General features: G+C 32.2%; 1 protein-coding gene and 3 long non-coding RNA genes across 6 annotated transcripts in view; 3 read left to right on the top strand and 1 right to left on the bottom strand.

Moving 5' to 3' along the window:
• The window catches only part of LOC143064958 (uncharacterized), an 11,152-nt gene extending 5,702 nt beyond the window's left edge, over positions 1–5,450 (top strand). The window contains exons 2-3 of the long non-coding RNA XR_012975359.1: positions 2,455–2,605; positions 4,912–5,450. This is a non-coding gene — a long non-coding RNA (uncharacterized LOC143064958). The remainder of the gene's footprint in view (positions 1–2,454; positions 2,606–4,911) is intronic.
• A 31,185-nt stretch (positions 5,451–36,635) lies between these two features.
• Positions 36,636–38,687, top strand: LOC143064957 (uncharacterized). The gene is made up of 3 exons (XR_012975358.1): positions 36,636–36,770; positions 37,029–37,205; positions 38,452–38,687. It is a non-coding gene; the product is annotated as an uncharacterized LOC143064957 (long non-coding RNA).
• Positions 38,688–46,301: 7,614 nt separating this feature from the next.
• LOC143062462 (uncharacterized) lies at positions 46,302–49,573 on the top strand. 2 transcript variants are annotated; one of them, XR_012974761.1, is made up of 4 exons: positions 46,302–46,501; positions 47,233–47,267; positions 48,465–48,565; positions 49,056–49,573. It is a non-coding gene; the product is annotated as an uncharacterized LOC143062462 (long non-coding RNA). The 2 variants fall into 2 exon arrangements; XR_012974760.1 differs by having other exon boundaries at positions 47,129–47,267.
• An 8,420-nt stretch (positions 49,574–57,993) lies between these two features.
• On the bottom strand, positions 57,994–70,834 carry LOC143064963 (uncharacterized). Of its 2 annotated transcripts, XM_076238195.1 has the most exons (8): positions 70,814–70,834; positions 68,713–68,843; positions 67,869–67,919; positions 66,913–66,957; positions 62,584–62,631; positions 61,881–61,904; positions 59,283–59,336; positions 57,994–58,140 (listed from the first exon to the last, which is right to left on the bottom strand). In XM_076238195.1, the coding sequence occupies exons 2-8, from the start codon at positions 68,834–68,836 to the stop codon at positions 58,064–58,066; spliced, it is 423 nt and encodes a 140-aa protein (XP_076094310.1). In that variant the 5' UTR covers positions 68,837–68,843; positions 70,814–70,834; the 3' UTR covers positions 57,994–58,063. The 2 variants fall into 2 exon arrangements, with proteins under 2 accessions (XP_076094310.1, XP_076094311.1); XM_076238196.1 differs by lacking the exon at positions 62,584–62,631.
• Positions 70,835–72,089: the final 1,255 nt, after the last annotated feature.

Raw genomic sequence — 72,089 nt, 5'->3', positions numbered from 1 at the left:
ATACAGAAAAACAGAAAGCAAAAAAAATACAGACTTTGGGAAAAAGGCAGAGGACTAAAATAAATTGTCCTGTCACCAAGTACATATGACTTTTGGCGTACTAAATTATAATCCTGGTACTTTTGATAACTATTGGTACCTTTCCTTAAATTCTCCAATCATAGCATCTTTTACAAAAATTCATCCCACAATACTTGACATACTTTCAACCACGCTCTTAATGCCCGCGATTGTGTGGGTGTCACTGATATATTATATAGAGACTAATTCAAAGTTTACTATCCACAGCGGTCACTAATATATTATTTAGAGAGTCTCATTCAATATATCAGTGACTGCCGTGGATAGTAAACTTGGAATTGATAGTAAATAGAAAATACACCTTTTTATGGAATATTTATGTTTATAGTATACAGAAAACAAACATAAAAAATTACGGACTTTGGAAAAGGGTAGAGGGCTAAATAAAAAAAAAATCTCTCATCAAGTACCTATGACTTTTGATACCTTTCCTGAATTTCTTTAGTCATAAAATCTTGACAAAATTTCATCCTACAACAGATTACATAACCACGCTCTATATGTGGGTGTTTTTTAGTAATTTTTATAGATGAACATGTAGTTGAAAGATAATTCTAGCTTATCACCATACTGCATATGAAGCTCCCGTATGACTTCAGCCTCATACGAATAAAAGAGCAAGTCAGCAAGAAGAGGAGCACAATTGGTTCCCAGAGGAATGCCAATTAAAACGTACATCTTCCCAAAACAAGATACGTGTATCTACATTTTTTTATTTCTTTCAATATGTCTTAATTTAAAAAAAAAAAGGGGGGGAATACTTTTCTAAAGGGTAAAAAAGTCAAATGTTCTTAATACTTTTGCAAGAGAAAAGAGACTAAGATTGTATGCACTCTAAGAGATCATTTGAATGTGTTAAGTATACACATCTGGTTCATACTGCCCCACAAGTACGTAGTCCCATAAGAACTCTAAAGCTCGGTCTTTAAAGCTGATTACATAGAATTATTTTAGCCAAAAGTTTTTTCGTGAATCATTTTGAAACACCCAGCAATATGACCTTGTTACCAATTTGGAAAGAATATATATGTCTTATTTTTTTATTTTTTAGCCTATAGCCTGGCAATATTTATGAGCGATAAGCCTTTCACTTCTCAGAAGAAAATAGAGATTCTGGGTATCGCTCATTTGATATATTTACATACTATTGACTTATCTTCCATGATTTTAAAATGAAGGTGCCAAATATAAAAAAAAACATTGACAGAACACTAACCAATTAAATTTAGATTTGAATGTAAAAGTTTAATCATATGTGTCCATACCTTATCAACATTGATCAGTTTGTCTGTGTGTATTTATTATATAAAATTGTTGAAAGCGAACATAAACCAAAAAATTGATATAAAATATTCAATGCCGGAACAGATTTTATTTAAAAATGATCCATAATACTAGTAACCATAGCGATTGGTGGTCATGTCATTTATCCATTTAAAACAAAAAGACTGTCATGTATGATGAATGTAACAGTTAAAATGGCATTTACCTACTCAGGAATATGATAGTTGGTATCCAAAAGTTCGTTTTATGTCTATGTTTGTTGGCGTGTGTAACTGTTACAGTTCAGTGTTTCTGTTGTTCCATTGTTTTCTTCTTTAGAGTTGACGGGTTTCCCTGGGTGTTATTGGGTTTTATTTTGAAACCCAAATATATACTTTTGCCTGATCGCTTTTTGACTTTTGAACAACGGTATACTACTGTTGCTTGGTTTAAATGCAAATTGAAGGGGATAAAAAAATAAAAGTGGTTTACTAAAGGTTCGCAATCGGAAATAAGTTGTTTGTCCTTCCAGTGACCCTTTATTTACAACCCGATCTCAGTGAGTGAAAATCGTTTGTAGTGGGTCCCAATTGTTTATCATGTAAAGTTGACTTACAGTCAGATACATATCGTTTATAGATGGACTTCAAAATGACAAACCTGACTTGTTTGGGTAATTTTGCTTGTGATTAAGAGAAGATGTAGAAAATATTGATGTTTAACAGATTACTACTTACGACAACTTGGACGATCGCGAAATAGTGGAATTAGTGAGCCTTTCCGATTAGGAGAGCAAATGATATCCCTAACGAAACAGGTGCATTAACGTACAAAGTATGATACATCAACATAATCATAACAATTGATTTATTTTAGCACAGTGAAGTCAATATCAAAAATGCATGTGTTATCTCTCTTTGTACACCTGATAAGGATAGTATTGTGATCGCTGAAATTTTGCATGAAATCTAGTAGCTTGCTGTATTAGTATCGTTTTGTTTTTTTGAGGAGGCTATTATATTTTGATGGTTTTTATTCTTTTAGACAATTATAAAGTGACAAAACTTATATTCATACGAAACTATATTATGGGGATTTATATCTTTACAGGCGCGATTAGATGAAGAATGGACGAATGATTGTAGAGATGTTCTTTTAAGCGATGAATCAGGAAATGGACAAGTCACTCTACGCTACTTAAAATGCATGTATTGGGCTTATGGATTTACTAAACAGGAGGCAGAAACATTTGCTAAAATGGGTAAAGAAATATTATTTTGTTAAAAAAGTATCGATTCATTAGTTATATTTTGTAACAATAGCTAAGTATCATATATCAAATGTTTATTCACATTTAATTGTTATCTCGGTAATTCAAGTGTCTGTTTACCAGTAATTTTGAACTTGTGGACCGCTGTATCATCAACATATTCGTATGTGAAATATTATGACTTGGCTTCTTTGACAATCGTGTTTTTAACAAGTGTCTGAAGGAACTCCGATTCATATGAAAATAGAAGTCGACAAGTAGAGTCGCACAGTTCGTTCAAATTGAAATGCTGACTATTTGTTGAGCAAGTCTTCCTCCATTTCAACAAATGTGTGGTCAAACAGAAACTCCAGCATACTGATCATTTGTTCCTTATAATAGATTTGTTAGATAAGATTAAACGATTACTTTTCACAAAAACATGTGAAAAACCAAATACTTTATGGTCCTTACATTATCTGTTGGATTATTACGTCAGTATATATAATATATATGGCTCAGATGGATAGTTGTCTCATTGGCTTTCATACTACATATCCTTGTTTTTATATTGAAGTCGAATATATGTCCCTTTCACATTATCCATTATGATTGATAATTCCATTTACGATGTATCACTTTCTGTCTTAATATTATGCGTTTGAATAACTACATCATATATACACATGGAAAAAAGTATTGCAACACCTTGATTTTTTAAAACTTGAAAAATCAGCCTTTTATTTTGGATGAAATATGATAAAATATTTGTAAAATGATATTGAAACATAGTTTATGATTACATTGGCATTTTAACGAACAAAAAAAGTTTGAAAAAAAAATGATTTATCTAACCACAATTTTAAAAACAAAATGAAGTGTTTTTTGTACAAAAAACTGCATTTTACAACTTTAACTGTAGTCGAACTTTACAATGTCAGACATTTCAAAGTTTATCTTAAAATGATGGTTCACATCATGGTTGATCGTTATACGCCAAAGAATTAGTACTTTGCGCAGCCTCCATTCAAACGGTTAACCGCCACTTAACGTCTTCTCATTCCTACCATAAATCGACTAATGTGTTGCTAAGGTAGCAGCAACCATTTCTGATGAAGGGCATTGTTTATTTCAGCATGTGTTTGTACCGGGGTGTCCTTTCGCGCACATTACGCCCAATAGTGTCCCATATGTGCTCGATATGGTTCAAATCCGGGCTACGATCGGGCCAAGGAAGATAAACCGAATTCAACTGGAACAATGGATCTTCCTACACGATGCTAATTTCCAACTTAGGCGAGCTCTGCATTACATTGGATACGGACAACTGTGTGTCTGTTCGTAAGCAAAGGTCTCGGAAAAGGTCTTATTACATAATAACCAGTAGCGATGAGTCGATCTCGAACAATTTGTGTTAAAAGGCTCCTGTATGCTCACCACTCTCTTTTTAGGATTGTATTGTATGCAATGGGTTTCTTTCTGACCAAGTTTCATTATGCTTGATTTTCGCTAGCAGATGGCATAGGCGGTCTTTTTGATCTCGGATAGTCTTTAACATCGTTTATTGCCCGATTTTTATTCTAAAAACGACTAATAGTGGAATGGTGATGACCAACAATACGTGCGGTTGTCACAGCGACATTCCTGCTTCTCTCATGCTGATAATCTGCCATCTTGCTGCGGTTAAGAGTTGTGGAGAACTCATTACAAGGTGTTAATCAAATAACTTTATAAACTTGGTTATTTAAAGTGTTGAAAACAATGAGGATCAAAACACCTGTTTTGCTGTTTACGGGTACAGTAGCTGCATGTGCAGATAAGAACTCATCGAGTCGATAATTATTGATCAAACTCAGGTGATATTTAAATAATGTTTAACTTGTTCTATTTTAACAAATTATATCACTAAAAAATAAAGAGTGTTTTTTTAATTTCAATTTCAATTTGGTGTTGCAATACTTTTTTCCATGTGTATAGTTAATTGAGACACAGATAACAAAACAGATGGGAGCAGCTATAAACTATAATCGTTTGTATTGCAAAGTATTTTCAAATCATATGAAAACATCAGTATCTTTCCGAGAAGGTCAAATGTACATCAATGTGTACATGTATCAACATCATCGTAGGGTTAAGTATCCGTATATAAAAGGTTAAAATGTTTAAAAACGAATTTAAGTTCGGTGAAGGAAATAAATGTTATCCAAAGGAAACAAGTAATGTAGCAATCTTAAAAAAAATAGAAATGATTAGAAAATCTGTTTTTATTCTTTGTTTATCGATTCTCCAATGACAAGTTTTTTCTTGTTTATTTACAGAGTTTGGGAAAAGATAATGGAACGATTAAAGCCATTTAAAGGAAACATAGATTTTCTGGTTAAACTGTTTTGGTACAACGTCTATATACCTACACTTGAAACGAGAATGACAATTGAACTGTTGTCGTCATTCTGTTATCATTATTCTTCTGTGGCATACTATACTTCGACTGTGACTTACAAATTGCTCAGAAACGTCACTAATGTCAATGATAAAAAGACACACTGATTGATTAAAAACGTGTCAACATTGTTTTAGATGAATCCAAACTTGCTTCTAACAACAAAACTGATTAAAACTTAATTCCTTTTGCTTTATCCAAACCCACACGAATTTGTGTTTTTGTCATTTTTTATTTTGCATGCCAATTGTTATTTAAAAGTATATCTCGTTTATTATAAATTCACATTAATTATAGCATATTCAATGCATTATTGCATTAACAACTCTTCGTCTGATTCATCTTTTGTTTTTATACACCTTTACGCATAAAACAGTTGTGCTTATACAGTAATAAATATATTCCAAAAATATTTAAGGAGTGACCACTTAATATCTGAATTATTGATTTAATGTGAAAGAAAATATACTGCATTTTTCATGATAATGTTTTCAAAAAATAAAAGCGTCAACTAAGGAGAACAAGAATCATAAATTAATTTGCCTTTAAATTTAACAGGATGTCTTAATTATAAGCTAGGTATCTTTACATTTTTGGCAACCAATAAGTCTTAGTCAATGCCACCGCTGGAGAATGTTTCGTACTCCCAATATGTACCACGAACCTAGTAGTCTTAGTGAATGCCACCGCTGGAGAATGTTTCGTACTCCCAATATGTATCACGAACCTAGTAGTCTTAGTCAATGCCACCGCTGGAGAATGTTTCGTACTCCCAATATGTATATCTAACCTAGAAGTCTTAGTCAATGCCACCACTGGAGAATGTTTCGTACTCCCAATATGTATCACGAACCTAGTAGTCTTAGTCAATGCCACCGCTGGAGAATGTTTCGTACTCCCAATATGTATATCGAACCTAGTAGTAGTCTGCTCTTTTGTGTTAATTATGAACATTATCGATCCGTTCATTTTTTCAAACGTACAGTTTATTGAATTATTCTAATAACACTTAAACTTTTCTACCACAGGCAAATATAACTTTAGTGGTAAGTGGTACTTTATTTCTGAAGTTTTGGCTCTCAATGCTCTGATAAATTGTGTTTGTGCAACAAGTAGGTCGATTCCACATTTGGTAGACGTTTTATCACCGGGGTTATCACCTGACTTGTGTGTTGACATGAACTATATGTTATTGATTCATTTTCTAAGAATTTACGGTTTATAACTTGTTGAATTATACAATTTCTTTACTCCAAGTATAGATACTCATAGCCGTATTTAGACATTCTGGTTTTCAATGCTTTTCATCTTAGTATTTGGTTTGGTCTTACAACTGTTTGCACAATTCAAGGCATCAACAAACAGGAAGAAGGTGTCCAAAATATCTGACACGTTACAACTCATCACGGTCATTTAGCTGATCAAGTGTGAAGTCTTTCTTTTCGGTAGTACTTGAGGATTGTGTTTCGAAATATTTTAAGTTCATTTAATATTTGAAAATATTGAAATGTTGTCAAACAAGAAGTTGTGGTGGTTGACAAATCCGAAAAGTGCCGAAACGTTGCACCTCACGACTATCAAGCTGCTGACCAAAATATAAAGTCTTTCTGTTCATAAGTATCTGATAAAAGAGTTCAAGAAATATTTGTTAGGCCAACAGAATGACCAACGAAAATACGGACAATCTGAATGTTATATAGCCAACACTTGAAGAGAGGGTACAATATTTTGTTTGGCTATTTATCGTATCTTATGCCTTTTTATCTTTAATCTTTAATCTTAAATCTGTTTGAAGGCACGAAATTAAAGATATCATTTAGTTCTTAAAATAACAAACTTAAAAGAGGGACGAAAGATACCAAAGGGACAGTCAAACTCATAAATCTAAAACAAACTGACAACGCCATGGCTAAAAATGAAAAAGACAAACAAACAACAGCACACATGACACAACATAGAAAAATAAAGAATAAACAACACGAACCCCACCAAAAAACTAGGGGTGATATCAGGTGCTCCGGAAGGGTAGGCAGATCCTGCTCCATATGTGGCACCCGTCGTGTTGCTTATGTGATAACAAATCCGGTAAATAGTCTAATTCGGTAGGTCACATTCATGAAAGGGAAGGGGATTGTAGTTACGACGAATGGAACATATCCGATATTATTTGTGAAACGGCTATTCCATAACGGTCAAGCAACTCGTGATGGCGTCCGTAAAATTTACGAAGGGATGATTTCAACATCACCATTTGGAACTCTTGGTTTAATAGCTTCCTTGTGAGCAGCTTAAGGTGTATATATAAATGATTAGTTTTTGTTAAGAAATTTCAGTTGTTTAAAAAAGCATAAAATACTAGCGAATGGTGACTACGACCTTTGCATATTGAATTATTTCAAGTAAAAGTGAAATAAATAAAACATATCTTGTTAATTAACAGTACGGTTGAAGTACTATATTTAATTAAGCTAGTTTGACTTCGATCACAAGATCAAACAGTTTCACGTCATAGATAATTAATTAGTTTGACACTGGAAATAAGATTGGCTTACAGCTGGTATATCATTGACATTTCCCACCAATACATCACATGGTTGATCCATTGATTTATGTTTACATGACTCCCAGGAACAAACTTTCCATATATTTTCAGGACAAAAACAAGTAAAGGTAAACAACAAATCTAAAAAGTATTTTACTGCTCAGGTAAAAATAAAGGTGTTGTGGATAGTGCCATCAATGCACATTTTCCTACGTCCATGCCACTCACAGACACGATGGGCTGTGTATTCTTCTGGAGATATTGCCCCTGTTCTAACCGAACGTGTTTGATTATCTTTAAATCCAGAACAACCAAACATACACCCATTTTTACCAAGGTTTTCAAAGCTAGATAAGAGGGTTATTCATGGAGCCACGGCTCCGTGTTGAAGACCATACTTTGACCTACTATAGTTTACTTTAAAAAAAAATGTGACTTAAATGGAGATTTGTTTCATTGGCACTCGTACCACATCTTTTATATCTATAAGGACTATGACGATATTTCCATACCCCAGTCAACACTTGGGTTTTGACAACACAAATGTCCTTTTTATAATAAATTTGTGAAAAGAAAGTACCTGTTTCTATTAAAATCAAGAAATAAGGAAATATTGTATGATTGTCAATGAAACAACGAACTAACAAAGACAGAACGTTAAGGACGATGATGGGAACAACTACAGTTAACCTTACTTCCTGAACAAAATCTAGCATGGAAAGATTTCAATAAATCTCATTCGTATATGAATTAACAGCAAATACTTGGATAGCCATATATTAGAACTATAGTTGCTTGCACATTACATTTCTACAATTTATTGATTATGAAAACGTTAAAGTGCATCAGCTTATAATATCTATGACATTTCAAACACGCCTACACAATGTCGAATGTACACATTTAATATTTTACATTATAGGGATTTATGAGGAGTGATATAGTTTATTAAAAGTAAGTATCTGTGTCTGTTGGTCTCGCAATCTTATGATGGGTGTTTTTAACTAAACATATGTAATAATATAACTTTCTCTAAAAGATAATGTGAGCTGAAGTGTTACAATTACCAGCGATTGTCAGAAGTAAGACAATTATATTGTCGTTGAATTTTGTTCTTGTAGCATTTTGTACTATCCTCCCTGAGAGCTGTTGAGTGCATATATATATTGTTGTCCTTAACCATTCGACATGCAGACGAGTATGATCTAATTAGGAGCATTTTACTTTTAAAATTGTCGATGATTGCTATATTATTATAGTGTGATTTTAGTGCTATATTATAGTCTGGTATTAATGACTGCTTATTAAAATATATAAACTTTTGTAAAGTAGATATATTAATAACTTGTACACTGTATTATACTGAATCATTATACATACATGTAAGGGTTAATAGTTCATCTTTAGTATATGTTACTTTCTAGTAACAGTGCTTGACATTTTGAGAAAGGATATTTCTAAGGATGTGTGTTGATCTCTCTAGTTTTTGATTTAATATGTTTGTATTGTTACCTGGCTGTCTAATTGGAATTACTCCGTATTATTCATGTTGATTACAGGTACAATGCAGTTTCTCTTCCTTATATGTTACATGTTGTTCTGGAGTAACATTTTACAGGCACATAATGAGCAGGTGAGTCAAGTTTAACTTGCACATGAAAATCAGCAAAGATACGTCGATAAGTTATGTAAGGTAACAGGGTAGTATTACTTTCCATCCAAACATTCCCCTGTAATGGCTTGTACAGCAGTTTTAAAGCAACTGTAAATTGGGTTCATTAGGCTCCCACTAGTCAGACAATTTGCCATGCGTCGGATGCAATTATCTTTCAATTGCATAATTACATACAGAAATGCTATACATTATATAATATATATCAGAAGGAGAATAAAGATAACAAAAAGATATTCAAGGTCATAATTTATAAACGTATTTCATTTTTTTTAACGTAATAGTGTAGTTAGTCATCATACAGATCGACAAAACCGATGAACAATTAATTCAACTATGTTTCATATAGCAAACTTAGAAACAAATGTATCGTATTAAAATATGGAGAATAACACGCTTTGTGTTGTTTGTCATGGCGTGTTTGTTCGAATGATTTAACTTCAAAAGGAACGCTCAAAATTTATATTGGAAGCCAAGAATCTATCAATACAAGAATACGCAAGAAACTGTATGACAAAAACGGACTTAAATAGAATATTAGCCGAATCCATCTTATATAATTTTTTCCCGAGAGAGCTAGAACAGATAACAACCTTGTCCTTTGGTTGAAGGTAGATAGTTATTTTACTGGCAACCCCATAAAATGGCCTTACAATTTATATATTTATCAAGGCGTTTCTAAATTGAAATCTTAATTTGTATTGTTAACTTAGGTGAACGTGTTTTTCAACTACATTTGTTCTAGCCTCTTTTAAGAACTGATCTCAACTATTCTAGGATTGTTTTACACTACACCAGTTTTAATATTGAACCGGATACTTTGACTACAAAATACGCCATGTAAGTGATGTACTTTCACTAGATAATTTAAAGTTTGTTGAATGGTAGAATGCATCTATTCCATTTATTTAGATGTTCAGGATATCACAATTACATTTACTGTAGGCTGCTTTAAATCTTGGTTCGTAGTGTTCGTTTTGTGTTAGTACGTCTTTGGTTTTGTTTTCGGAATTTTGAGTGTTGTTGTTTGATGTCTGCTATAAATTTCAAAATTTGGACCCATTCATTGGATACACGAATTTTGACGGGATGATTTCTCGTCTTCAGGTTATGTACATGAAGTTTCGGTAACTGCGAGTATTCTGTGATACAGTATAATTAAGGAATAACAGTACTGTAGTTGAAGAGTTGCCACCGTCAATTGTAGATTTGACGGTCGCAAATGCAGTTTTACTGGCGACGCGTAGCGGAGACAGTAAAACGGAGATTTTCGACCGTCAAATCAAAATTGACGGTGGCAACTCTTCAACTACAGTACTGTTATTCCGATTCTAATGCATTTCAAAAAGAAATAATACGATAAAACTTGGAAAAATGTCTAAATTTGACAAATAAAAAAATATCCGCGAAACTTCATGAATGATTTTGGCGCAAAGACGTCATGGGTAAACGTGACGTCAGACAAATGAAAACTTACAAACTGGAGGTTATTACGTTACCAGTACGCTTCAGATTCGGATAAAATAACTTTAAAACGGCGAATTCGAGGTAGGTGTTGTTTTATTTTGGATTATATAGTAGTAATCGAAATTTGTTGATTCAATAATTTCAAAATGGTTGTCCCTCCTTAGTTACGCCTGGTCAACTGTGGATTTGACGGCAACTTTTAGCCAATGAAAAAAATTGTTACATACAAATTGCATTAGAATTTCATTTATTTGTGGATTTTGTTATAAATTATATCCGTCTTTAAAAAGGACACAATCTTCTGTAATTGAATACTATATTATTATATGTCGACCTCTTATAGATGTCTTTCGGTTATCTGTGCCGTGTGTCTCTATCCAGATAGCTTTTTTTTCTTACATCTCGTTTTATTCATACAATTAAAAAGATTTAAACAAGAAGTTACATAAAATAGAAATTCATTTTAACACTTTCGGGCAAATTAATAAATTGATAATGATATTGTGTTATATTTCGACAGGATGTAACAGATCTAGAAGAATGTAGAAATGTTCTCCTCAGACCCGAATTTGATGACGACATAGAAACAAAGGAAGAATTGATGTGTATGTACTGGGCCTATGGATATAGCAGAGACGAGGCAGCTAGTTTGGCTAATGAGTCATTCCAAGGAAAATATAATCAATCTGTTGTCCAATGACAAAAACGGTTATTACATTTTGCAAAGGCATAATAAAAATCTAGAGATTTTTGGCTCACAAATACTTAGGTCTATAGCTAAAGAGAACTTGGCCAGTCTAAGACTGACATTTTTTTTTAAATTCTATATCAACCTTGTTATTCCATAATTACTGAAAGATAATTGTGCTATGACAGAATTATTTATTTACAGCTTTTAAACTGAGTTTAACTGTGTGTATTGCTGTGTGTTTGTTTTCTACAGTTAACTAGATGTATGAGGGGAGGGTTGCGATCTCACAAAACATGTTTAACTCCGCCGCATTTTTGCACCTGTCCCAAGTCAGGAGCCTCTGGCCTTTGTTCGTCTTTTATGATTTTTGGTGGAAGAAGACTTCAAGTCTTCTGAAGGCCTATGGGGCCGACTTTAAAATCATTGCACCACCTCCGTATGCCGCATCCGTTTCTGTGTATTACAATTTCATAACAACTTCCGATTCTTGATACCGATTTTTACATGATTAAGCATATGAATCACTTAATTTGTAAATTAGGATTGAAAAACAATCACTATCGTAAATATGTACCCTTTTATTTATGTAAATTATTAGATTCCATCTCATCTACATGAACGTTATTTGTTTACTTGTAACCGGATGTTTTTAATGTAGATATTCGAAGTATGCATGCGTGAATTTGGTATCGGGACAGCTCGCCCTGTTTACATGTTCGCCCTTGGTCTGTTCGTCCTGAGATCTTTCGCCCGTATAGTATGTTCGCCTTGTGTTTATTCTCTTTACTCTTATCAAGGACGTTTTAAAATACGTCCTTGCATTTATTAGAAAATATTAATATTAATGGTATCGTTAAAAAACCTCTAAAACACGATTAAGTGAACATCACCTGTTCCTTATGTTGTTCCCAAGGTAAGGCAATCGTGGTCAGCCAATCAAATTCTGTGTTTTTCATGATCAAATTAATAAGCCAATCAAAAACGTTTTCTCTGAAGATTATTCTTACATGCTAGATTTTGAACTTGTGTTGTTTTCATATAGTTGTAAAATCGTGAACATGGCATGTGCATTTTCATCTGCAAGGAGGTTCTTTCACAGCTTAAGGATAAAAGCATGGCTGATTGACAAAATTCAATGATGCAGTACTACCATACAGATAATAAATAATATTGACATAATACTAGTTGTAACATATGTAATTTTTGTATTCAAATAAATCATTTACAATGTAAAGCACAATGTACTATTCTTTTTATCACAAAGACCAAACAACAGGTTGGGACCCCCCCCCCCCCCCCCCCCCCCCATTATGTGTGGTGTCCCCTAAATGAGGGACTGTCCCTAAAACAAGGGGTCATTTTACTGTTGAAAAAAAAGAAAAAAGGAAATTTTTATGATTTTTAATTAACAAGTGGGAAAACTCATTATATTTGGAACAACTTTTCTAAATGAGGGGTCACATTAATAAATTAATAAAGAAGATATAAGTTTAGAAACATCACAAAATTTTTTTGACATGTTTTGACCATTTAATACTTGATAGATGCATAGTTCTTGGGGAAAAGTTTCATCAAATAATATGAATATAAAGGTGCTCATTTTTTACAGTGGGTTGTAATGTTCTTCCAATGAGGGGTACCCTCATTTGGAGTGTTGTTCCCAACCTGTTAAAGTTCCATCTTTGTGCATAATTCAAAATTGGAAATTTCAACAAGCATCTAATATTCTTACACAAGAAAAAAACCCGGGTCTGCTAGCTACATGTTCATCTTTTCTACTGATTTAATATCTAAAATCATGCAAACAGACTTAAGAAAAAGGCATGTAAGCTCATCATACAAATATTACACTTTTTCTAGACAATCCAGATCGTGCAAAATACTTCTCTAAAAATTGTAACCTTTAAAATTGTTGTCGCGCACTAAAAACCCCCATTGGAACTTTCAAAAGTTGGCAGGTATGTAACAAGTCTTACTATTTTATGCCCCATTTATGGGCATTATGTTTTCTGGTCTGTCAGTCTGTCCTGCTTCAGGTTAAAGTTTATGGTCGAGGTAGTTTTTGATGAAGTTGAAATCCAATCAACTTGGAACTTAGTACACATGTGTTCCTTATGATATGATCTTTCTAATTTTACTGCCGAATACAAGATTTTACCTAATTTTCACAGTCCACTGAACATAAAAAATGATTGTACGGATGGAAAATCCATGTACTTATGACACATTCTTGTTTGAAGAAAAAAAATTATGTCATAACGATAATGGAACAAAGCAGGCTTGGTTAGTGGGGCTGCTTTTATGGTAATCCAAGTTACCTTTTATTCACCTTCTTCCACCTCAGAGCTATCAGCTCTTTGATTAATTTTAGTTAATTTATAATATATTGCAGAGTTTTAATTCGGACAATACGTCTATAAAAGATACCGGAAGTGAACCATGTGCTAATACGGCTTTTCTCGTATTTGACCGGTCCGAAAAGCAATATTAACAGGGCAATGTCATCAGTATTGCACATACTGATTCATCCGTATTAGGGCTGATTTGTTCATATCATTTTTAAATAACACACGAAAATCACTGAATTACAGACTTGGGACAGGCGTATGTTCACCTAGAATCTCGTACTACATGTACTCTTAAAAAAACTGTATTATCTCATATGATTTATGGAAGGAAAGAGTGATTGGCAATGTACAACTTGACCTTAAAGTTGCAATTACTAGTAACCAATTCATGTTACATAGACAACGACAAGTACAATGATACAATATCAGACTTAGTTTTAGTATAGGAGCATTAAAGGTACATATTAGGTCGTTGTTTTTCTCTTGTGAATTGTTTTGTGTTATTCCGGGAGCTGTAATACCATACCACATGTATATGGTATAAGTGTTGCTCGTTGTTGAGGACTGTGTAAAGATCTGCAGTTGTTTCAGTCCTTTTGTTTTGCTTTGCTAGATGGTTGTCACTCTCCTTGACTATCTAATAGAATATCCCTATTTTAACAGATAAAGATGTATTTTACGGTATGAACGGTTACATTGTACTTATTTGTTTTAAATGTAACTTGACCTCGGATGATTTTGGGTGTTCTGTAAAGATCATTGTTTATTTCTGTACATCTAGGTCGTGACCTTGTTATCTGAAAATACATATAAATAAATGCCCACTGTTGTTGATACTCATACTTCTAGATTTTGACAATATAATAATTCCTCAGTACTGCAACTCATCTCGTTATTTATTTTTTTGTCATTATATATATATATATATATATCAATGAACATACATTTTTTGTACCTATATATAGAAAGGGCGGAGTTAGCTTTTCTTTATAATTGGCTTTTATACAGTGCTTTTTATATTTTCAGAGACTTTTAATGGTTGTAATGACTCCAAATATAGGCAGTCTTCTTACCTTCCATAATTTGCATATATGAATTCGATATAAAGCAGAAAATGCAAATATTTATACATGTACTTACACATGTAATACTGGTAAAGGAATTCCCCCAAAAATATTGGGCAGTACAACAGATAACAAAAACCTTCCAAACCATGATTTTTTCACACACAAAATAGACACACATTTACACGTTTCAAAGTTGGTGCTTGAAAAGTTGTAAGGAGTAAAAAATATTGCAAATAAACTCATCATAGATACCAAACATATCAGGATTGAAATATTGTATTTGCGCCAGTCACGCGTTTTTATCAGTGACGCTCGATTCAAACATGTTAAAAAAAGGGTCAAATAAAGAACGAAGTTGGAGAGCAATTTTATAACACCAAAAGTTTTGCCAAACACAGCTAAGGGAAAATTGAGAATGGAAATGGGGATGTGTAAAAAAGAGAGACAACAACCCGACGATAGAGCAGACAACAGCCGATGGCCACCAATGGGTCTTAAATGCAGCGTTTAATCTATTCCCGAGTGCAATTGCATGTATTTGTGCATGTAATCAATGCTTAATTTCGCATCTCCCAAGATTTTGGAATCTGCCTGCCTCCCCAATTTACACATATCAATTTGCCCTTAGGCAGAAAACGCAAATCCCTTATATTTTAAATCTTGAATTCTAAACATGAATATAGCAATTTAATATCTTAGATAAAAGACATCATAACAAAACACAATGTATAGGTCTTTGGTATAAAGTACCAAATTAAATTAATGATAAAAAAATAGCTGGCTATAAGTTATCAGCACATATGAAACAATTTAATTTTATCAAGCGCAACTTTCTTCAGCGATTTTTTTTTTTATTTTATATTTAATGACCAATGGATATATTCATGCCATAATCTCAAATTGTTTGGTAGGATTTTCCGACGTAAAAGGTTACACTTCATTACATTTATTTTGTCATAGGTGTATATAGGTGTTAGACAGAAATTGAGTACTTCTATATATATGAGGATGATGGAGTAGTCTCTCTTTGTTTAAATCTAGTATAGCTGGATGTCTTCAATACAACTTACAAATTTCTATTTTAAATTTTATTATCAATTTTAACGTTTTTATACAATCCATACAATCAGTATTTTAATAAACCATTATTAGTTGATTGTTTAATTTTTTTTTTAAATATATAATGAGTACTTACATGGTGAATAATTATAGATCTGTCTACAACAGGCACCTTCGTTGATAATAGTTGGAAACTAAATTTAAATCATGTTTCATTTCTTTACAAGTTTCTAATTAAAGTGATGTACATGTTCAATTTAATTCTGTATTTAGTGGCAATGCGATTAGATCTTCAACACTTTCGGTTCAAATTTTACAGCTAGCAGTTGATCTTAGGTTGTCGTATGGTGTCACTACAGGAGGAACATTTTGGTTTACTGCTTCATTTCCAGGAGAGCACAGTCTTCCTGGACCTTATCTATCTGTTGATAACGACAATTATCGTCATTACCTTTACCTTTTTAGTGGGGTACTCCTACCAGGGTGTTAAAATAATGATTTCTTCGGATATGAACGTATATAACGAATTAATTGGCGGACTAAGTCCGAATCGGCCGATTTTAATGGAAAATTAGGACAAAAACTGTAACGTGAAAGCAACGGGTTTTTCTTCAATATCTAAAAAGTTTTATTGAATATAGGTACTAACTATCTTTGATAGAATCCTACATTTTTAAAAAGTATTCAATCCAAAGACGGATAAACTACAAACAGTTGAATAAATCAAAGGCGCTAGAGGTCAACGTGGGTCACTTGCATAACCAGGTGAGCAGTCAGTCATCGAGGCAGAAATTTGATGCATTTCTTAAAATAAATCACAGTTATCGTCATAAAAGGATAAACTCGTCCATGGATTGCATATTTAATCACATACATCATGGATCAATTAAAAAAACAAATCATGCGCTTGGAACAACAACAAAACTATGGAAAACGCGCCGCAGAAGAAATCTAGCGTAATGGGAAGCAACACCCAGGTATACGGGTAAGGTACAACTGGGGCTATGATTTGTTTAATTGCGTGCTATCAGCCACTCGTTAACTTTTACAAAACATCTTATCCTCTAAAACTGCTTGGCCAAATTATAGCCAAACTTGGCCACTATCATTATTGGGGAATCTAGTTTTAGAAATGCCTGTGGACCCCGACTGCAAACTAAAACAACCGACCTGGCTAACAATAGAACATAGCGGTGAAATACAAGTTGCTGAGCACAACCTTCTGGGATTTTCTCGCTGCGTTGAAGACCCATTGGTTGCCTTCGGCTGTTGTCTGCTCTTTGGTCGGGTTGTTGTCTCTGACATATTCCCCATTTCCGTTCTCGATTTTATTTGTCCATTATTGTTAAAACTGTTATAAATAGAGAAAATGATAATCTAAATGTTCAGAATGTTTAGCTCTACCAATTGTGCAATTGTGTATATATGTCAAAACTTGCAGTCGACTTCTTATACGATTTATTGCCATTAGTTGACACATTTCACAACTTTTTTTGAATTTTTGACTATTATATTGAAAACTATCATAGATAAAAGAGAAACTTAAAAATGCAAAATTGATCAGTAAGACAATTACTACAAATATCTTTAAAGTCTCATCGTCGAAATCGTCATCCGACTCATTGTTATGGCGCGGATTCAGGGTCATAATTGTCGCTTTTAGCATATTCTAAATCCATTTATTATAGTTGTAGTCCATTGATGATGATTTAAACCATATTTGTTTTTGCGTTTTGCCTGATATATTTTATTTTTCTTTATCATAAACAGATAAAAACTTAAACAAGTAAAACATGAAAATGATCAGCACGAAAATAAAAAAATTGGACAACACGAAAGAAATCATACGACGACTCCGTATTGCAGTCATTGCCCTTTATTGACGATTTCTACTAATCTTTTGCGTTTTGCCTTATATGATCAAAAAAAAAGGTATACAAATAAAACTTTAGATAGCGAAAATAATCAGCAATGCAAGATCTGAAAACAAGTCAAATTTTGCCTATATAGTTAGTAGACTGTCACTCTAGATCTATATAGTTAGTAGACTGTCACTCTAGATCTATATAGTTAGTAGACTGTGACTCTAGATCTTTATAGTTAGTAGACTGTCACTCTAGATCTATATAGTTATTAGACTGTTACTCTAGATCTGTATAGTTAGTAGACTGTTACTCTAGATCTATATAGATAGTAGACTGTTACTCTAGATCTATATAGTTAGTAGACCGTCACTCTAGACCTAGATCTATATAGTTAGTAGACTGTCACTCTAGATCTATATAGTTAGTAGACTGTCACTCTAGATCTATATAGTTAGTAGACTGTCACTCTAGATCTATATAGTTAGTAGACTGTGACTCTAGATCTTTATAGTTAGTAGACTGTCACTCTAGATCTATATAGTTATTAGACTGTTACTCTAGATCTGTATAGTTAGTAGACTGTTACTCTAGATCTATATAGATAGTAGACTGTTACTCTAGATCTATATAGTTAGTAGACCGTCACTCTAGACCTAGATCTATATAGTTAGTAGACTGTCACTCTAGATCTATATAGTTAGTAGACTGTCACTCTAGATCTATATAGTTAGTAGACTGTCACTCTAGATCTATATACTAGTAGTTAGAAGACTGTCACTCTAGATCTATATAGTTAGTAGACTGTCACTCTAGATCTATATAGTTAGTAGACTGTTACTCTAGATCTATATAGTCAGTAGACTGTCACTCTAGATCTATATAGTTAGTAGACTGTCACTCTAGATCTATATAGTTAGTAGACTGTTACTCTAGATCTATTTAGTTAGTAGACTGTCACTCTAGATCTATATAGTTAGTAGACTGTTACTCTAGATCTATATAGTCAGTAGACTGTCACTCTAGATCTATATAGTTAGTAGACTGTCACTCTAGATCTATATAGTTAGTAGACTGTTACTCTAGATCTATTTAGTTAGTAGACTGTCACTCTAAATCTATATAGTTAGTAGACTGTCACTCTAAATCTATATAAGAGTGATTGCCATTTAACTAGTTTTTTTAACATTTTTTGTGTTTTAAGCAAAATCTAAAGAAAATACTGTGGATTCATTAATATTCGTTGGATACCAATTTTCGTGGATTTCGTGGGGACAGAGGAACCACGAATTTAAATGATCAACGAAATACAGATTTTCTAAAGGAATGTATGCATAATTTGCCAAATCAACAAATTTACATATCCACGAATATGCAAGTTTTCATCAATCCACGAAAATTGGTACCCACGAAAATAAATGAATCCACAGTAAGAGAAACTACAGATTTTGCCATGAATTCTATTCTTTTCTTCAGTACTCATTTGTTTAATATGGAAGAAGACCTAGTTAAGCAACTCAGACTTTTTATGGCCCCTAGTTTAAGTCTGTATGGTGATCTAAAGTATGAATAAATCCGCGTCATTTGTTCTCTTGTGGATAATTGTCTCATTATCAATCAAACCACATTTCCTTATTCTTATATTAGTACCGTTTAATCGAAATTATGTTAATGTAATGTTATTCTTGAATAATGTCTATCTTTAAAATGACCCCTTTATTTCACCTGCAAACTATAGATGGCATTGGTCTGTGTCTAGAGTTATTGGAAATTAACCTAATAAATGTCATATATTCCACATCTCCACTATATATCAATATACCATCATGACATTATCTGTTTTGTCGTGTTCCTGGATTTGACAGTTACTGCTGGATGCAACTTTGGAGTTAAGTAATGGATGATTGATGAATACCAGGAAATGGTTACCCTGTCGACGCACTTCGTCTAACTCAGTTCCATTTCCTTTTATTTTCACTCCTGGATTTGGTTATTTAGCCTCTCTGCATTTATTGTTTAGATATGTTCTGATTATAGAAAAGTTTATATTCTATGTCGAGTCTAAAAATTGAAAGCATTAAAAACATTTCAAAAATCATGCTACATGCAAGAAACTGCTCCAATTATAACTCAGGTATTTGGCATAATGATTACTCGATAGCTAGAAAAAAAAGACTAATAATTCAAAAGAAACAGAAAATTGTTATTTTCATTAAATTTTCATGTGTCCATAGGCCACTATACTGTCATACGGTGTAAGTAAATAAACTTGAACAAAACAAACTAATTTATTTCTATTACTACGCATCTATGAAAGACAAACTGGTTATTGCGTGTTGGATTGAAGACATCGTGCGATGAGTTTTTATTGGAAAAGCCATGCATTATTACCATTTCACACCTGTATGACCATTTATGACTTATGGTATTTTTAAGGTCATGTATGAAGTCGGTTAGCGTCATCAATCATAATTATTTAATGAGATCACAAGATTGTCATTTATATGTCAAGGGGCCCTTCCTGTTGGTCTCATACAGACAAGGTATTGTGGCTTTTTTTTTAAGTCTAGCGCAATAAAAATATATAAAAAAGATCTAGCGCTGGACCTTAAACCTACATCTCTAGCGCGCAACTTTTGATCTCCGGTGCTGGACTTGACATCTTCAGTGTACGACTTTAAATATAGGGCTGGACATTAACAGTTATAGCGCTAGACTTTTACATTTAAAGTGCTGGACTTTTGAATCTCCAGTAGTGAACTTAAGATCTCCAGTGCTGGACTTTACATATTCAGCGCATGACACTGAATATACAGCGCATAGACTTTTACACTTACAGCGCTAGACTTTTACATTTACAGCGCTAGGCTTTTGCACCTCTAGCGGTGGACTTCGGAACTCCATTGCTGGATTTTACATTCCAGCGCTAGAATTTTTAATCTGAAGCGTTTGAGTGTATATCTACTGTGCTCAACGTTAGATCTCTAGCGCTATGGACTTTATATCTGAAGCGTTAGACTTTACATTTGCAGGACTTGAATTTACAACAACCACGATGAACTTCATATCAACAGTGCTGGACTTGAGATGTACAGTGCCACAACGACATCTTTTAGAAAATTTAGTTGTGGGTACCCAACTCTCCGACCAAATCAGAAATCGATTGACCTTAAGAGCCGTAGTTAAAAACGCATATTATACAATTTTTTATTTTTTTTTAAATTCGACGTGATCATTCACTATCAAGAGCACGACTTTGTAAAATGCTAAACTTCTTTGTTTATGTAGACTTTTTAAACAAATCTACTTTTGGGTGTAGTACAATATAAATGTTTCCTTCGTCGTTCTTTTGCATTCTTGGTAGGATTTTTCCTGGATGTACAAGGGCCTATATTGGAACAAAATAAATCTATGATCAAGTATTCAAATAAAGTTTATTTAAATAAACTTTTATAAAAAGGATTTTGATTACACACTGATCAATTTTTCAATATCCTTCAGTGTAATAAGAATAATTTTCTACATTAGAGTACATCATCAATATTAAATAATCACTTGAAAGAACTATGAATCCAAACAAGAGGTAATGCCAGAAATATATCAACTTCCTATCATACTTCTTCAACCAGTGCAAATCAATTAAATTTACCAACAAAGGAAGCAGACAAGGACAACTTCTACAATGGGTCGTCGTTCGTTTTTGATTATAAAGTAAAAATGATGCAATTACTTGAAAAAAAAAGAAATTAAAAATTCAATACACTTATTGGGGTGGGGGTATAAAAAAAGTCGTCGTTTCTATAAATCCCGGTCTATTACACAGACTTGTACCGTAAATTACTAGAATTGTGGCAGTGACTATACGGGATCGAACCAGTTGTTTTGACGAATATTTTATTTCAGTCCATTAGCAGTTAGACAGATTAATGACAGCTGACGTTATTCGAACAATCCTTTCTGAACCCGCTAGGTCTATCATCTAGACTAATTTAATTATCAATATCTAGTTAAAACTATTTTATTGGGCTTAAACTAATGTCTCCCCTTCATTTCTGTTGAAGAAAGAGACACTTGCAAAATAAATGCATTCAAAAAATTAATAGGTATTGTCAAGGTATTTTTTTAGTAATTAGAAATATCATACATTATATATATTATATGTTATATATAATGTGAGTCCTATCAGACGGCCAATTTAGTATGAATTGTGATCCAATCTAATCGAATTCTTTGACAGTCTACTAACTATATAGATCTAGAGTGACAGTCTTCTAACTACTAGTATATAGATCTAGAGTGACAGTCTACTAACTATATAGATCTAGAGTGACAGTCTACTAACTATATAGATCTAGAGTAACAGTCTACTAACTATATAGATCTAGAGTGACAGTCTACTAACTATATAGATCTAGAGTAACGGTCTACTAACTATATAGATCTAGAGTGACAGTCTACTAACTATATAGATCTAGAGTGACAGTCTACTAACTATATAGATCTAGGTCTAGAGTGACGGTCTACTAACTATATAGATCTAGAGTAACAGTCTACTAACTATATAGATCTAGAGTAACAGTCTACTAACTATATAGATCTAGAGTGACAGTCTACTAACTATATAGATCTAGAGTCACAGTCTACTAACTATATAGATCTAGAGTGACAGTCTATTAACTATATAGATCTAGAGTGACAGTCTACTAACTATATAGGCAAAATTTGACTTGTTTTCAGATCTTTCTTTTTTCTGATATTGAATTATCGAGGCAACTAACTTTTTTACAGAAAATAAATTGAGCTACGTACACCATGTAGAACGTGAAATAAACATATATATAATCTGTATTATCGTGACTTAAAAAAATGAAATATAGTTTTATTAATATGATCTCCACAGTTCTATATAACAATTTAAACAGCCATTTGATATACGGAATGACAAAAAAAAAGTGCGGAGAAGCAGCATATACCAGTATATAATATTTACCCAACAACCTCCATTTCGTGAACTAATTTCTACCTGGTGTTCATAAGACGTAAAATTCATAAGAGGCAAAATTAAATAGAAAGACCAAAGAGTTGATTCAAATAACCTAGGTCGACTGGATCAGCGTTTTATGAACAATTATTATAAATACATTTGATTAAGTATATACATTAATCCGTGATAGAGTTGACACTGGTTCAGACGAACTTTTAAAATAAATTAATTGTCCTAGTTATCAATTTCTACAGAAAAAAGGGCCTTTCAAATAAATGGTTTTGGAGTGAACGTATAGAAATCAAAAACTTGACTCTGAAGGCCAGCGGTAATCTTCTATCGTACACGAATAATCGTGATGAGGTGCTGCACTCCTGTGCCAGATGTCTTGAATCTATTGTCATAACTTTCAAAATAGTTTATGTCATTTCTATTTGCTACACTTCCTCTTAACACTTATCTTAATATATCACATTGAGAGAAGTTTAGTTTATTGTGTAAAGTATAAAGTAGCAAAAACGCCTAACTAGAACATCTATGATAAAAACTGTTGATGCAGACAAATATAACCCGGTTCATGATGAATAGTTGTATACAGTAAAGTGAAGTTAAAGACCCTTTTACGTGCAATTTATATGATATTCAAAGATCTAGAACTGACATTAATATGCCATAAAACTACATGGTCAGTAGGACTGCATTATAACGACCTAGTTAGGTCAGTTGGACACAGTCATAATAATCTGGTCGATGACATATACTCTCAAACTAGTCTAACCTATTTCCAAGTACGTACGTGTCACATCGACATAAAGCTATTAAATGTTTCCTAGAGAGCAAAAAGAGCAATAGTGTTAGTGATTCCAACCAATTATGCACGCTTTAAGTAAGGGATGTATGATTTTTACTTGTAGTTTATTTTACATATTTCGGAGTTTATAGTATGACGTCCATTATCACTGAACTAGTTTACATTTTTGTTTATGGGCTAAAAAAAAAAGTAAAATCACAAAAATACTGAACCCAGAGGAAAATCAACTCGGAAAGTCCATAATCACATGGCAAAATCAAATAACAAAACGCATCAAAAACGAATGGACAAGAACTGTCATATTCCTGACTTGGTACAGGCATTTTCAACATTAACTGAAGCACGCCTCTGGGTGCGGGATTTTCTTGCTGCATTGGAGACTCATTGGTGGCCTTCGGCTGTTATCTGCTCTTTCGTCGGGTTGTTGTCTATTTGACACATTTACAATTTCCATTCTCAATTTTATGTAAAACATCAGTCATATTTGTATCGATATTTTTCTGATATTATTTAAAATGGGTTGAGTTCAATATCGTAGCTGCTATTAATATATATGTCGCAGGTCTATAGCATCACGTTCGATAGTCAAAATCTACGTAGCACAACGTAGCAACTACCATATTGAACACGGCCCATCTTTTCGTCGAGAGCAACTTACAAATACCTATGACGAGATTCTGATCGGGAAGTACGATATTAAAATAGTATAAACATTGCTTCGTCATTCTGTTTACCATAGAATCTGCTACACCACATATTCGAAATGTAAAAAGAAAAATCACAAAAATACTGAACTCCTACCAAAATTCAAAACGGAAAGTTCTTAATCAAAATTTTTTTAATGGCAAAAACAAGAGATAAAACATATCAAACTGTCATATTCCTGACTTGGTACAGACATTTTCTTATGTAGAAAATGGTGGATTAAACCTGGTTTTATAGCGCTAAACCTCTTATATGACAGTGGCATACAATTCCATTATATTGAAAACGATGCATTAACAAAACAGACTTAATAGGTAAAACTGTTAAAATAGGGGGAAAGCAGTCATCACCGTGTCACAATTTCAATCGGAACAAAAACAAATAAATATTTAACAAAGAAGCACAAAAAGCACAGTCACATCAAATTTAACAACTACGTCCATTGCTCACTTATTTTTGTATTTCATCGCTGAATGTTATAAATCAACCCATAAATGATTGAAACATTTTATGTCCTGTGACCGAATTGCCAGACCAACATCAATTATGGTGTAGAATCGTGTGTTTGACGTCAGAAACCACCACTTTGTTTCTGACGCCATGTAACAACTTGATGTTTAAAATCAATCTAATAAGCAAATTGAAGTTTGCAACTGAAATTTATCGTACTTATTTAAAAAAAATAACTGCTTCTTTGCTTTTACATTTCTTATTAAAATTTATCAATTATTCTGATTTCTTCTGAATCAGTTCACATGAAACGCATACGAACCATCAACCAACCTGTTTTACTGTTACCTGACTGAAACGTACATTCAACTACTAGTAGCCTGTTTTACTGTAACTTGACTGAAAGTGTTGTCCACATTTTGGAGTTCACGTGTGATTCACTTGTGATTCTAAATTCTGTCAAATTGAAATTTATTTTATCATATCAAACCGCTCAACTGGTGATGAAAACGGCAGTCAAGTCAAAATCCCTCTTTCAAATAAAATACATGAAAAATACACCAGCTATACTCATATACGTTATTTGGTTGGTGCAATAGTATTGTTAATATAAAGTCTAATAGTTAGTCATTATAATGGTCCTTAATAAGTCCTGTATTGGAAAATAATGATAATGGTTTTGTCTCTGAATGGGGACTAATATGACGACGGCCCCGCTATGACTGCATATATAGTGGCTTCACTTTTTACCCGAAGTGATTAATTTTTACGTGTATGAGTGTAATAATAGTTTCTATTACTAAAATGCTATTGTTATAAATATGTTTAAAATAGACTAAGTCATCTACCTGTTCACACTCTTTATGTTGATACAGATCACATAGTTTCAACTTTTACCCTGACCTTTCAATGAACTAGCTACATAAGCCAAACAATAATCCAGATTGTTTTCTTGGTTAATAGATATTAAATGTAACATCTTGAATTTATCAAAGAAAAGTGGGATAATTAGATTAATTCAGTGAGTTATAGGTTACTATGTTAAGCCTATTTATCAAGGCGGGCTTGATTTAAGACCAGATTTTGGTCTAATGACTTAGTACATGTGTAGTAAATGTGACCCACATTGATATGCAAACTTTATGGGATGGTATGTTGTAGTGCTTATTAGTCATTTGATTTGAGTACATGGTTACTGTAACAGCCTATTTAGAAAATAAAAATATGTTAGACAATATTATAAAGAAATTCATGATTTTACATTAAATGAGTAACGTATATACGTACTTTCCCATTTAAAAATTGCGTTTTTTTTTCTATATATTCTATATTTTTTATGTTTCTTATCCGGTCGTATTATTAGGAGACTGACACATCCACAGACCAGTTGTATGTGTCAGGAAACAATGTATTTTTGTTTCTGATTAGGTTTTTGGTTTTCTCAAATGGTTCCAAAATATATAGTGACAATGACAGTCATGTTTATTTCATTCGTCATACTAGGTTAGATAATTGAAATATTGATCATGCATGTTTGTTTTCAACAGGAGTAATGGTTACGATTTCCAAAAATCGTTTCCTAACATTCTTGGTTCGAATGGACATTATGTTCAGATCAATTTGAAGCTTATTTAGTTTTAGAATAAGAACTAAAAATCCAAGTATCATTGATTTCGGAGAAGCGTCCATTTTTTTCGCGTTTTTTTTTTTTAGATATCTTTCAATTGATTCAATGCCAATTTCCAGGATCTTTCCTTAATGGTTCTATCTTTAATTTTCACCGCAATCAATTATAAATTTACTGGAACTTGGAGTTTTCATGGACTTACCGGTTATCAAGTTATACAAAATATGAATAACACAATTATACTAATATTATAAATAATTTAAAACTCCCTAACGTTGAACTGACCTGCGCCAAATTTGTCCATAAATTGCCCTTATGTGTTATTATGAATATTTTACGGGGAAGGCTTCACCAACTATAGTATGAAAGGAATTCCAGAAACAAGTCTCCTACACATTTAAATTATTATCGTGCATTTATATTGTTACACTAAAAAATTTCAAAGTACATGATCACATGGTCATTGAAGCAGCCAATAAAGAATATAACAAACTCACTGATTTTTTTTTAAGTGGTGGTATACTTCCATGATTTAAGACTTATGACCGGAAAGAACCACCGACCATTGACAGGACAATCTAGAGGCAAAATGAATTAAGAAGTTCTGAGTAAGGACATTTACATGAAAGTTCAGTTGTCGAAACAGGATGAATTTATGAAAGCTGAAAGTGACTAACTTAGCGTATTCGCATATTGATCTGAGTGTTTTCAACGGCGAAATTGCAAAATTGAGGAATGAGTTTTAATTCACATTTCGCGTCATCGCCTTTGACAATACAAAGGCGACAACAAGAACACGCGAAAATGATTGCATTCGGATGCCGTAGAAAGAGGTAGAGCCAATTTGCCGGCCATTTGTTTCATTCGATAAGATAGGTAAAATCATGTTTTAAATAACCCGATAGATGCTAATTATAGTACATGAAAATACGTCACATCATCTATTTTCATACCTTGAACAGGTATTCCTACAAAACAAGGCCAAGACTATTGATTTTTTAATATTGATTTTATTTTATTATTAACATCCTTTATGCAAGGTGCCATACCACGTAACTTGTCAAGGAGCCAAATAATATCGAACAAATTCAAATCGTGATTTTCTCATTCTGAATATATGTATATCTGAATTTGTCGTCTATAAGATAAGATAAGATAATACATGTATATATTTTAACGGGAGAACATCTTACATCAGTTGGTCATAGATCACCCTGTGTTACTATCACATGTTATATTGCCTTTTCCGAGTGTCATTTTAACAAATCGGCTTTTCGTTTTGATACAGATGCAACAGCTTCTTGATGTTTTATTTACAATTACGATTTGTAGTGTAACTCATTTGTTCTGTTGTGTTGTTTTATTTTCTGATGACTAAGGTACCGGTGTAGGGACGGTGGTAAAAAAATCAGTACTAGTGTCTATACAGTTTGTGAATTGGCGACAAAATTGTTGTTGGCTGCATTTGTTACATATAATACCATGTTCAAAAAAGGTTTCGAAAATTGTTTTTTGTTGTTTTGAAACTTGTATACAATGGCCTATTTTTAAGTTATGTATATATTACACCGCAACATGTAGGCTTCATTTTTATAGAATTAATTCTCGTGTTATTGGTTATGTACAGGCACCTACATCAGTTTGACGGCAGTTGTCCCTTGAATATATTTAATAAATATAAACACATGAATGGAAAGTAAGTCAAGAGTATGGAAGTCATAGGATTGCACACAATAAACGATACATTATTTTTTCTTTGATACATGTTAAATGATATACTAGTAAACTATATAGAAAAAATGAACCAGAATGACTCTATGAATTAAGCAAACATTTCGAAAAAATATATTAATAGAAACATTAAAATTTAAATATAACAACACAAAAAAAAATGCAAGTATTATGAGCGAGATTCGAACCCTTTCTTCTGTACTCTACTGATGGAGCTACGGCGATACTTATCATTATACGTGTTATAAAGAAGCTATATCGGTACAATTTATCGATGTTACAATTTTTTTCTTCAAAAAGTTTTTTTTTTATGTAATAAGGACACACTAAACCAATTTCATTTTTGAGGGAAAAACTAGTATGAATAACAACAGTCATAAAAAGCATAACTTTTTGTTGGTTTGAAATGTCCTTCTGGGGGATTCCCTGTTTTTTCCACCTAAAAACACCCGAAAATCCGCATATTGTACTTTCATCCTTTTTGAGGGTTAAATTAACTATTGAGCACACATATCATAATATATGTAAATCGAGATATTGATCAAAAAGCATTTTTATTTTTTGTTTTTATAGTAAATTTTATTCTGTCGGCACTTTTTGAAATTTGCCCTTCTGTGAAAAAAATCCCCGGCAAATTGGCCCTTCCTCTTTACATCCTTAAGTTAATTTTAAACAGTTTTATTGCATTACAAGCACAAATGACGAGGTTAAAAGTTAAATATTATACAAACTTTCAAACTGTAACTTAATGCACGGTAGTATTTGTTGGACAGATTGACATTAAGGATCTTGAAAACGTGCATGTAGATGGGACTGATTATGTATGTAAACTTTAAAAACGAAAACTGCCCTTAAACATACTCAGAAAGCATTTGCCATATCTGCATTTTCACACACATAACATTGATCATGTTACATGTTTTTATACCTCCCAGATATTGTAAAGTATATATTTTTCATTCTTTAAGTGTGTGATCTTTTAAATGTCTTTCTTGTGGTAAAGCATATACATGTTCTATATGTGTGGCACTAAACGCCCATGGAATAGACACTAGCAACACAATTATCATCCTCACCATTTAGAGGGTCCTCTATCATCTTGTGCCTGTGGACCTCTGATATATTTAGGATAAACACTCTTCAGTAGATATGGGTCAGCATAGTCTTTATGTAGACTGTATATAAGTAAAAGGTTTAACACTTTCTATACAGAACTTATTAATTAACACAATATCTGTTTGTTGTTTATCTTTGTTGTGTAAATATATGGGTTAAATATTTCACAGACATTTATCACTAAGACAAAGATTCAGTTAGATCATGACAAGCACTTGTCTATCATCACGATATAGTCCACAAAGCCAAGCTTTTGCGTCAAATAAACCACAAATATTTAGTCAAGAAACTGTAATAATTGATAACCTAGGGATACAATAACAATATGATCATGTGGATAAAATATGACAAAAGTTTTTAGAACATGTTATTATTAATGCATGTTTTCTGTGTTAGAGAAAGTGTCATGTTAAATGTTAAAAGTATTTAACACGAAAAGAAAAAAAATGCCACCTACTTTTTGTACCGTAATTGGTAAACAAATTTATTATCTTCTTTGTCCTTTTAGTATATTGAATATTTGTTATCTACGTGTTTAGGTCAAATGCGTGTTTAAGTTAGCCTATATTCACTATGTTGTTTAGTACTGTTTTAATGGTGACAGCAGGAAAGCTGTTGTTTGAAATTGCGTAGTCTAATTTATAAAAAGGGTAGTAAAGGAAAAATTTTATTTAATACAAACAATTAAATATCAGCAAAGTTTCTGCTTTATCACATAAAAAAAAAAGTTTGAGTAATAAAAAAAAATCACTTGGCGGCCAGTAGCTAGTTTTCAATTCACCAAAACAGAATACCGGTATTGTATTGTATGTGTTGTCGTCGTTGGCTTTTCTTATTATTGTTAAACTTTTATAAATATTACATGAAAATTCTATACTACTTTAAAAAGTACAAAGCGCAATAATATTAAAAAATAATTGCGTTTTTTGACAGGAAAAGGTGCAACAAGTACATAAGCTCCGCTAGCAAAATCATCGATTAAAAACTGCGACAAATCTTGGTTTAAAATTTTAGTAAAATAATTCCACGATACTGAAACACTTGTGTATTACTTATTGATAGTTCAGTAAAAATTGACCGTCATTTTTTTCCATACATGTTTCTTATTTTGCAGAATGTCAATTGCCTGTACTTATTGATAATCCGGTAATACTTGTCATCTTATCCATACATGTACCTTTCTTGTAGGAATTCCAATGGATACTAATTGACAGACCTTTTCAAAGCCATAAATAATTATTCATTAAAAATACATCAGTAAGTAGCATATGCAGAAATTTTTTTATAAAAGAGATGAAAAATAAAAAGAAAAATAATGAAATAACGCTCCGCTATTAAAGTTCGAGCCAAAACTGATTATTGATATTATTAAAATTAGATGTAGTATGATTGCCAATGTAACAACTTTTTACCCGAGTTCAAATGAAGTGGATATAAGCAATTTAAAGACATCCGTATGGACTTCAACGATGAGAAAATCCCATACCGTATAGTCGGCTTAAAATGTCTAGACCTTAAAAAGTTAAAACTAACCATCTGATTAATTATAACGAAACTTAACGAAAAACTAAAATGGCAGACAAGAACTAACGACAATCACCGAAATACAGTTCCTGACTTGAGATAGGCATTTGAAGAATGTAGCGGGTTTAAACATGATTGTAGGCAGTGGACCTTACCCTGACTTGGGACATTGGTGTAACAGCAGACTGCAGTACGAAGTATTGAAAATCTCTAACGTCGGGACATAGACAGAAAGCACAGATAAAAGAGTATGGTGCAGTTTTTATTCAACTTCCAAATATGTCAAAGAAGTCACATGATTTCCAATATTCCCTGTATTTGTTTGGCACCCACATACTAGTAGTTGTCTAAAAAAATGTTGAATAACAATGTAACTGAATACATGTTAATATGGAGTAAAGTGGCTTCCTGAATTTTTGAATTAAGATAATATATCCATATAAAATACATAGTAAATGCTAACGTTGTTGTGAGAGACAATGCTGATGTAATATTGCAAGAGTTTGCTCATATTTCCATTATTACTTTATTCAAAGGGTCAAAATCCTTAAGTTGTCAATTGAAATCTCCTGGAAATTAAAAATAAGAGTATTTAAATTAGGATAATACTTAACATACTGTTTTACAATCTTCCAATTAGATCTAAATTATACTTATTCAGTGGTACATGATGCTGATGAGACAAGTTTTACATGTGTCTGTCATATTTTGTATCAAATGACATCGCTAACCGAATTGAAATCTTTGTACCTGAGGGACGAAGTGAAAAAAACTGAAATCTTGACAAAATTGAGCCTTCATTGTGCGTTTATGATTGTGTAACCTGTTTAAAATAAGCAAACATATTGTTAAAACCTTACGGTACACATACTAAGTTACATTATACGATGAATTATTATTAAAGTAATTTAAAAGATTAAAAATCCTTTTTGAAAATGGCGCTGGTGTGTAATACATTTAGAGTAAATTGACCCGTTTGTTTAACAAGTTTTTTTTGTGTAAAATCTGCTGCGATTTCGCAAACCATTTTTATACCATGAACTTTGGGGTATTTGAGAGACAAATTACCAAAAACCTTTATTTCCGATAAAATTCTGATCTTGATTAAAAATGTCCCTATTCAAGTTTTGGTGAAAATTCTAAAAACATTTATCTTTTTATTTTCAGCCAACTTAAAACATTTATAATTTAATTAAGGTGACAAGTTCAATGATACATCACCATTTGATAAAAACTCAAAAGCAACACAAATGTGACTGTAAAATTGTGAATTTTAGTACAGATTTAAAGATTTTATGTATACGGTATATAAGCTTCATGATTTGCATTGTATTGTATGTTTATTGTTTAAAGGGTTGCGTTTTTATTTTTGGACACTTGCGCTTCAAATCATAGGACGTTTGCGCTTTTTAAAAAAAGGACATTTGCGCTTTTGCAATATTTGTTTTTTTATTACTATCCTGGCAGGTTTAACCTGGCAGAGATAAAAGTTTAAAAATCATTGCATAGCACATTTCATAGCACATATACAGCTAAAACTAGCAAAAGAAAACTTTCTGTTTTCGCTTGATCTCTGAAGCCCAAATACTGAAAAAAAATAGCTCTAGTTATCTGTTCTTACTGGTATTTCGCCTATATTTCAAATAAATAATCATGCTTCTCAATTCTGGGGTGCCTGTTCATCAATATAACAAATGTTAATGTAATTCACCGACTGTTGTTAAAAGATAGCAGAATGAGTGAGCAGAACTGTTCATTGAAGTGGGATTGGAAGGATTCTGCACCATATTTCAATTAATAATAACAAATTTAAAGTTATTCATCTACGTTCTATTACTTCTCATTAAAATTACAAGAGACAAGACAAGACAATTTATTACAACTTAGGCACACGTATGGTGCTACAAGAGGATAACAGTTATACATTACAAATTACATACATACTGATACATTTACAAGAAAGTCACACAATAGATTAATAATTGATATCATACAATAAAACTGAAATATATTTGGTTGATTTGTTTGCAAAATTCTTAATTGCAACGTGGTTAGAAATTATTGTAACATGCTATGAATTATGAAAATATTTTTTCAATATGTCTTAGAAACATGCACACTTTTGTTAGCACTGGCACGTTACAGTGTGATAATAGACCAATAAATTTCAATTGGGAAGGATTTTTTATGTAATATGTAGGTATATACCTTTCTCTTAAAGACATAATTTGTTTATTGGAACATACAAAAAAATAATGATATTCGTCACCAATGGTATTTGAATCGCAGTGACAGCATATACGATTTTCTCTTGGTGTATTTTTCCACCGACCAACTTCTATAGGGATGTTGATGTTTGAACATCTAAATTTACTGTAGATGTATCGATCTGCCACTTTAAGATTGAGTAAATACGGCTCTAAACAAAACATTGTTTTGTATGAAGCATAAAACACGCCTCTAGATGAGTTTGTCATATCAGCAGATAGGCTCTGTCCGAATTGGTCAACCAATCTCTGTTTTATTTCTTTTTTTTACAAATGGACGACTAAAGTCTATAGGTAAAAAGCGCAAATGTCCGGTCAATTTAATACAGGTGAATCAAAATTTAAAGCGCAAATGTCCATAGTATTTGAAGCGCAAATGTCCTATCGTTTTACAGGTAAAAAAGCGCAAACGTCCTGTGCCCATCTAGGGGGTATGTGAAAAAAATATATGAATTAAGTTTTTTATCCTACATTGAACTTTTGATGTCGTCCCTAAAGTACACAGCATGCAAACTGACAAAATGTCATAAATGCCTGGTTTAATCAGTCAATGTCTTAACAAATGTCTTTCTTATACATTTTGTCAATGGACCCCATTTATCGAATGATATATATGTGTGATGTAATTCAATGTAACAAATAAACATGTCATTACACTAGCATATTATAATATGAAAGTGATCATTTTTATTCCATGTATTTCCCTTGGGCATTGATGTATGTACAAACTGTTGAAAACCACCTAATATATTTTCCTCTGTCTGATTTCCTGTAGGTCAGGTATATTGAGCTTAAAAGCCCCGAGTGTTGTTTTATTGAATTTTCATCTCCTTTGAATCTTGTTCTGAAATTAAAGAAGCATTATTCCTTTTACTGTAACACACATGTAGACAAATATCTCAAACAAACTTACATATACGAGTTCAGCTGTTGCAACACTATAATAAAGAACTCAGGCGAAAAATATTGTGGCAGTTCCTTGTGTGTTCTCTTACCTTTCAACTGTTGTATTTTAAACATTTTACTTCCGTTCTTGTTTTGTGTGTGCGTAAAGTTCTTGAGGGTCATATTCGGGTTTTGTTTTTGTTTTTGTTTTTGTATTTTACTTTTTTAGGCGGAAACATTAGCTAACTTTATAATTTGAAGGATTTGTTTTTATAGAAAATGGCAAAACTTGTAACAAAGTAAAACATTAATTCGCCAATTAAACTACTACGCATTTGTTAAAGTACAGTACATGTTATTACAGATTTATTGTAAAGTGGCTAAGGAGGTGTGCTACGATTTTTTAGTACGCAATTATCTATTTACCCCTGGCGCTTAGCAAGCAATCAATCAATACAAATAAATCTTTTTGAAGTCCTAGTTGTGTATTTATTGAAGGTGAATATCTATTCCCAACTTACCTATGTTGGGGCGATTAAGCAAATGAGTAAGGGTTAAGCAATTGATGTAAGATAAACATATATGTTTCTATTGTTCAAGACTATTTGTTGATCTCTAGTTGATAGAACTTGCCTAACTTTTTATTTTGTTGCTTTTTTGGATGACGTACATGTATATTCACATTTCCCTTTAATCGTACGACTGAATCCACTTTCTCGTCGAAAATATGTAAAAAGTTGTGCATACCCAATTTGCTTTATTTTGAGTGGCGGAGTAAATTTCCAGGCCTTCTTTGTTCCGGTCTTAACAAGTAACAGTACACACTTAATAAATCTGTTGATTTTTACCATCGTCCTTATTCCCAAACTCGACGTATCAGTCAACCCGTTTGCCTGCCCGAGGTGTATAAATACGCAGTCATGTTCAATACTAAATCTAAGGAATCGATTTGCAGAGATGCTAAGATTTGTGCACGTAAACGAGGAGATGAATGAAGCCGAGTTTCATCTCACCGTAAGAAGTTCGCAATTCAAGAATTCGATCTGAAAACTTGACAATCTTTCTATTAGACAATCCAATCTTTCTATTAAAATCCTAAACTATCATTGTTGTGGTAACATTCTAATGTTCATAGGTTGATTAATATCATGGTTATAAGTTATCACGTCTATGCACTTTGTCTTATTGATTATAGCATTGCTATTTGATATTGAAACAAGAAGAGAATGAGACATAAATGGGGCTGGACTAATAATAGGGGGATGGGTGAATATCACTACTTTCTTGTATGTAAATTTTTTATTCCTGATAGGAAAAATTGTATTGACAGAAATTAAACAAATAACTGTAGCCTTTCGAATTTAATTGATCATAATGCATGATATGAACCAATCAAATAAGTCAAAACTGGGAAAAACTTGTAAATTATAAAACTATAAATGAAAGGGGTAAATTCCGTGTACTTATATCGGTAACGATTAATCTGAAATCTATGTTTAAACTCTGTGTTGCAAGAGATTTGAATTGTACACTATAATGTTTTAACTTATTACTTTCATTATATTTAATTCCTTTATCTTGTCATCTTATTATAACATCCCTTGAACCTTTGGTTTATTTTATTTATTACATTTTTGTGTGTCTGTAAACCATTGTTCCAACAAAGTTTAATCACATTTAAAAATGATTATTCTAAATTCAATTACTTGTTGATAAATTTACACAAAACATATTTAGATTTAGAACCTGTCTAATTTTAATCTCAAAACAATGCGTCTATATGTTTCCGAGAATATTGAGTCCTTTTCTAGATTTTTTAACGTCTAAATTTCTTAAAAATCCGTATTTCAAAATAGGGAAAGCCTAGTAAATGAAAATGTCATGAAAATACCTTTTTATCTATGTTCCCTGTTGTTTTTATTCGATAGACGTGTTGCTTAAGCGGAAACCCTTGTCTTATTCCAAAATACATCACTAGACAAGCAAATGATTTCAATATGTTAAATACTGATAATTTTATTCTATATATATTTTATGTTGATTTTAATAATCTATATCCTATTAGCTAAAATAAATATGATGTTAAATTGTGTGCATCGAGAGAGGTCATTCTGTGCATTGCGGAGAAAAAATACCAGCTATAGAGTACAAAAATACTTAATTATGATTCAACATTGATACAAAAAAAAAAACATCACTACTACTGATTTTCAATTTATGAGTTCTGTTTCATAATTCATAGTTGTATCTCTTTAACTGTAGGGATAAAAAAAAAAAAAAAGAATAAGCACTTTCGGATGCAATCTAATTGGAAAATTCGGGTTTTATGGAATAGAAACTTCCCACTGATAGGATAGGACGGCTTTAAGTTTTCAATGTTCTATTTGCATGAAAAAAAAACTCAGAATCAACTATCTAGAAAATTAATATATATTTTGCAAACAAAAAATATACATTAATTTTCTTGATAACCGATTTTGAGGGTTTTTAATTTTCAATTCTCAAACACTTAACGCTTTCTACATAACTGTATTGTTGGGTCATCAGTTTACTTCTTAGGATGAAACTCCATCTTTATTACATCACTATTACAGATACAATAACTCTAACACTGTCAGATGTCGTGACATAAATCACACCCTGGTCATTTCTTTAACACCATTAAGATGAAAAATGACAATCGTATATCTGTTAATTTTTCAGTTTTTGGACATGCTGATTGAGATACATAAGATCAGAAAACAATATAAATTACCCAGAGGCAATAAAATACGTGTTTATCCTGTGGCTTCATTCGTGTACTGTAATTATTCAATCTTCATCACCTGTAAGAGTTCGGTTTTAACCAGTTACGAGTAGTATATAAACTCGAACCGTTCAACTTATGGTCACAGAACATTCATTGCTTCAGACGGATAACATACTAAAAGTAAGCATTACTAGTATTTACCTTTTTTGTTAAAAGGTTTATATATCATATTTCACTTTTTGATTCAGTTTATTTTTTCATATCTTTATTAGTATTAGTATTTTTTCATCATTTTATTAAGGTTAGAAATTATATAATGATTTAATTCGAATTTTTTTCTTCACTGACATTTTATTCTTTGGATTTGCGAAGTTTAATTCACAACGTTACATTTTCAAAAGTATTCTTTCTCTATTTCTTTATTCTTTTTTATTACAGATTCCAAAATGATCCAAAAAGTTGTAGCCTTGTTTTTAGTGGTCTGTTTGGCCGGAAGTGCTTTCGCACAGTTTGATAATTTCGCACAGATGATGTTGCTGAGACATATGATGAACCCAGGAGGACAAGATGCTTCAGTAGCACAGAATACAAATGCTCTAGGAGGAGCACCTGGTGGTAAGGATTTTCAGTCTATTTAATAATTTTACCATGTTGAAAAAGATCTTTTTACCCCCCATTTAAATGAAAACTTAGTTTTTCTTCCCTTCTTAAAAAATACATACCTTTATGCGTTTATTTTCAAATATTTTATAAAAGTTTCATACGTACGAGTTTTTTTTTTAATCTCAAAATTGCACACGTAACGTGGGTTAACTGTACATGTTGAATGTGGTTGTTTTCAAGCAAAACTAAATCTTTTTTGCAGTATCAAACATGTTTTGCATAATTTATAGATCTTTTCTTTCCTTTACTGCTAATTTCCTAATGCATGAAAACCAAGACTTTTGTTAGCTTGCTTGCTGAGTTTGAATATTGTACAATTGTAATTTGGATAACTTCCAATCAAATTTAAATATAGTATATACATGTTCGACTATGTCTATATATATTATTAAATTATAAAGCTTGAGTTATCGATTATACAAGCAAAGCAAGCAAGCCAACCAAAGTTGTAGTCTTCATGCAGTAGTAAATTAGCTCTAAAACGTGTTGATTTTTTTGTAAGCTTTATTATTTGTCTATTAGTGTAATAGTTTTAGTGACGACATTGTGAAATCGTCTTTATCAATTTCAGTAAATTAAATCTTTAATAGCTTCTGTTTTTTTCCGGAATAATTATTATAAAAATGTTTCACTATCATAATTCATTACTTAATTACCTAAGTGGTACCCTTTGTAAATAATACATGTTATTATAATTGTCATTTTCTAAGTTAGACCCAATCGAACAATGTGAGTGTTGCGAAATGTATGAATTTACGCTACTTATATATTTCACATTAAAACAAATAATGAATATGGCTGTATAATGAATCAATGTCACGATCTCTTGGTCATTATTTATAAATTACAAAATACTCGTAAACTGACATAAAATGTTAATTAATGTCGTAAAGTTATCACTTACAATAACAGGCTTCGGCTTAAAACTGGAATATACTGGTCAGATGTATCTCATTTGCATTTGACCTCGTGGTATTATTCAATGTATGCCACTAGATGACACTGGATTGACAGTAATGTGAGGATGGAATAGAGATGTTGAAATGACCTCGGGGATACTTGCGTTTCCTTCTAATAATTCTGAAAATGCTCAAGATTTACATATTGTATAACAAGAATAATTCTACAATCATTATGATATTCAAATGATATTCAAATTATCAACTGTTTAACATAATTTGTATTTATCTACTTTCAGCAGGATCACCGGCTGGTCAGTCTGGTATGTCTGGTATGAACAGAATGTTCCCATTGTTGTGGGGAAGTCAGATGGACATGGACCCAATGATGACTATGATGCTTATGGGTTAAACAACAAACTGAACCATAGAAATTGATTGTTTTGGGACATATTTTCACTGTCATTTCATTGTACATGTTAAGTCATTCACAAATTATTTATTTTCTTTAATAAACTAATTTAACTTTGTGAAATGCTTTTATTTACTGACAGAGCACTAGTCTGTAGCTTTCGATTTTCACGAAATAATGGACTGTACATTGGTTTTATGAAATGTGTTGTGCGTCTTGCTCATAATTGCAACATCTCATTATGGCAGTATGGACTCATACAGGTGCAGAAAATCGTTAATTCTATGTCCTACTGGATAGGACCAAACATCAATATTTTGCTTCTATTCCATCCATACTGCATTTAAAATGATTGTCCTTTCGAAGTTAGTGGGTTTTTTCTCCGGTTCGGATGACTTATTTGACAGCTACTGTATTTTAGCGTGTCGGTTTAGTACAAAGCAGCATTCAAATTTATATCACATAACATATTCTCGTCTTGATTATGGTCAAAGCATTAAGTCTAAGTCAAAATGTTCACATGAAGAAACAAAATTGTAAACTAATGTACCAAGCTCAAAGAAAACATTTATACATATTTCATATAATTTGCAATGAAATCTTTCTGCAGCAATCCTTAAATTTACCGAATCATTTCTACGCTCTTAGCTACCATTGCGTATTGGGACCAACATATATTATACCTTGTTTGCTTATACAAGTAAAAAGTATGCAAATAAGGGGATGTCTAATAATTAAATTAGTGTTGATCTGTTGACACTTTCCCCTGTACCTGTTTTCGTATTATTATATCGCCATCATGGTGAGCAGTAGTGGAGTATGTTCTTGAAAGAGACATTAATACAATTCAAACTCTTAGACTACAAGGTTTATGTTTGGAAACTTGAAGTCCAAAAAACAGTTGTACATTTTATATAGTTCCTATAATTCTATACTCTATACTGAACTTTCGTTGCGCTAAACATCCATCTAAATTACAATATACGCCAGCTTTTACTTAAGTCCTAATCCTATACCAGAGCTACCTTCTTGAAAAAACAATTCTAACATTTAATCGATGCTTTATTCAGACAAGCTTTATGAAAAGCTAATTATTGTAAGGTTATATACTGACTGACCTTAAAAACGCAACACTCATGTTGTTGAGTTTTGTTCACTGAATCATGTTTGATTTTCATACAAATCTTTTCATGCTTATCATACTTCTTTCTCTTTAGAAAAAATCAACGTCTGACTTATCAGTGGTTATTGAACATACCGGATTTTTGAAGTCGCACGAATTTCTTAATATGAAATTTGGAACCAATTAAAGATTTTTTACTTCGTGAAACAGTTCTTTCAATCCTTGGCCACAGTTAAATCAGTTTAAAAATGTTGCATCTCCGTATTGCCAAGACTGAGGAATAAAAAACTGAGTCAGCCCATAAGAATACTGCGAACAGAAAAACGTGACATTCTGCAACCATAAAGTTTGACTTCCGACAATGATACAGGTAGACGGGATTTGTAGTGACAATGCAACATCAAAAGAATTTGATTACGCAACGTGATTTGCGGTTCATGTTTGCGGCCGCTACGCCAACTGCTTATCAAATTGCCGAATGCCATTGCGCACAGATTCATGCCATAAATGTTTCCCAAAAACTGAACTGCTTAAGAATCGACTAAAGAAAATATTTAAAGCCCTAAAGTTTAAACCGCATAATTGCCCAAACCTATTGTAATGGGTGGAACAAATGTAAAATCAGAAGGTGTAAAACAGAACCAAAAACAGAATTGGTTGACCTTCTGACAATCATTTTGGCGTTTGTTACAGGCAGTCATTGCTTTTGATGGTGACTCATTCATTCAAAACTTTAAAGAGAATAATCTAGTGCTGCGTTTCTAAAGTCGGCCAGTATATTATAAAATAAAAAAATGTATTAGCGTTTTAAATAAATACAAAAATTGCAAAATCAAAAAAATGTAAACGGTCATTAAGTTTAGATGTTTTCATCGATTTGTAGATTGAAAAACGTAGTATATAAAATAAGAAATTCAGTATGATAACTAATGAGGCAACTTTCCACTAAAGACTAAACGTTAGAGATGTAAGCAGCGTATATGTTACATTACAGGGCCTTCAACTTTGAACAAAACACTACCGTATTTATATCAGCTATAAAAGGTCCCGACATAAGACAAAATGTAGAACAATTCAAATGAGAAAAATGGCCAGATTTTTGTAAATACATAGTTGAAAAAACAAATATGATACACAATCCAACGAAAATTGAATTACATGTGACTCTTGATTTGGGACAGGTATGTCGTTCACCTATGATAGACATTGTTTTCTTTTTTTTCTATAAACTTTGCTTTGATTTTTTATGACCGTGTATTATCAAGCTTGGTTACTCATAAAAAATTGAAAACAACACGCGTCCGAAGTGCTTATCTGGATTTACCTTGATCAGGAACGCTCAAACAACACGTTTAATAATTATATGCGTCCGAAGTGCTTTGCTGGATTTACCTTGATCAGGAACGCTCAAAGCCAAACATTTGAAATCCGAAGATGTATATAATAAGTACCGAAACCGTTGAAGAGCTATATGACAAAAATACCTAAAATAAATAGCCAAATTCATCTAAAGTCAACTTTGCCTGAGGGAGTTGAAACCTTAGTTTCTAATAATTTCAAAATTTATAAACGGACAATTTAAGTAAAGTTTGTGAAATCATGTCAGTACCGAAATACTGACTACTGAGCTGATGATACCCTCATAATTGTTTCTCAGTCGTTGTTCCATACCAAAGCTGCTGACCCTGTTTGTTTACATTCAAATTTCAATGGCGTCACAACCACGTGACGATTTGAATCGTTTTACCCAATCAAATTGCTCTATTGTCTATTAAGTGGGGTTTTTTTTAGACTAAGGCAATTATATCAAACATTTGTGTGGTATTGCTTTGAAATAGTTTGCAATAAATTGGGGTTTTTTTTCAAAGGGAAACCTCATTATATATAATTATAAGCCATGAAATTCGACATCAATGGAATGTTTTATGAATATGGTCAGTATATTGATCTCTTTATAGTGAACCATTTTTTTTTTATAAAAAATGTATGTATATTGTTTTTTATTTACCTACTCTATATTCCTGAACAAAGTTATAGCATGAACATCGTTTTTTCCCAAAGTTTTTTTCTTTCATTTTGGATGGGTTTTTTGTCGCGGCAAAATCGCGTAAGACGTAACGTGCTTGTCATTTTGAAGTTCTTAAAAATACGATTTGCTTGGCCTATTTTGTCTGCCATTAAAATTGACGACGCCTAATGGAATTTACACCAAAAAAAAGCAATGGAGGCCGAAAGTGAGATTTTGTGAAGTTCTGAAATGTTTTTATGCATTCGGAAGACAGGTTTGAAACAGCCATTAAAAATTGCCATTTTTGTACAATACTTTTGAATAACATATACACACTTCTTTAGAAAGGTTATTTTTTATTTAGAAGAGTAGAAAAAAAAGGAATTTTGCGATAATTTTGAACGCTGGTATTAGCGTAGTAACGTCAATGCGGCGTTTTCACATGTGATAAGTACTAACACAAATACCGACGAACCAACAAGATGATCGATTATAAACTACGGTAGGATACATGTACTTAAATGATATGGTGGGTTAAATATGGTTGCATGCGCTTAATCCTCCCTCAACCTGGGATGGTAGTGTATATGTAAGAGCACAACATAAGAATAAATTGTCAAAATCAGTTGAAATACCTGCCCAATGGAATCACAGGAAAAGAACGGATATTTAAGGATCGGAACCCTTTCTTTGGATTGCTCACGCAAAACAATATCAAGATAAATAAATAACAAAACAAAACAAAACGCGCAAAAATAACCCATCAAACAAATTAGTAAAAACTAAAAAAACAAAACGAAATGAAGTAACGAACTGGTGTGTTTGTTGTTTCAAAGAAAATGCATTAATTATGTTTCAATTCATAAAGCTTTCACTCTGATAAAGATATTGGTGAAAACACTCACATAAATTGCCGGTTTGCAAGGAGTAAAAGAAATAAATTCAGTGCTATTTTGTTCAAATTGTTTGTTAGTGCAAATGAATAGATTAAATGATTGACATTCATTACAACTTTAGCTTATTAAAATTAGTAATTTAATTGTGTACGCCAGACGTGCATTTCAACTACAGAAGACCATGGACGTTCGAATAAGATAAGAAAAATATGTCCGAGAACACAAATGCCCCGCTCTAGCTTTGCAATGTTCCAAGTTTAAGAGGGACATAACTCTTGAACTGTTAATGACACATAACCCAAATTAGAACTATGTCTGTGTGTGTGTTCTTGGGATTGTGTATGGGTTTCATAAAATTTGAATGAGAGAATCTTAAGTTAGAGTGCAGAAACGTTATTTAGGACTAACAAAAGTACAGACGGACAGACGAACAGACAGACGAAAAGACAGACAGAAGAAAGAACTGACGGCAAAGGATAAAACTTAAAGCCTCGTGGCCTACGTGGGGCATACAAAGTTAAAGGGTCAAATAAATAACAGTAAAGAGAACAACTGAAGTGATATTTCTATATAGACACAGCAATGATAGATTGCCACTAAGGAATTCGAAGAAGTAATTATTGAAATAGATAATGAATTCCATCGCAATATTGGTAACGGAATTAATGAATGTCTGTATGTATTTCACGGGGGTTTATGGTTTTTTGTCTGAGTCAGATTTGTTTTCTGTATTTTTTCGATGCTATCGGTCAAATATTTTATTTAATATTAAACACTATAAAGTAACGGGGATATCTGGATTTTTTGTCATCTGCTTGGCCAGATTATTTTTGTTTATCGAATAGGAGATCAGAATATCTTTATCGTATCCCCCTTCCCACTCTTGAGTTAAATGGTCGTTCCCTTAGATGTATATGTTCCAGACCGTATGAGTATTTGGACCGTATGCGTACTTTTTAGAAATACTCATACGGTCGGACCGTACACGTACGGTCTGACTAATATCAAGGAGTTGGTCAAATGTACTAGATACAAATACATATAACAGATCAACATATCTTAACTCTCAAATAAATAAAAAAAAAATCAATTGTAATTGAAATAAAAACTTTATATTTTAACTATTTAAAAAATTCACGCTAATCTGTAAATCTCTAGTATCAAAGCATGTAGATCAGTAATGCATAATACACTAATTGAATTATGACAATTATTCTCACTGAAATTGAATGTGTATAATGTGGGAGGACAATTGCTTTAGAATATTTAGCAACTTTTCAAAAATTTGCTAATCGAAAGGAACATGCATGAACTGAAAAAATGTAAATATGAAAAATATACTTTTGGTAGCGAGTGTCACCTTTGGCGAGAGTTTCAAAATGGGATTCAGATATACAATTAAACAAATATCTAATTTAAATTGTTAGGTAGTTCATTTTATCCATCTTATTGTAATAATAACAATTTGTAAAACTTAAAATAAAGATTGTAATAAATGTTTGTATAGATGTAACCCATATGATCCAATAACATGTATGGTCAGCTCATACTGGACCATACGCGAATACTCATACGGCCGACCGTACGAGTATACGTATACGGTCCAAATACTCATATGGTCTGGAACATATATACATGTCTAAAAGTGAGTTGATGGAGCTTACTAGCTTTTTGGATATTCAAATATAAGAATGGTGTTTGACTAGATAAAGTGAGATATTATGCATCATCACATGTCTCGTGGACAGTTTATGAACTGATAGTGATGACCAGTTTAGAATGTTCAGCTCGTAGATACACTACTCGTATTATGATATACCTACTACTGACATAACGAGCAGCTCAAATAAGGACCAGTTAAATCTTTGCTATTAATTTGTGGTTACTGGGCACCAGACTGAGCTAGAGTTTACAGCAAATAAGTGCTTATAAGTCTGGCTCTTGGTATGATGGTTTTATGTTTTTTATGTTTTGCTTTAGAAAAACAAGAGTTTTGCTACATTTAGATGTAATATTATTTATATGTTTGTCTCATTTTATATTAGAATGAAGAAAGATACCATGGTATTTAGCAGATGATACATATTATCATGCTTGTTTTTTGTGTGTGTCGGGATGGAAAGCAATCAACCAGTCCTGTTCCCACTTTGATACTGACTCAAGAACAACCAGTTTGTTACAGTCTCCTTGGGATCTGATCGACCTAAATATAATACTGTTTTCTGCGAATAGTCTAAGCTTTCTATAATTTAAGTAGTATGGAAGGTCCTTCATTAAAGCTAAAAATAAGACCAGGCATACGGCAATAGTAATCCTTGAAGCACCCCTGAAGTGAATGAGAGTGTTTGGTGACTCACCATCCATAACCACTATATGTTTGGATTTTAAAAGGAATGCAGAGATTTAAATCACTGTTAGTCCAGAAATGCCATAATAGCTTCATATATATAAAAGTCTGTGATTTGGTACAAATACCTTAATGTCTTCACAGGTTCGAGTGATTTTTTAATATGATTGTAAGGATTGATGATATCTGTGTTTGTGCATTTGTTTTAACTTCAGATATGCCAAATGATATTATTTGAGTTGATGATGTTAAATAGTTTTGTAATGTCAGGTGTTGAGATGATTAGTCTTGTAATGTTTGAATGAGGGCTAAACCCTTTATCTGGTACAACTCTGTTGAGCCACCCGAAGTCGCTGCTTTTTTAGTATATGCTTTTTCCTCAGATTCTATTTGTTACCTTAATTTGTCTCGTTCTAATATATGTACGACATTTCAGAATCGGTAAACTACTGTCGTCTTAAAAGGATAGTTAGTTCCTAAAAGTGTTCAAGTAATATGTACAGTTCACAATCGTGGTTTACATAACATATATATTATATGAACATATGATATTTTTAATGATGAAAAATACTGATCTATGAATAACCTTGAAAAACATATATACATATCTTACCTGTCACTGTTAATTTATGACTGTTTATTATATATTTGTTAAACTGTTGACATAAGTGTTGTTGGTGTTGTTTATTTACACTTGAATAACAATAGAGTTGTTTCTCTTTATACATGTTATACAGCTGCCTCTCTTGTCCTACTATTGGTTGTGTTTTTCATCAAGGTGTTTTAGGGGGATTTTTCTCTACTGTAGTAACTTAGCAATGCAAATGTTTAAGGATGGTATGTTTTATTTCATTTTTATTATTATTACTTTTGTCATATGTATTTAAGTGCCTTGTAGGGACCCTATAAATTGGAATGAAATAAAATCAAATTAAAATCTCTCGCTGTAATCAGTGAAGATTTGACTGTTTGCTAATTCGGTTTAAATGACAGTTGGAATAATATTGAATTTGATAAACCAATGTTAGATGGAGGTCTATAGAATGGTGACACTACGATTATTTGAACCTCTTATATAAAAATAAATGATGGTTGCTGCTTTAGTGAAACTGGACTTAATGTACTTATAAGTCTAAAAGTGGTTTAGACATTGAAGAAATTCGTCAGAATTATAGATTTCAATGATGGGTTGGATGGATTGAGGAAAATTGAATTAAAATTCACCATGCTACACTGAATATCATGCCAACTTATACTTTCCTGTTGTTCATTACAACATATAATTATATGTTTTGTTATGCCTTGGCAATGAATATAAAACCATGTTGCACATGCGTCATGGCATACTGTTTTATGCCTCTATACGACTGCTGGTTTACATTTTCCACAAGGCCATCTTAAATTATCCTGGTGTTCTAGGACCTGTTTTTTTTTCAGTGTCAAAGGAATATGCCGATAGTACTAGAAACTGGTATTTGTGAGTTGATGTTGCTGGTGATTAACTCAGTTTGTGTGGATATACTAAGGATTTCTTCCAAAGGATAGATAGTTAGATAACTAAAGGTAAACTTAAAACTGATTTGCAAAATCTTTCGGACTTGTGGGTTGTTAATGCTCTTTGAAATTTTGTTTTATTTGAACTTTGAACTTTTTATTTTAACGTTAAAGCTGAGTCTTTTGTAGATAAATCGCGTGTCTGGCATACACAATTATAGGCCTAGTACATGGAAATATGACTCTGAGGCTTATTTAACTACTCATGTAAGAAGGCAATGTTACAGCGAACTGTTGTAGTTTTTATTGTCAAGTAGGTAAAGACATTTGCTTACTATCTTTTTTTTTTTTTTTTTTTTTTTTTTTTTTTTTTTTTTTTTTATTAAATATATTGATATATGTACACAACTTTAAATATGATATTTTTGGTGCATGAAACTTGTATATGCAAAGAATTCTTGAGTTACAGAAAAGTTTAGAATTCTAAGATATAAGATACAATTGTGCCGAAACCTATTTGATTCATCTTAGAAGCGCATGTATATCTATCTTGATAGTTTCTTTTTTTTCCCCTCTATATAACTTGTTTTTGTTAAGAAAAAATTATATTTGACATAACATTAATAAAGGCGTACATTGTAAGTTAAAATATTTTGTGATTATATTTTAACCTTTTTCTAATTTATCTTGTGTAAGATTTTGCCAGCAGCTGTATATTAATTTCCTGGTGACTGTGCAACCGTCTGAACTTAAATTACTGCTGTTGTAGACGATACAATAATAAATTGTTTATGTTATAGAAGTAAAATAAAAGATTTTGGAAACCTATTATAAAGTAAGTTTACTTTATGAATATAATATATGGCGACAATAAATAATGTTTTGTACCTTTTCATGTAAAATGAGATACTTAGTAATAAATAATAATAATTGGTTCAAAATTATATGTTTAAATGACAATAGTGAATATATAACTTCTCGAGCTTAAAATATTATAATATACTTCTTTTTGTCTTATGCATTTCTCACTTATTAAGAGTAGTAGGATACATGTAACAATTAAGGGATACTTGCATATTTATCTCCGACGGACATGATTCATCTGACCTCGACTTCATTTCGTGAAATCAGTGATAAAAGTTAATTTTTTTGATTGTCCGCAATTTAAGCAATTATTATAGGTCAACTATAGTGTGTTTTTGGAATTGTTGACAGATGTACATATATGCCTAGTTTTCATTTGACCTTGACCATGACAAAATTGTTAAGGTTCATTGATAATTTTATAGTTTTATTTTAAATGGTTAAGTTCGTTTCTAATATACTATAAGCAAAAGGCTTACAGAAGTTAGTTATTGAATGATTGCAAGTGTACATGTCTGTTTGACAGTTTCATCTGACGTGATTTTCATGTTTCAAAATGCAGTGTAATGATTTCATAGTTAAGTCCATTTCTCTAGAATAAAATAATAGGTTTACCATGTGGTGTATGTCATGTATGTACATGTATGGAATGATGGCAAACGTTATCTGACCTTGACCTCATTTTCACGGCTCATTCGTCAAACATAAGATCGGTTTTGTTAGTGTTGTTTCGCAGATTCTTTAAGAGATTGGTTACCTAGCTTTTGTGTATGGAATAGTTGTAAGTCATACATGTTCGTCTGATAGGATCAATCTGACATTGACACCATTTCGGTGGCGGATCCAGAACTTTTTTTAAGGGGGGGGGGGGGGGGGGCGCTGACTGACCTAAGTGGGGACCCGTTCCAGCCATGCTTCAATGATTTCCTATATAATCAACCATTTTTTCCCACGAAAGGGGGACCGGGCCCCCCAGGCCCCCATGGATCCGCCTATGCATTTACATGGATTTTAAATAATATTAATTTTAATCATATCTTGTTGTTTAACACTTTTCTTCAAGACTTTCAAAATAAAATGAATCATGACCAACAACGAAGGAGTCATTTATAATTGATTTTGGGTGCAAACGGCAATTTGTATACATAAGTTTCTTCTTATTTTATAGGATGATAACGCTCGTTTTTTGTTTAGTTTTATTTGTATTTGATGTTTATGGAACAACCAGTAACATGGTTCCCGCAATTATGAAACATCTTGGACCCCAAGGTAATTATTGGCATTGAATATTTAGTGATTTGTTGATTTTGTTTTAAAGGTAGCATGGAGCTGCATTAACTACCGAACATTTTTTCCATAAATGACCCTCGACTTCACATTTTAAATTTAGAGCCTTTTTCATCAAATTATTTAATTCAATCGTTAACGCTTTTAAAATAATGATATATCTGGACTGTAAAGAGACTTTTGAAAAGGTATAACTATGGAACGATTGACCTTATTAAGTCAAGTTCAAGGAACGAACTGAACACTACATGTATGTAAATCATGTATAGTCTTTAATAAAATACCGTGCATTTATCCTTTAAAGCAACATTCTTAATTTTTTCAATACATTTTGGAATAAAATAGTTACAACAAACAATACAAAATCGGAAAAGGATCAAGAAACTATTTTCAGATATTTCATGTTTGTTTTCATATAAGTAGTGTATTCCACTGAGTTCCGAACGCAGAATGTATTTGTTTTATATTTCAGAAGCCTATTGGGACCTTCTGGAGACGATGTATCATAATCCTTACCATGATTTTTCCTGGCTTTTAATGTCTATTATGTCTACGGATGGAGAGGCAATGGGCATAGACATTTAGCTTATATATAATGTTTCTTTTATGTCTCTTTTTCTTTAACAATTCATTTTGCTTCATTCCATTCATTTATTTTAATAACACATGTTTTGTTTTACATATTTGTTTTTCGTTCATTCTTTTATATAATATGGCCGTTAGTTTTCTCGTTTGAATTGTTTTACATTGTCATATCGGGGCCTTTATAGCTGACTATGCGGTATGGGCTTTGCTCATTGTTGAAGGCCGTACGGTGACCTATAGTTGTTAATGTCTGTGTCATTTTGGTCTCTTGTGTACAGTTGTCTCATTGGCAATCATACAATATCTTCTTTTTTATATTGAAATCATTGTAAGCATTGAATATAATGTAAACATTCAGCTCAGCCTTGGGCGCTGTGATAAGCAATAAAAAATTATTCTATTCTATTCATTCCTTCTACTTCTGATGGTAACAGCTCTCGTGAATTCCAAAGCTGTTGAAAAATAGATGCATACAGTATTTGCAGTTCCTCGTCATCTAACTCAGAAACTAGACTTTATCTATATAACATCAGCTCAACAATGTTATATCTGTAAATTTGCGTTAACAAATTGTTTGTTCTTCCCTCGCCGAGATTCGAACTTATGCTTCTGAGATATCGTGGCACCAAATCGTGTTGCACTGTGCCCGACGCTCTTGTTTGTATATGCGACTTTTTTTTGTATTTCTTTGGTTCTTATAACGTGACTCTGTACTTTAAAAGATCCCGTCAGTATGATATTGTTCTATTTTTTGTCATTATGATATATTTCTATTATGAATTGCAAAATACGTTGAACAATAAACGTCAAAATCATTCAATCGCGTAGTGGAATTAACTATTTGTGGATTCCTATAAATTCTATATATAACTTTTGGACTATTTTCAAATCTCGGTCTATTTCTGAAATTTATTCTTACATACTTTTGATTTTTTAACCCTATATGCTAACATTGCCTATGTAAATTTTAAAATTGTTTGTATGTACATTGAACGACAAATCTATGTTACGTATAGCATTTTCTGACGTGAGACACACAAACAAATGAATGTATTTGTAGATAGATGTTTTTGTGTTCTGTTAAATTGTTCCTTTTAAAATTGTTATACGATGATGACTGATGTACCCATATTTTGACTATTTTATTTATTGTGTCTGTTTAGTTAACGCATCAATTTACATATAACGGAATTTGATGAGACTGTCATCAAAGTAAGAGGGTTAGCGCTATAAAACCAGGTTTAATCCACCATTTTCTACATTTGAAAATACCTGTTCCAAGTCATGGAATATGACAGTTCTTGTCCATTCGTTTTTGATGCGTTTTATTATTTGATTTTGCCATGTGATTATGGACTTTCCGAATTGATTTTCCTCTAAGTTCAGTATTTTTGTGATTTTACGTTTGACCACTCAAACACATAGCTTCTTCAATAATAAAGTTTATGATGGGCTGTTGTTACCTTTTGCCGTTAGTTTTAATCTAGCACATGCTATATGAGGCATGCATATGGAATTGTTCCATATTAGCTGAATTATTTATTGTAAAGGATCCTACAAATCAATGTAAGATGCAGCTACATAAATTATAGTCTGAAGCAGCGAGGAATCTGCAACAGATTGCATCCATCATCAGGGGTTAAAACATTTTGTTATAGCTCACTAGCCCAGGGCTAATTGGTTGCAAGATATTACTAGCCCTGTTGGAAGAACTACTAGCCCAAAAAAAACTGACCTGCTAGCCCTAGTATGCCTTACAAATTCAGAGTTTGCTGCAATAACAATGAATTCTATAAACTTAACAATTTTTATCCAATCACGGCATTGTACAATTGATATTTTTGCAAATTGGATATTCAAAACTTATATCAGCAAAAAATATTCCATTAGCATATATATTCAATTAATCGATAATTGAATATTCACTGAAAATTCTGATATAATGAGTTGACCAAATCCCGGGATGATACAAGCCTTGACCACTGCTATACGTGGGTATGTAAAAGAATTGGAGGGGGTTTTATCAGATACAATAGCATCATCACGTTTGTGTAAAAGAATTATCCGGCGAGCACATGTTTCAAATTTATATCTGACCAAAGTCAGGTTTCTGCTGTCATAAGAGATTCACATTTATATTGCAATGAATTAATCAGAAGGTGGTGAAATCAGGTTGCATAAGCAATGTACAATATCACCCCCTGTACTGACACATCGATATATTGAAAGTACAAGATCCACCCAGAGTTATTTGTTCTATTTAAAAACTTGTACAAAATCAGTTCAAATTCTGGGAATCCTTGATGACGTAGTTGAATCTGATTGGATAAGATAGAAAAGTGATGAGGGGATTTTCCCCTTTCAATTTTAGAAACGCCAAGAATTTTTTGTTACTAGTCCGTCGGGCATTTTGGGTTACAAGTTTTGGTTGCCCAAGGTCTAAATATTGTAGTCCCGGGCGTCGGGCTAGTGGATTTCTTAACCCCTGGCCATCGGATCATCAGTAGTGATGGTGATATAAAGTTGAAAACACATGCTGTACATATAATTCGTCTATGTTAGATCTTTAAATTTGCATTAGCAAATGTTTTGTTCTTCCCTGGTCGGGATATCGTGGCACCAAATCGCGTTATATATATATATATATATAAAATGACTGAATAATAGCCAACGAAAATTCTTATGGGGCGATGGATCATATACTTATAAAGAAACAGTACACTTCAAAAAATAATATATAACAAGTCTAATAGGTTACAACATCACCAAAGAATAAGAAAATGAATAAATGTTAAATATGTCGGATAACAGATATCCTTCATCAGTATGATTATGATTTAAAATTAACCATATCAAAATATTCTAATTAAACTTAAACAATCTTGAAATTTATACATTAAGATACATGTAGTTGAAACCGAACACATAGACGCTAGCACTATTCTAAAATTCCAAAAAATGACGTAGGTTATATAGTTATTAACAATAGAGACTGCAAATATATGCTTCATATAAAAAACAAACAAACGTGCGATATGAACTGGTACAATTTGGAAATGTCAAAGGTGACGACAAATGTTACAACAAATATTTTGTGGAAATACATTCCCAAGAAACAGCACTGACCGATCTATGTATTCTTGGGAATGTATTTCTTTCTGAGTTACAAGAAACAAGTGATGGTAGGGAAAATTAGTAACTTATTTTTTGTTTTTTTCATATATGCACTCTGGGGAAACTGGCCTTAACTTTCTTAACCAAAACCTTTCCCGGGCAAGTCTATCGGTCCTTGATCATCCCTCTTTGTTGTCTATGATAGTGTTGGTAAGGTTTTTGAGATCAGCCTTGGCGTGGTAGATATTTGATAAAGTAGAATCCTGACAAGAATGTGGTTACAAAAAAAAACATAATGAGAGGGAAGTAACTCTGAATAAATGTGATAACATGAATTTATATTAAACAATTCAAATAGAAAACTTGTGTTTAAGTGACAATGAATAAAATATTAAAGTTTAAATCATACCAGTACTAAATCATTGTCTATGAAACTGTTCATTACAACAGTAATTAAATAGCTTCTGACATGAGGAACTTATTTCTCAAAGATACTTTCTTTTAATGTTCTATTACTCCTCCAAAGACAATTGTGTTTAACGACAACATTTCAAAACCATCTAGCTTTTAACCATCTAGTCAGATAATATTTATGAGCAATAACAAAAACGACTAACACCAATAAACTATGTTTTTGAATAAAGTCTAGAAGGTAGGATATTTGAAAATCAGTGCAGTGTAAGCACGTTTGTAATAATGACAAATCCGGGCTTTCTATTTTGTCTCACCTGATTGAAAAGGAGGCGAGACATTGGCATGAGTTTTTGATTGCTGCGTTAATATTAAGTATTAAGACCTGTTTACAATATTAGGTTAAGTTGTAGTGTGTATCCTGTACTTTTCAGTCAGTCACATGTCACTTGACCTTGTCCTTATTAATGCGGTATAATGAGCACATACGTGTTCAGTTTATTGGCCAATAAATAATATTTATAGTAAAGACAACATTATTGTGGTACTAGTTACTTTTAACATGTAAATATGACATTTGTTTTCATCTATTTATAATTGACCTTCGACCTTCTATTCACAGACCTGTGTTTATATTTTGTGCCGATGCACGTTCATGAGTAGATCAACGGCTTTCAAAAGGGGACCATGTTGCAGTTGGGGTAATAATGCCCTCTAGTATGCATAGAATTATAGATATACTAGACATGCATGTCCAAACCCATACAGTACAGTAATCTATGAAAGGTTCCGTATGACTAAAAATGAAAAACTAACTACAAGTCATGTTTTATGGTTGTTGTTTTGGGTACTTTTATTAGCCATTTGATCGAGATTAAAAGGGAGATGGTTGACATCTTAAAGCATCTAGTGAATGTACCAATATAGGGACTTTTGAATACCTTTTGTCACATCTAAATGATTGTTTGTCAATTTGGAGAAATTTTGTTGATTAAAAATCATTTACAGTCTCTGTTGAATGATACCTCTCTAGACTCTAGCACCCGAAATATTGGGGAAGTGCTATTTTGCAGGTTGCGGGTTGCGGGTTGCAGGTTGCGGGTTGCGGGTTGCGGGTTGAAGTTTGCAGGTTGCAGGTCACACATAAATATATGTATGAAAATACATGTATAAAATCTACCCCATGACTAATAAATTTAAAATCATTTCTAACAGAACACATCCTGTAGTAATAAAGCTTAAAAGTAAGGTAGAAGTTTTTGGTCAGTTTTCAGTTGTCAGTTTTTGATTTTGTCATTTCATTATAATACAAATTCAATAATCATAAGTTTAATACACATACATGTATCTTTTGATGCTTATCATTCTGCTCAATTGCTATTAATAGTTCTAAACATTGATTCTAATTAAAGTGAAAGCAATGAAAACTTATTTACATAGGCTGAACAGGTTCTATCATAGAACACATTAATCTGTCTTAATCTAGTTACATAAACAATTAAATTCCTTTCAGTGGACATTTAACATCTTTGAGGCTAATATTATGAAATTATTAGGTTTAAATAATTGTATATGCCCTTAATCTTGCATGAACATAATTTAGTACAAGAAGCAAACAAAATAACTTGCTTCCTTTGGCAGTCAGTTTTATTATTTAAAGACGCAAAATAAAAATATAGACATTACAGAGACGCTTGAGAGTCAACATAAGTTTGCAGACCCAGCCAAAATAAATGAAAAGGGTAAGTATTCTTATTTCTGCTATTTTTATTTTCTTTTCTCTTTTTGATTGAAAAGTAAAAATAGTATTTATTATTTTCAAAAAGAGAATCCTTTGAGTATATAAAGGTGTACATGTATGTATGGTTAAGGCTGATTTTGGCCTAATTAAATTTCATGTGAAAGATTTGAACTGATTGAGTCAATTAAGACTCTCAAATTCAAGCTGCAATCGGAAAAATCAATAAAATATGCCATACTATGTCACTTTTCAGATGTTTTTTGTCAAAAATAAAAGTGCCACATTCGTGTTCACTCTCAATCTTTATAATATGTTATGAACTATCATAAAATACAACTTACATTTAAATATTAAGAAATATAGATTCCACAAATGCAACAAGTGTGTTACGATATTTCTCCACTCCAGACAGTTATTTTTTTTTAATATTTAAATACTTAAATTTAATTGTTGAAAGTGGGCAAAATATTGTAATACACGAGTTATAGTGGTGGAATCTGTTTCTCTGATGATTTTATCCTTCCTTTTTAACTTGACCTCGACCTCATTTCATGGAACAGTGAACAAGGTTAAGTTTTGGTGGTCAATTGCATATCTCAGATACTATAAGCAATAGGTCTAGTATATTCTGTTTATGGATGGACTGTAAGGTGTACATGTCCAATTGGCAGGTGTCTTCTGACCTTGGCCTCATTTTTATGGTTCAGTGGTTATAGTAAAGTTTTTGTGTTTTGGTCTATTTTTCTTATACTGTATGCAATAGGTTTGCTATAAAATTTTATGTATGAAATAATTGTAAAATTTACATGTCTAGCCGGCAGGTGTCATCTGACCTTGACCTCATTTTCATGGTTCAGTGATCAAACTTAAGTTTGGAGTTTTGGTTTTTTTTTCTCATACTATATGCAATAGGTCAACTATATTTGGTGTATGGAAATATTTGATGATCTATCTGTCAGTCGCGCAGGTTTTATTTGACCATGACCTCATTTTCCCTGTTCATTGCTCAGTGTTAAGTTTTTGTGTTTTGGTCTGTTTTTCTTAATTTATAAGTAATAGGTCAACTATATTTGTTGTACGGAAGAATTGTTAGCTGTACATGTCTGTCTGTCTGGCATGGTTCATTGGTCAATGTTTAGTTTTCTTGGTAAATGTTAAATTAATGTGACAGTTGTAGTAAAGCTATATAGTTAGAACTATCAACATAATATCAATGACTAGTAAAGAAGGCGATACATTTTACCGTGTGCACTCTTGTGCTTTAAATTGGCAGAAATTAACACTTACTGAAAACTAGAGGTTAGTAGAACATATAATCCTGATACAAAAACAACATGAGTACAACACTAGTACACAAATAAGAAGATGTGGTACGAGTGCCAATGAGACAACTCTCCATCCAAGACAATGAAGTTAAAGTAAGCAGTATTATTTTACAATACGGCCTTCAACACAGAACCTTCAAGTTGGCTCAATTTTGGGTCCTGATGAAAATTAGAAGTGCAATTCTTATAAATATACATTTGTACATGTAAATTAATATTTTGACAATACATGAAAGACAGGACCGAATACAGAAATTTTAAAATGGGAAGACATGTCCAAGTAATCCTGGAGGCTCTACAGAGTATTTCAAATGTTTTCCGAAAAATTGAGATTTGTTTTGGCAGAAGGGGTAGCTCTGTTTGATGGTCTATATTTAGTGATTCAAAATTTTTGCTTGTCTTTTGCAATTATCATAGTTTCTCAACTCTCAGTTTCTTTGAAACTTTACTCAAGGACAGCAACAAAAAACCCAGGTATACATGTATATGTTCAGCTCACAGGACATTTTCTAAAAAAAATGATACTTCTTAGGATCATAACTCTTTTAAATACGTCAACCTTTTTAGAACTTGTCATAGATGTTGTTGATATTAACCTATTATAACCTATTTATAGAATAGTTTTATAAAAAAAAAATTGCAAGAGTTGTACACGTGGGAGCGATAACAAAAGCCGGATAGACAGACCGGCGAAGAAAGGACTAACAGACGCTCGGTATTTCTATTTCCCCTGCAACATGTTACTAAAAAAATGCCTTTCATAGCGTATTTATAAGCCAGTAAAAATTTAAAGGAGTATCAAGCGAAAACAAGACTTTTGAATAGGTAGACTTTTGAGAAGGAACCTTGCTAAGAATGCAATAGAACTTAGCTAAAAAGAATCCAGAAACACTGTTAATCAAAAATATATACAATGATGTTCATATATATATCTAGTTTAAAGGCAAAAAGTCTTTAATTTACCACTTAAAATTAAAACAGTGTCAAGTGCTTAATATGTATTAGTTAGTCGTGAGAATCTACCGTTTGTTGAAGGTTTTACCCAAATGATTGTTAAGCTTTCTTTTCAAGTTCATACGAAAATGTATGTATAATATTATATAAACCCATCAAGATATTGTAATTAATGTAAGTTGATAGATTTCTATTTGTAGGTGTAAGTTTATTTACACAAGAATGATGTGTATTGTAATTAAATACCATGCCTTTAACATTGATAATAAAATTGTTATAACAAGTGAAGCAAGTAAAATTTTGTAGATTACACCATCCCATGCTTATCCCCTTGTGGCAACCCGCAACCTGCAACCCGCAACCCGCAACCTGCATTTTAGACAATTTCGAAATATTGAATAGACTACTCTCAGATTTGTTCGAAATGTCTTTTTTTTTGTGGGGATGGATAAGTACCCTGCCACGTATACTGTGTTTTTGTAAGATGTATTTCTGCTTTGTATCCATCTGTAAAGTAACTGATTTTGATAGTTAAATTTTGTTTCTTTGATGTACTGTTACACTACTGTCCCAAGTTAGATGGAGAGTTGACGCCTTTAAAATAGTTTAACCCAGCCATATTTTATATGTGCCTGTAATTGAGTGGTTGATGTTTATTGACTGTTTCTCAGATTTTTTTTTTCGTTTATTGTTTTGAATAGGTTTTTTTTTTCTTATGTTGTACCGTTACACTACTATCCCTATATATTTTAACTGCCTAGTGTCGAAGCATGGACTCAATGAACGTTCTCGCAGCAAAAGCCTGATGTAAGAACTGAGTGAGAATGTTGTTACATTGAAAAAGAAAACAAGTTAATACTGTGTTTGAAACCTAATAAATGGCACGTTTATAATTTGAATAACCCGAGTAATTCCTTAAAATTCAATTCTTAATTTCATTTTTAAGTAGTAAATCGATGATGACAGGTCAAATGAAAGAATTATGTCTTTGATAGACATTAAAACCCAGACAATCATTACACGTGTAACATCCAAAGAGCTGATAGAAATTAAAACCAAGATAATCATTACACGTGTAACATCCACAATTAAATTATTATGTATGAATTGAAATAAATAATGGCAAGGTTAGTTGAGACATTGCTTTTAAAGAAAGAAGACAGTAAAACCACACTAATTTTATTATTTAAAAGATTTCATACTTACAATGCTTTATTATAACAAAGAACATGTTAGTTCTTGATACATATACATACTAGAGAAATTTATAAAAAAGAAAGGAAAGGAATGATTGTTCATTTTATTTTAAAAAAAGAGGAAAAATTGTTAAAGTTTTGTAGCATGTTTGGTTTACATCTCTGACATTGCATACCACATCCACGGGAACCCGCCTTGGTTGTTGTTAATCGTCCTTCTTCTGTAATAACCTAGTAAAAACAATATGAAAAAGTTGTATCACGGATATATATGTTATTGACTGAGTTTACTCCAAGAGAACGATTTTTTAATGCGACATATTGATTTAAGTAAGTCGTGTGGTTAAGATGTTCATTTGAACATTGGTATATTTCATATTAGTAATTTAACATTTCCCTTAAGATCTGTGTAAATATATTGGCAAATACAATGTCTACCCATATTAAAGTGGGCATAGAGCAGGACATACCCGGCATATTTATTACGTTGTTGACATCCATAAATTGCAGAACACTATTTGGCGCTAGTGGGTAAGCAATAGTGTTATTAAATGAATACCCTAAACATCATAATTTGAATGTCTTATTTTGTAAGTTTCTTTGTGTTAGAAGTGTTTTCTTAAACAAAATATTTGTAATAAGATCTATTATATTTAACCAATCTTATTGGTTTGTTTTAATTGTTGTCTCATATTTTTTATTTTTTTCTTAAAACTAAGTTTTCAACTCCAGTAGACATAGAAGTTGGCTTCTTCTAGTTAGCTCTAAAGTTTATAAATGATCGTTTACTTTCCAAACGTAAACCCTTGCCAAAGGGAAGTATATAAATACGCAGGCACATCTAGTCGAAATGTAGGTATAGGTAGAAACAATTTTCATAGAACGTTGAGCAATAAAAAAAAATAATCACTTTCAAATAAAGGTAACAGTAGTATACCGTTGTTCGAAAGACATAAATCGATTGAGATAAAAGAAATCCGGGTTACAAACAAAAACCGAAGAAAAAACATCAACCATAAGAGGAAAATAACGATACAACAGAAACACGAAAGTGCAACAAAACGACAATGTAACACACACAGAAACAAATTATTAGACAACAACTGCCATTTTCATGACTTGGTACTTGACATTTTCAGAAACTAATGGTGGGTTGAACCTGGTTTTGTGGCTAGCCAAGCTATTGGTGAATTATGATAATGCTTTGCTGTCGAGCCTTGTTTTTTTAATTGGCCTCAAGTATTTATGATTTTTTTTAAATTTGATAAAAGGAAACAGCTACCAAAATTACCGATGTGGATTGTACATCTATTATATGAGTATCTTTTTTCTTAAAAAAGTTACAATAGTTGCTGTAGATGAATAATACATACTGCCAGTTGGATATGAAGGGTATGTTGGGTATGCGATGTTAGGCATGCTTGTTCCTAAAAATAAAAAAATAAAAATTACAATTGTATCTAATCATTCATAGTTTTAAATCAGGTATCTGTGAATATATATTTACAAAAAAGAAATATACAGAAAAATATCGCCTCATTGTATGTATGTTCTTGGGTGTTAAGTTATTCAATAACTTATTCTTATGTTTGTTTGTTTTATATAGATATACAAATGTGAGTATTACAGAGATTATATTTTAAATATGTTACAAGATGAAATGTCTTATGAGGTGACAGATAAAAAATTGGACCGACAAACAAGTACAATGATTAAAAAATTACTAAAGAAACATAAAACGGAATTGTTTGAAGAAGAGATAGATTACATTTCAAATTCAAAATTTTCAGAAAGCTATTTCTATGGTTTACCAAAAATTCACAAAAGTGAGGAAATTTCAAATGCGATATCAGAACAAAACAGTGAATACATCGAACTTTTAACACCAAATGATTTAAAATTTCGACCAATTGTGGGCGGACCCAACAGCGTTACTCAGAATTTAAGCCATTTTATAGACATTGTGCTTAAACCTTTATGTCGTGAAGTTCCAAGTTTTATACGAGACGATTTGGAATTTTTAAATCATCTACCAAAAACTGTAAACCCGAATTCAGAACTCATTACTTTTGATATTGTCAGCCTATACACAAATATCCCTCATGACTTAGGAATTACAGCCGTAAAATATTGGTTAGAAAATACGGAAAACGTCATTGAAAACAGATTAACAAAAGAATTTATCCTTGCATCTTTGAAACTTATACTAGAAAGAAATATTTTTTACTTTAACGGAACATACTATCATCAGAAAAAAGGAACAGCTATGGGTACTAAAATGGCGCCTTCATATGCCACTTTGGTACTTGGATATCTGGAACAATTATTATACGAAAAAATGAGTCACAAGTACGGAAATGAATTTGCTATTTACATACGTCAAAACTGGAAACGATTTCTTGACGATTGTTTTATAATTTGGAATTCGGATATATCAGTCTCAGATTTTCATTCTGATTTAAATTCTTTAAATCCATATATTCGTTTTACTATTAACAGAAATGTCAGGGAAATGCCGTTTTTGGATATTTTGGTTATTATAACGGAAAACAATAAAATTGTCACAGATATCTTCTCTAAAGACACTGATACACATATGTATTTAAATTTTTACTCAAACCATCCAAAACATGTAAAATTAAATATACCTTTTAATCTAGCGTCAAGAATAATCACTATTACAAGTACAGACATATTACGCAATAAAAGACTGGAAGAATTAAAAGCGTATTTAAAGAAGCAACACTACCCGGAACAAGTAATAAATTACGGAATTCAAAAGGCACTGACAAAAGGACCAATTGTTACAGAATCACGGCGATCCGAAACTACCGAGGAATCATCGAACAATTTAAACAAAATTATTCCGTTTGTCACAACTTATAATCCGCGAGATTATGACATATTTAGTTTCATGCGACAAATTGAAACAAATTTACACAAAAGTGAAAGAATGGACAAAGTCTTACAGAAAAAGAAGATTATCAACAGCAAAAGACAGTCGAAAAGTCTGAAACGATATTTAACATCTTCAAAATTTGACTTTAAAATGTACCGATAAACGATGTATGACTTGTCCAAATTTAATAGAAAAAAGTTCATTTTATTTCAAAAATGGAAAGCATTTTACTGTTAAGCAAAATATGTCTTGTAAAAGTTCAAACGTCATCTATTCTCTCATATGTTCAAATTGTGAGGAATTCTATGTTGGAGAGACAAAAAATGAACTGCGGACTAGAATGACTTTACATACACAGCAAACCAACCATGAAGATTTAACACTCATCAGGGCAAACGACCATTTCCATCGTTGTTCTAATGGACGATTTAAAATATTTCCATTGTATATGGTCAATCGTCAAAATGATTTTCTCCGGAGGAAGAAAGAAGAATTATTCATAAACATTCTCAACCCGGGATTAAATGATAAATGATATTCTAATTTTAACGTTACATTTTAAAGTCTTAAAATGACATTAGTAGTCTCCCTTGTATTTGTTAACGTCATACCATTGTTAACGTCAATCAATTGTTTTATTTATATACAAGTCACATTACCTGAACCTGTGAAGATCTGCGGAAGCAGTGAAAGTACTAGTAAAAAAAGTGATGCATTGAAACCGTTATTATCTTTTAATAATTTTCTTATATATATATATATATATATATATATATATATATATATATATATATATATATATGGATATTTTCTTTGTAAGAGGGGGTGCTGCGATTTTTCTTTCATTTTCTTGAATCATTGCTTAATATTTCAGATTTAAATTAAGTGTTGTCTTTCTCTTTTTTTATAATTTCATTTTATGTTTTATGGCTCCCTTCGTTCATCAATTGTTGTATTTCTGGGCTCTTGGTTATAGCGTACTATAATTAATAATAGTCGAGAATGAAGACTTCAAAACTCAACATACTCTAACCATACAAATTTACAAAATGTATGATAGCCTGATACTCACTGACTCTTCTTGTATATACGTATCCTGAAATAAAAACATATTATGAATTATGTAGGTTATATTTTCAATCCTAAAGGAGAACTTTTAAAATTTGAATATGAATATCATTAGATGGTCAAAGTGTGTTAAACTCTAAATAGTTGAGGAAGTATAATTCTTCATGCTGGGAATTTGTAAAAACTCAGAGATTATTCTGACATTTCCGAAGAGAGTTTAGAATCTAGTTTTATTAGGAAGAATGATGACGTATGCATATTTCACGGCATTTAATATGATGAGCATACAGTTAATAATTCAAGAGTTCTTAGAGTTCAGCTGCATGTTTCAAAGAAATACAATTATTGTTGAAACATATTTAAACCGATAGTTTCAAGCAACACTTTAAGGATAGAATCTAATCATTGAACCTGTATTTGCAGGTATTTACTTACTAGTTCAATTATAATATACTTAATATCCTAGTTTGAATACGTCCATGAGTGCGTACTTCCGATTCAGTTCAGGTTTTTCTTATTTTAACATGAATTTAATATAGTAAATACAAATAGATTGATTTCAATAATTTAGGTAATCTTTTAGCAATTTGACATTATTTTATGATACATAAATCGTGCAGGTTATCTATTTTTATTTAATGGCATAATGATTAAAATTGTAATGGCATGCAGAGTGAGTTTCAAGAGTCCAGGGAAAATTGTTATACCTGGCGGAAGTTGGCCTGGAGAGTTGAAGTTGGGGAAGACACTGTTATCTAAAGTAAAAAAAAACTATTATTGTGAATTTTGTATATTGTAATGGTATGAATGAAACAAAGTTGTGATGACTGCCAATAAAAATGCACCACTGGCAACAGTAGTTAAAAGATGTTTTATGTTAAAAGATATTTGTGATATAATTGTAATGTGTTAGTAAATGATGTTTTAACTTTTAGGAATCTTTATGAAATTTTAGTGTAGGCATCAAGACTTCTGCTGTCGTTCTAATATCACATAATTGTGTTAAAGTGATTATAAATTTCAATCGGAAAATCATATGTTTCATACATTTTAGACAGTCGTATTTACTGCTTTTAATTTGCTAGCACAAAGTTAATAATTCTACAGTTCTACAGAGAATGTAGCATCTCTGAGGTAAAGCTTCAACAACCCTGATTGCTACCGGTATACTAGAGGCCAAATAAGAATAAAAATCCAAAACTTGATACAATTCAATACGGAAAGTCGCTTATCAAAAATGCATTTCCAAAAGCTCAGACAGACCAAACGAATTGAAAACAATTGACATATTACTGACTTGGTACAAGCATTTCTTATGTAGAAAATTGTTAATTAAACCTGGTTTTGTAGCTAGCTAAACCTCACACTTGTACGACATTCGCATAAAATTCCATTACATTGACACAATTATGTGTAAACAAAACTAACAGACATACTCCGTTGGATGTTTAAAATAAGGGTACAGCAGTCAACATTATGTTAAAATCTTTGTAACTAGAAACATAAAACTAAAAAACTAGAGGCTCTAAAGAGCCTGTGTCGCTCACCTTGGTCTATGTGCATATTAAACAAAGGACACAGATGGATTCATGACAAAATTGTGTTTTGCTGATAGTGATGTGTTTGTAGATCTTACTTTACTGAACATTCTTGGTACTTAGAATTTTCTCTATCTATAATAAACTTGGACCTTTAGATACAGTGAAAAATATTTTGTAAAAATTTACAAAAATTTACCAAATTAGTGAAAATTGTTAAAAATTGAATAAAATGGGCAACAACTCCTTAAGGGGTCAACTGACGATTATGGTCATGTTGACTTATTTCTAGATCTTACTTAGCTGAACATTATTGCTGTTTACAAGTTATCTCTATCTATAACAATATTCAAGATAATAACCAAAAACAGCAAAATTTCCTTAAAATTACTAATTCAGGGGCAGCAACCCAACAACAGGTTATCCGATTTATCTGAAAATTTCAGGGCAGATAGATCTTGACCTGTTACACAATTTTACCCCTGTCAGATTTGCTCTAAATGCTTTGGTTTTTGAGTTATAAGCCCAAAACTGCATTTTACCCCTAGGTTCTATTTTTAGCCATGGCGGCCATCTTGGATGGTTAGCCGGGTCACCGGACACATTTTTTAAACAAGATACCCCAATGATGATTTTGGCCAAGTTTGGTGTAATTTGGCCAAGTAGTTTCAGAGGAGACGATGTAAAAGATTACTAAGATTTACGAAAAATGGTTAAAAATTGACTATTAAGGGCAATAACTCCTAAAGGGGTCAACTGACCATTTCGGTCATGTTGACTTATTTGTAAATCTTTTTTTGCTGAACATTATTGCTGTTTACAGTTTATCTCTATCTATAATAATATTCAAGATAATAACCAAAAACAGCAAAATTTCATTAAAATTACTTATTCTGGGGCAGCAACCCAAAACCGGGTTGTCCAATTCATCTGAAAATTTCAGGGCAGGTAGATCTTGACCTGATAAACAAATTTACCTCGTGTCAGATTTACTCTAAATGCTTTGGTTTTTGAGTTATAAGCCAAAAACTGCATTTTACCCAAGGTTCTATTTTTAGCCATGGCGGCCATCTTGATTGGATGGCTGGGTCACTGGACACATTTTTCAAACTACATACCCCAAAGATGGTTGTGGCCAAGTTTGGATTGATTTGGCCAAGTAGTTTCAGAGGAGAAGATTTTTGTAAAAGATTACTAAGATTTACGAAAAATGGTTAAAAATTGACTATAAAGGGCAATAACTCCTAAAGGGGTCAACTGACCATTTCGGTCATGTTGACTTATTTGTAAATATTACTTTGCTGAACATTATTGCTGTTTACAGTTTATCTCTATCTATAATAATATTCAAGATAATAACCAAAAACAGCAAAATTTCCTTAAAATTACTAATTCAGGGGCAGCAACCCAACAACAGGTTATCCGATTTATCTGAAAATTTCAGGGCAGATAGATCTTGACCTGTTACACAATTTTACCCCTGTCAGATTTGCTCTAAATGCTTTGGTTTTTGAGTTATAAGCCCAAAACTGCATTTTACCCCTAGGTTCTATTTTTAGCCATGGCGGCCATCTTGGATGGTTAGCCGGGTCACCGGACACATTTTTTAAACAAGATACCCCAATGATGATTTTGGCCAAGTTTGGTGTAATTTGGCCAAGTAGTTTCAGAGGAGAAGATGTAAAAGATTACTAAGATTTACGAAAAATGGTTAAAAATTGACTATTAAGGGCAATAACTCCTAAAGGGGTCAACTGACCATTTCGGTCATGTTGACTTATTTGTAAATCTTTTTTTGCTGAACATTATTGCTGTTTACAGTTTATCTCTATCTATAATAATATTCAAGATAATAACCAAAAACAGCAAAATTTCATTAAAATTACTTATTCTGGGGCAGCAACCCAAAACCGGGTTGTCCAATTCATCTGAAAATTTCAGGGCAGGTAGATCTTGACCTGATAAACAAATTTACCTCTGTCAGATTTACTCTAAATGCTTTGGTTTTTGAGTTATAAGCCAAAAACTGCATTTTACCCAAGGTTCTATTTTTAGCCATGGCGGCCATCTTGATTGGATGGCTGGGTCACTGGACACATTTTTCAAACTACATACCCCAAAGATGGTTGTGGCCAAGTTTGGATTGATTTGGCCAAGTAGTTTCAGAGGAGAAGATTTTTGTAAAAGATTACTAAGATTTACGAAAAATGGTTAAAAATTGACTATAAAGGGCAATAACTCCTAAAGGGGTCAACTGACCATTTCGGTCATGTTGACTTATTTGTAAATATTACTTTGCTGAACATTATTGCTGTTTACAGTTTATCTCTATCTATAATAATATTCAAGATAATAACCAAAAACAGCAAAATTTCCTTAAAATTACTAATTCAGGGGCAGCAACCCAACAACAGGTTATCCGATTTATCTGAAAATTTCAGGGCAGATAGATCTTGACCTGTTACACAAGTTTACCCCCTGTCAGATTTGCTCTAAATGCTTTGGTTTTTGAGTTATAAGCCAAAAACTGCATTTTACCCCTATGTTCTATTTTTAGCCATGGCGGCCATCTTGGATGGTTGGCCGGGTCACCGGACACATTTTTTAAACTAGATACCCCAATGATGATTTTGGCCAAGTTTGGTGTAATTTGGCCCAGTAGTTTCAGAGGAGAAGATTTTTGTAAAAGTTAACGACGCCGGACGACGACGGACGACAGACGACGGACGACGGACGACGGACGCCAAGTGATGGGAAAAGCTCACTTGGCCCTTTGGGCCAGGTGAGCTAAAAAGTAGAAAAAGGCTAATAGTTTACAAAGATAAATATCAAAACGTAAAATAATCACTTGATTTTGCAGTGCAAAAGCTAAGTCACTGAATTCTGAACTGCATTAAAAAGAGCAGTTGCAAAGGTTAGTAGAAAGAAAGTCGGTAAAATTTGCAAACTAAATAATAGAGCTTAATTGGGTGATAGACGTATAATGATTGTTGCTCGGTCTTTAGGTTTTCTTCTGTGTTTTGTATACTTAGTACATCGATTTTCCTTTGGTCGTTTATCGTTTTTTGTCATGACGTTATCAGTTTGTTTTTGACTTATGAGTTTGAATTCTTTTTTTTTTATGTATTTCGTCTGTAATTTTGAAATGCATATACAACCGATAGTTCATAGTTCAGGGCAAAACAATAGGATAGCATTCAATCTTTAAATTTCAAACTGTTCTCCTAGCAAGAGAAATAATAAGAAAATAGTAAGTATAATATGCCTCATCATGACGTTATAGAACAGGTCGATTTGAACTTATTTATTTAAATTATGATAGTAAGGTAAATGCAAATTAATATTTTTCAATAATTCAGCAATTTAACACCTAATTAATTGGTAATGTATAATAAATGCAGGATATCAATTTACATTAAAAGGCATCATGACGTAATTTATAATTGCAGAGTCAGATTCAAGATTCTAAGAAATGTGAATACAAAAATGATTATATACCTGGGGGCATTTGGCCTGGAAAGCTTGAACTGGAATAGACAGTATCTAAAAATGTAAAGAATATATACAAATACTTAATACCATTGTTTTGTATTTTTTAGATTGTAATGGTATAACTGAAATCTCTTTTTTTTTTTTTTTTAACTTTTCACAGATATAAGGTTTCTCTGACTGCCGATAAAAACACCTCTATCAACATGTGTGCAAGGATGTTTTATGTTAAATGTGTATGATATAGCTGTAAGGTTTGAATAAATCATGTTTAACAATTATGGATCATTATACAGTAAGAAATTTAAGTTTGTTAAGTTTTGTTTTAAACATTCAAATAAGGAGATTGGTATCATTGTGACAAATGTGACGTAACGAGTTAGACGTATTACCGGGTTTGTACTAACACGATGGGTGCCACTTGTTGAGCAGGATTTGCTAACTCTTCCGGAGCACCTGAGATCACCTCTAGTTTTCGGTTGGGTTCGTGTTGCTTAGTCTTTATTTTCTTATATTCTGCAATGTGTTTAGTATACTATTGTTGGGCTGTTTGACTTTTTGTTTTTTAGCCATGACGTTGTCAGTTTATTTTCGGTTTGTGAGTTTAAATGTTCCTCTGGTATCTTTCGTTCCCTTTTTTGGCAACTAACCTCCAAAGTTCAAATGCAATTGATGTAAGTAACTAAATGCAAACGTACGAGTCAAACTGATACATTTGAATTAAATACATGTAATCGATAAACTCCTATGTAGAATTTTAGTTTTAATGAAAATAAATGAGTGTTGCATTTTAAAAGTTCCCGAAATATTATTTTGTAACTTTAAAACTCAGAAGATGCAATTATTTATCATCTTACATAAAACACTATATATTTTGTAAAACATTCATAAATTATTACTGTATATAATGGCCTGGGATATAACATTAAGATATAAGGAACAGAAATATAATGCATATAACATACTACTTAGTCCTGGGAAATGACCCATGGCATCTTTTGCTGAGAAAGGGGTACCTGAAAATGGAAGAATATAGTAACTGTTGAAATGTATCTAGTTTTTTGCAAACGGATATATTTTCTTACTATTCGTGTTCTACTTTTAATTATTCTATTCATAGTACGATTTGTGTTATTGAATATCTCATCAATTATCGTCTAGCTCCTCCTTCCATACTAGATTATCTCAAAAAGAACAAAAAGCGATAAATGATATTTTTTAATCCATGATTGGTTATACTACTATCACATGTTGGACAATTTTCTTATAGTGATGAGAATTTTGTGCAGGGATGAATTTGTAAAACCAAGCGTATAAAACATGTATAGGCCACATATATCTTCACGATATAGGCATAAAGGCGCCAAAGTGTTTATGAAAGAGTCCGAGAATGTATATGCAATGTATTTCATACGTCCCAATAAGTTGGCTAAACTAGCTGTAAAATAAACTTCAATTTAGTTACAACACAGGATAGACTTTATTTGTATGGCAGTTGTTATTTCATACTTCGTTTGTTTGTGTGTTGCATTGTCGTTTATTTTTGTTGCACTTCAGTGTTTCTTTTGTTTCGTTTGTTGATGTGTTTTTCCTTGGTTTTAGTTTGTAACCCGGGTTTGTTTTTTCTCAATCGATTTATGACTTTCGAACAGCGGTATACTTCTGTAAGCCTTATTTGATGTCTAGTCAAACATTTAGGGAACTGAGCATTGAAAAAGATAAAAAGCTATTTTCAAGAAAAATATACCTCAATGTAAATTAATATTCATAAAAAAAAATAAAAATACATATAGGACAGAATGAAAGTACCTTGGCCAGGTGGACTCATTAGAGCATTTATACGTGCAGCATCCATGCCCGGTACTATAGCTGCCGTCAGTCCATTGACAAAGCATAAGCCTAACAGTGCCCCAAGAAAATATTGTGCATACATTTTGTTCCTGAAAAAAGATAATGATTAATAACTTTACAACCAAAGTAAGTAGAATAAAGGATAGATTATTTTTGTTAATGTTTATTGTTTTATTTTTGTATTCTCATTTTGATCTGTATTCAGATGTTGAAAATGTAACATTTGACATTTATCTGAAGAAATTTTCATCATTTTTATTTAAAAAGTAGTAGGGTGCTTACAACAAGTCCAATCTAGCCAAATATATAATTTAATAATAAACAACACTGTACTGATCTTAAACGGAATCGATGTTTTTGAAATATATTGATGTGGATAGTTTGGTCATTTCTGTTGATTTTATTCACAACCGTATTTGTAAACATATCAAAACTGTATAACACAATTTTAAACTTTTGTTCATGTAACATTCCCTTAACTATGTTTCAAATTCTACATGCTATCAAATCTTTGTTCCAGGCTGATTCTCAAACCCTTATTATTGCGTAAATAAACATCAATTGAATGCTCTCTGCAAACAAAAGTTAAATAACACAAAAAACGAACTCCGAGATATGTTCTACACAAAAAATACTTAAGCAAATGGCAAAATCAAAAGCTCAAACATACTGCAGCTGATATTTAAAAAAAAACTTTGTCCGATTCCAATATTTGATAAATTCAAATCAGAGCTGAAAAACGTATGCACCAATGCTAAACATCATGTGTCGAATCAATAATGAATTTTATATCGCACTCTGCCTTATTCCTTTTAACCAACTGTGATGATTTGGTATCTGTGATGAATGTATTTACTTCTCTCTTAAATTATGATGTCATTAGAGTCAATATTATTTCTAGTCCGTCTTGTTACTGTGGTGTTTACTATAACGTTTTCCTTCTTTTTTTTTTTTATACTATAATTTGACATACTAAATAAGCTCATAAACAAAATTAATAAGCTGTATTCAAAATAACTGTCCATTTGTTTTTAAAACTATTCATCTAGACATTGAAAATTGATTCTCTCAATGTTCAGCTTATATAAATGAAGTATCATGCAAAAAAAAACCAAGGGAATATTCAAACTGAAAACAAATTGACAATCACATGGCAAAATGAGAAAACCCGTCAAAAGACAAACAGTAATTAAAACACAACATAAAAATCTAAAAAGAGAAACATGAACTCCATAGAAAAAAACTGTGGTTGATATCATGTGCTCCGGAAAGGTACATTTATCTTGGTCAATAAGTGGCATGGGTCGTGTTTTTCATTGAAGTCCAAACCCTTGGATAAGTCGTGTACAGTAGTTTGAATTCGAGCAAAAGAGATCGGAACAATGGTTACGACAGTTGGAATATAACAGTCGGCATCTACTACATAACAGTCAACCAACACGTGGTGTCGTCCGTAGATTTTGGAGGAAAACGATTTCATTGCACACTTTGGAATTCTTGGTTTTATATCAATAAAATTGAGAAAGGAAATTTTGGAATGTGTCAAGGCGACAACAACCCGACCATAGAGCAGGCAACAGCCGAAGGCCACCAATGGGTCTTCAATGTAGAGAGAAACTCCCGCACCCATAGGCGTCCTTCAGCTGGTCCCTTAAAAATATGTATACTAGTACAGTGATAACGGACGTCATACTAAACTCCGAATTATACACAAGAAACTAAAATTAAAAATCATACAAAATCAACAAAGGCCAGAGGCTCCTGACTTGGGACAGGCGCAAAATTGCGGCGGGGTTAAACATGTCAATGCATGCATGCTTTAATTTATTTTATGGTTAAATATGATAACAGAGAAGTTTGCAATACTTTGTTTGACTTGTGTCTAATTCTTTTGGTATTTGGGCAAATCAAATATTTTTTAGTCTGTTAAAACACAAACATGACAAATCGTAGAGAACAAAGAGCAAAAAGAATAGAACAAGAAATGCATAAAGAAATGCATGATTCAAAAGATGTATAAAACAATTTATCAACATTAAGAGAGAAATATATGTCTTACCTTCACTTTAGCGCTGTAACTTTCAAAATGACGAAGAAGACATTATAACAGTTAATTCATTCCTTTGACGCCCACTAGTAACGTGGATAACCTTAAACCATGTGACACCCATGCAACGTCTTCAGTAAGATTTCAAGGGTCCTAAAGCTGTTTGTTTAACTCGCAGAAACATGTAACATAATTAATATGAGTATTTCACATCATCTGTTATAAGTTTGAATGTTTTGAGGCGGTCAACCTATAAACGAAAGTTTATGTAGAATTTAGTAATATCTTGCAACCAACTTTAGTATATAACGTTTCTATTTTCTATTTTATAAAAACCAATTTCTATACTAAAACCTTCAGTCGTATAAAGATATATCGTGTGTTTTAAACTATACAGCAAACACCGAATACACAACCGTTGTCTTTTTTGGATTTACAGGACTTTTTATTGTGTAGTATGATTGAAATTGCTGTCTTGCTGGATAACAAACACTACCAGAGACTTTCCTATCAATAAATACCAAACACTGAATAAAATTAACAATCACAGAAACTATTGTCTTTCGTGGATTTACAGAATATTTGTATTATTTACATTGTCTTGCTTGAATATTACAAGAGGATTTCCTATTATGAAACACTACACAAATGCTTTTGTTCTATTGCTCCTCGATTTCTTTGCAGATTTATTTCATATTTGCATTCTTTTTATTTTTCAATGAATAAGAACTTTTTCTCCGTAAGAGTTTTTTGTTAAATATTTGTTTGTTTTGAGATTGTGACACAGTGATGACTGCTGTACCCATATTTTGACAACTTTACCTATTATGTCTGTTTTGTTTTAAATATAATGGAATTTGATGCGGCTGTCATACAAGTGAGAGATTTAGCGCTGTAAAACCAGGTTGATTCAACCATTTTTTACATTTGAAAATGCCTGTACCAAGTCAGGAATATGACAGTTGTTGTCCATTTTTTTGATGTGTTTTGTCATTTGATTAGGGACTTTCCGTTTTGAATTTTCCTCGGAGTTCAGTATTTTTGTGATTTTACTTTTTACTCAAATGATTATTATTGTACGATTCTTGTTCCTTCCAAAAGATTTAGTATTTCAAGATTTGGTTCCTATGTAAGATCATATAAATTGTTGAGTGAAATAATAATACCATAAACCATAAATATATAGATGAAAGGCAACAGTAGTTTACCGCATCTTTGCTAGCCAAGGGTTACGATCCACTCCCCTCCGGAGTTGGTCATAACCCTGGGCTAGCGGAGATGAGTTTAC

Source organism: Mytilus galloprovincialis, chromosome 2 (genome assembly GCF_965363235.1).
Source record: "Mytilus galloprovincialis chromosome 2, xbMytGall1.hap1.1, whole genome shotgun sequence".
NCBI classification, from domain to species: Eukaryota; Metazoa; Mollusca; class Bivalvia; order Mytilida; family Mytilidae; genus Mytilus; species Mytilus galloprovincialis.
The sequence above is the reverse complement of the archived record's forward strand: the minus strand, read 5'-3'. Positions and strand labels throughout refer to the sequence as shown.

Bases quoted from the DNA above. Each gene is read 5' to 3' on its own strand.
- LOC143064963 (XM_076238195.1), bottom strand. From the start codon at position 68,836: ATGTATGCACAATATTTTCTTGGGGCACTGTTAGGCTTATGCTTTGTC. The intron at 67,920-68,712 runs GTACTTTCATTC...TTCCATTTTCAG, and splicing joins AATGAGTCCACCTGGCCAAG to GTACCCCTTTCTCAGCAAAA. The intron at 66,958-67,868 runs GTATGTTATATG...TTACATTTTTAG, and splicing joins TCATTTCCCAGGACTAAGTA to ATACTGTCTATTCCAGTTCA.